The sequence below is a fragment of the Coloeus monedula genome (genome assembly GCF_965178545.1).
Source record: "Coloeus monedula genome assembly, chromosome: W".
Taxonomy (NCBI): Eukaryota; Metazoa; Chordata; class Aves; order Passeriformes; family Corvidae; genus Coloeus; species Coloeus monedula.
The window spans coordinates 17725595-17797683 of NC_138821.1; positions in this window are offsets into that span (position 1 = coordinate 17725595).

Sequence of the window (72089 nt, forward strand, 5' to 3'; positions counted from 1 at the left end):
TATCTTTTTGAAAGACTGCTTTGCCTCTTCTTTCAGGGATCTAGGGGATGCTGGACCGCCTTCTGCTTTTACCAGGTTTGCAAGAGGAGCTACATCCTCTGTGGTGAGTCCTAACCAGGACCATAAATACTTCAGTGTCCCACAGATCTGTTGAACTTCCTCTAATGTTTCTGGGTTATTATTAATGACCACGGGTGTTGGGGTGATAGATGTTGTGGCAGTGGGGATACTGTAACACGATGTATCAAACCTGGAGTCCCGTGGAAAAGAAATATATATGGACAGATTCTTGGTAGATGTTTCAGAGATATGTTTATTTCTCCAGCCACATGGCCGGGGCTCTGCCGATGAACATTCACAATCCGGGACGGAGCATCCTTGCCCGTGCAGGGAAGGACACAAAACAACCAATCGCGAACGAGGCTGACCAGGGGCCAGGAAACCTCGTCTCTGTCCCCTCAGGGCCCCTCTGCCAGGGTGTCTTGGGGTGACGTTATGATGTGTATCCCATATCGCTGCCTATGCCCAGAAATTAATTTTTGTGCCTTTCTATGCCTCCAAACTGAGCCTGAGAGGGGGAAGAGGAAAAAACTGAGCAAAACTTTCTCAAAGCAGTTTGCAGCTCGTTCAAGGTCATATAAAGATAGCAGGTTTTTTTCCCCCCAGCTGCGGCAGGGGAGCGAGGAAGCACCCGGCTTGCTGTTTTCCAGTCAGCTTTTGGCCAGTTGTTTTCAGTTTCTCGTTCTCCGGAGAGAGACTGAGAGTTGGACTTTGCTTTTCCTTCTCTGGAATTCCGGATTTTCTCCCTTTCCTACTGGACTGCTTTCAACCTCAGAGCACATCGGGAGGACTTTCCACCAGGCACAGAGGGCCTGGCCCTGGGCCAAGCCCCAGCTCCGAGGAGACCAAAGGGAGGACTCTAACGCTTTCCCAGGTTTTTCCTCCACAGCGAAAGATTTTACCATTTAACCTTATTTTCCTTTCCCGGGTGTTTGTTAAATAAATAGTTTTATCTTCTTCACTTTCCTTCGAGGAAAATTTTTTTTCCCAAAGCTGGTGGGGGGGAGGGGTGGTTGTGCCTTCTCGCAGAGGATATATTTCTAAATTTGGCCAAACCGGTACAAATTTAGTGGCGCCCAACTGCGTGGCTCGAAGGAAAGTGAAAAACCTGTGCTAATTACATTTTGGTTTGAATTTACTTATTCTGTGCTGGGGTAAAGTAGTCATCATGTTGGTTGAGTTCATAACATTTCTCTGGCTTGATGTATTCATATATTTCGGGTCCGTAGGCTTGTTTAAGGTACTAGTGCCTTTCTGGTCCCTAGGCTTATTTGCCTATCCACAACTTGGTCCGATCTTATCCTTGATAAGGAATTTTTGCAGAGCAGGGACACGAATTCGGATTTCTATTTTGCTGTGCTCGGTGATAATGATTTATAAGAAGTTGACAGAGGTACAGGCAGCTGCTCGAAGTGTGTATGATAAATGGTTTCTCCCTCCTAACCCCCGTCCTAGCTTCAATAGCCTGTTTTCGGAATTTATTAGTAACTGCACCCAGATTGTTAGAGGAGGAGGAGTCGGGGTTTCCCTTCCCTTTAAATTTGATAGGTTATCTTTTGAGAATGTTCCGTTTCCCCTGGATGTTAAAGAGACCACCTTCCTGGTATTTTATCTGGTAAGCTTCCTCTATGTGGTTCGCAGCTTGTCTAGAATAAGAGCTCAGATTTCCCGGGTGACTGCCGAGACACCTGACCCAGAGGTGGAACATCCTGAGTGGTGTGGGGAATGGGAGGATATAGGCCAAATCCTGAAGAAATTCTCTGACCCAATGGTTTGCAATTTTTCCCCTGAACAAGTTCAGAAACCAGCTGAGGTGGCAAAATATCTGAAAGAGAAATACAATGACAATTCTAATGAGAACAAGCTCCTTGCAATATGTTGGGCCTTGGCATATGCCTATCGCACACTGCAGCAGGTAAAGGTAGAAAGGCAGGAAGATAAATCAGCAAAGCCTGCAGATACCCCAGTCACTCAGGCTGCAGATAAAACACACAGCAAGCCCAAACCAGATGGAGAGTCTAAGCCACTGACAGTGGCTCCTGTCACAAGGAAAAAGCACACAACCAAAACTGATCGCCCAGTGAAAGATGATGATGATGCAGGGGAAGGGCCCTCAAAAGATGCAGGGGCAGGAACCTCAAAATCACCAACGGACTCAGGCACAGAAACCATTACTGAGTCCATGTCCATAAAGGACCTTCACAGCCTAAGAAAGGATTACACCCGACGGTCAAATGAATCCATACTAAGTTGGATGGTCCGTATTTGGGATGCGGCAGGTGATGATGTGATGCTGGACGGTGCTGAAGAGAGGCATTTGGGATCCCTGTCACAAGATCCAGTGATCGACCAAGCGACGAAAAGGGGAGATGACTCTACCAGTGTCTGGAGACGGATTTTGACAGGCGTGGCTGAAAGATATATGTGCGGAGATGATCTCTACATGCAGCAAACCCCATGGAAGACCATAGAACAAGGGATCCAACGCCTGAGAGAACTAGGAGTGGTAGAAGTTGTCCTCACAAATGACCCAGGATTGAGGAGTCCAGACTGGGTCAGAGTTATTCCATACATGTGGCGAAAACTCATACAGCTTGGGCCACCAGAATACGCTTCTGCTTTAGCAATAATGAAACCGGACTACGATGCAAATGAGACTGTGAAGGATATGGCAGTGAAGCTCCGAGCATATGCAGACTCTGTGCATGGCCCAACACATGCAAGAATCGCAGCTGTGGAAACACGTATGCAGAAAATGGAAGATGAAATGAAAAAGAATCACCAGGAGATTAAAGAGTGTCTTCTCTGCGGATGTTCCCCAGAGAGAAGGTACACCCCACGAAGTGAGCTGTGGGATTTCCTGTGTGATAGTGGGGAAAACATGAGGAACTGGGGTAGACAACCCACTTCTGCTCTGGCAGCACGAGTGCGTGAATCGAAGGAGCGCAAGTCTCAGAAAGGAGGATCTACCAAAAAGGAAGTAGCTCCAGTTGCCTGTAGCCAAACTGCCGGAAATGATGGAAAAGATGATGGCATGTCCAATTCCCATGAAGGAACCTCTAAGATACAGGCCCAGGGAAAGAAGGATAACCAGGCATAGAGGGGCCCTGCCTCTAGCCAGGTGGAGGTCAGGGAAAACCGAGTTTTTTGGACTGTGTGGATTCGTTGGCCTGGTACATCAGAACCACAAAAATATGATGCCTTGGTTGACACTGGTGCGCAGTGTACAATAATTCCATCGCAGCATGTGGGGGTAGAATCTGTTTCTATTGCTGGTGGAACAGGTGGATCACAAAATTTGACCTTGGTGGAAGCCGAGGTGAGCCTGACTGGAAATGAGTGGAAGAAACATCTCATTGTGACTGGCCCAGAGGCCCCGTGCATTTTGGGCATAGACTTCCTCCGGAATGGGTATTTTAGATACCCAAAGGGACTCAAGTGGGCTTTTGGAATAGCTGCCGTGGGGACAGAGGGCATTAAGCAATTGAACACTTTGCCTGGGCTATCAGAGAACCCATCTGCAGTCGGCCTTCTGAAGGTGGAAGAACAAAGAGTACCAATTGCTACCTCGACAGTGCATCGCCGACAGTACCGGACAACTCGAGATGCTGTGATTCCCATCAACAAGATGATCTGTGAGCTGGAGAGCCAAGGGGTGGTCAGCAAGACCCACTCACCCTTCAATAGTCCCATTTGGCCTGTGCGCAAATCGGAAGGAGAATGGAGATTGACTGTGGACTATCGTGCCTTGAATGAAGTGACTCCACCATTGAGCGCTGCTGTGCCAGACGTTGGAGCTCCAGTACGAGTTGGAGTCCAAAGCAGCGAAGTGGTATGCCACTATTGACATTGCCAATGCATTTTTCTCCATTCCTTTGGCAGCAGAGTGCAGGCCCCAGTTTGCTTTCACCTGGAGGGGTGTGCAGTATACCCGGAACCGACTGCCCCAGGGGTGGAAGCACAGTCCCACCATCTGCCATGGATTAATCCAGACTGCACTAGAAAAGGGTGAGGCCCCAGAACATTTGCAGTACATTGATGACATCATTGTGTGGGGGAACACTGCAACAGAAGTGTTTGAGAAAGGAGAGAAAGTTATCCGGATTCTCCTGGAAGCTGGTTTAGCCATCAAGAAGAGCAAAGTCAAGGGACCGGCTCAAGAGATCCAGTTCCTGGGAGTAAAGTGGCAAGATGGACGGCATCAGATTCCCGTTGAGGTCATCAATAAGATCACAGCAATGTCTCCACCAACCAACAAGAAGGAAACACAAGCTTTCCTGGGTGCCATAGGCTTTTGGAGTATGCATATTCCTGAGTACAGCCAGATTGTGAGTCCTCTTTACCTGGTTACCCGCAAGAAGAACGATTTCCATTGGGGCCCCAAACAGCAACAAGCTTTTGCCCAAATCAAGCAGGAAATCGCTCATGCGGTAGCCCTCGGCCCAGTCAGGACAGGACCAGAGGTGAAGAACGTGCTCTACTCTGCAGCCGGGAGCCATGGTCTGTCCTGGAGCCTTTGGCAGAAGGTGTCTGGTGAGACTCGAGTTTGACCACTGGGGTTTTGGAGCCGAAGCTACAGAGGGTCTGGAACCAACTACACCCCAACAGAGAAGGAAATCTTGGCAGCCTATGAAGGAATCCAAGCCGCCTCAGAGGTAATTGGAACTGAGGCACAACTCCTCCTGGCACCTCGACTACCAGTGCTGGGGTGGATGTTCAAAGCAGAGGTTCCCTCTACCCACCACACCACCAATGCCACATGGAGCAAATGGATTGCTCTCATCACACAGCGCGCCCGAATCGGAAAACTGAATCGCCCTGGGATTTTGGAAATAATTACAAATTGGCCTGAAGGTGAAAACTTTGGTCTCACTGATGAAGAAGAACAAGTGATACATGCTGAAGAAGCTCCACCGTACAACCAACTGCCATCAGAAGACACACGCTACACTCTTTTCACTGACGGTTCTAGTCGCATCATAGGGATGAAATGAAAGTGGAAAGCAGCCGTATGGAGTCCTACGCGACGGGTTGCAGAAGCCACTGAAGGAGAAGGTGGATCAAGCCAACTCGCTGAACTCAAAGCTGTTCAACTAGCCCTGGACATTGCTGAAAGAGAGAAGTGGCCAAAGCTCTACCTCTACACTGATTCATGGATGGTAGCCAATGCTCTGTGGGGATGGTTAGAAAAGTGGGAAAAAGCTAATTGGCAGCATAGGGGAAAACAAATCTGGGCTGCTGCAGAGTGGAAAAACATCGCTGCTCGAGTAAGAAAGCTGGTTGTGAAAGTCCGCCATGTAGATGCCCATGTCCCCAAGAGTAGCGCTAATGAAGAACACCAAAACAACAAGCAGGTAGATCAGGCTGCAAAGATAGAAGTGCCACAGGTAGACTTGGACTGGAAACACAAGGGAGAGTTGTTCCTAGCTCGATGGGCCCATGATGCCTCAGGCCATCAGGGCAGAGATGCCACCTATAAGTGGGCACGAGATCGAGGGGTGGATCTAACCATGGACAGTATCTCCCAGGTGATCCATGACTGTGAGACATGCACTGCCATCAAGCAGGACAAGCAGGTGAAGCCCCTGTGGTATGGTGGGCAATGGTCCAAATACAAGTGTGGGGAGGCCTGGCAGGTTGATTACATCACACTGCCTCAAACCCGCCAAGGCAAGCGCTATGTGCTCACAATGGTAGAAGCCACCACGGGATGGCTGGAGACCTACCCTGTGCCTCATGCTACTGCCCGTAACATCATCCTGGACCTTGAAAAGCAAGTCCTTTGGAGGCATGGCACCCCTGAGAGAATTGAATCTGACAATGGGACTCATTTTAAGAATAGCCTTATAAACACCTGGGCTAGAGAACATGGCATTGAGTGGGTGTACCATATCCCTTACCATGCACCAGCTGCAGGCAAAGTGGAACGGTGCAATGGATTGTTGAAAACCACTTTGAAGGCACTAGGTGGGGGAACTTTCAAAAATTGGGAACAGAATCTAGCAAAGGCCACCTGGTTAGTTAACACCCGAGGCTCCACCAATAGAGCTGGTCCAGCCCAGTCTGAATCCCTGCATACGACAGATGGAGATAAGTTCCCAGTAGTGCATGTCAGAGGTCTGTTAGGAAAGACTGTGTGGATAAATTCTGTCTCGAATACAGACAAACCCATCCGTGGGGTTGTCTTTGCTCAGGGACCAGGTTGCACATGGTGGGTAATGCAGAAAGATGGAACAACACGTTGTGTACTGCAGGGAGATCTGATTGTTGGGTGAGAACCACTGTAATGTGGAATTCCTGTGTACCACTGCTTGCTGAGTATCACTGTCACTGTTCGTATATAGCTGTATATATATATATATATATATATATTAATGTGTGTGTAGAATTAAAATATCTTCGTTTGGGCATTGTTGGGGTTTTAGTTTAGTCTTAGGGTTTTTTTTTCTCTTAAAGGAATTTTCTCCCATATGCATGTTGCTAGGGGACAAATAGCTGTACTTAAGAAAGACAAAAAAGGGAGTGGGGCGGGCCTGGCTACTTTTTTGTCTACACCTGGGTGTGGGGGCAGTTCGCTCTGAGCGTCCGGAGAGAGAAGCTGCAGAGAAAGGAGCTGCTGTTTCTTCTTTTTGGCCGTTCTTCTCTTCCTGCTGGAAACAACGCCGGGACCCCAAAAGCCGCTTTTCTTGCCCTGCTGGAGGCCGAGCTGTGGCTGCCCTGCCCCACTGCTGCTGCTTCGAGTTTTCGCTACGCTGTAGCCCTGCTCGCCCTGCCTGCCTGGGCATCCGTGGGGTTCTCCCATCTGGATACATCTCGCCTGCCACCCAGGATTTGCGTTCGTCCCTGCCGCTCTAGCCTGCCGCTTTAGCCTGCTGCTCCCGCCTGCCGTTTCCAGCCTGCTGTTCCTGAGAGTCCGGGATCGGCTGCCCAGGGGTTTGCGAAGTCTTTGTTCCTTCCCTTCCCGGGATCCCAGGCCGCCATTGCCCGCGTGTTTCCCGAGCTCGCTCTGGAGCGCCCCCTGCAGCCGCGGGGGAACCATCGCACCTGCCCTGCTCACCGGGAGCCGCCAGCGCCCCTGCCGGCTGCGAGCGGAACTGCACCCGAGGGGAAATAGCCTGACAGCCGAGAAGGCTGGCACTGGGTTTGTGTGTGCTGTTACTGTCATAGTTGTTGTTGTTTGATTTGACTGGTTATATACATATACATATATATATATATATAGTAAAGAACTGTTATTCCTATTTCCCACATCTTTGCCTAAAGGCCCTTGATTTCAAAATATAATAACTTGGAGGGAAAAAGGGTTATATCTGCCACTTCAAGGGGGGGCTTCTGCCTTCCTTAGCAGACACCTGTCTTTCAAACCGAGACAGGCATTGAGCCAACAATATGGGATAAGGGGTGGAATGTCTTGGGGTGCCGTTATGATGTGTATCCCATATCGCTGCCTATGCCCAGAAATTAATTTTTGTGCCTTTCTATGCCTCCAAACTGAGCCTGAGAGGGGGAAGAGGAAAATACTGAGCAAAACTTTCTCAAAGCAGTTTGCAGCTCGTTCAAGGTCATATAAAGATAGCAGGTTTTTTTCCCCCCAGCTGCGGCAGGGGAGCGAGGAAGCACCCAGCTTGCTGTTTTCCAGTCAGCTTTTGGCCAGTTGTTTTCAGTTTCTCGTTCTCCGGAGAGAGACTGAGAGTTGGACTTTGCTTTTCCTTCTCTGGAATTCCGGATTTTCTCCCTTTCCTACTGGACTGCTTTCAACCTCAGAGCACATCGGGAGGACTTTCCACCAGGCACAGAGGGCCTGGCCCTGGGCCAAGCCCCAGCTCCGAGGAGACCAAAGGGAGGACTCTAACGCTTTCCCAGGTTTTTCCTGCACAGTGAAAGATTTTACCATTTAACCTTATTTTCCTTTCCCGGGTGTTTGTTAAATAAATAGTTTTATTTTCTTCACTTTCCTTCGAGGAAAATTTTTTTTCCCAAAGCTGGTGGGGGGGAGGGGTGGTTGTGCCTTCTCTCAGAGGATATATTTCTAAATTTGGCCAAACCGGTACACAGAGCTACATGGCAGGGGGAGGAGACCCCAACAAGAGGTTTCTGTGATTTTGAGTCCGAGGTATTTCCAAGGTCTTGTTGGCTGCATTTTTTCAGGTTGTAATTCAAAGCCCTTGGCCTCTAGGGCCTCAATCACCATGTTAAGTGTCTCCTCGAGATACTGATTTTTGGGAGCACACATCAGCACATCATCCATGTAATGTAGGATGATGGCTTTCTCTGCTTTGGCATGGATGGGAGATAGAATTTTAGCGATATACTCTTGGCAGAGAGTTGGGGGATTTTTCATACCTTGGGGAAGCACAAGCCAATGATAACATTACATGGGAATTTCACGATCAAGACAGGGTACAGAAAATGCAAATTGAGGGGCATCTGCAGGATGGAGTGGAATATGAAAGAAGCAATCTTTAATATCAAGAATAGCTAAATGCCAATGTTGTGGGAGCATTGAAGGCGATGGCATACCTGGTTGAAGGGGTCCCATGTCTTCAATAACCTTATTAATTTCTCTAAGATCTTGGAGGAGCCTATATTTGTTCTTTCCCGGTTTCTGTATTACAAACACGGGTGTGTTCCATGGGCTGTTAGTTGGAACTATATTTCCTTTAGCCAATTGTTCAGCTACTAATGTTTTGAGTGCCTCTAAGTTTTCTTCTCTTAGCGATGACTGGTCAATCCACACTGGTTCATCCGTTTTCCGAGTTAGCTTTTGTGGTTGGCACTCAGCTCCAGTAGCTGCAAGGGAAAAATTTTTGATGTCTAGGGGTGATATCAATTTTTGTTCCCCACTGAGACATGGCATCCCTTCCCCACAGGGTGAATTTGGTGTCCAGGACATATGGACGAAGTGTCGCTATTTGTCCTTCAGGACCTTCAATTTGGATGGTGAGTTTGGATTGCTTCGCAATTTGGGTACCTCCAATCTCTTGTATGATACCCTGGGACTGCAATTCCCATTGCGCAGGCCACTTATCAAATGGAATGACAGACACATAAGCACCTGTGTCTATCATTCCCATTATACTGATTTTTTGTGATTTGTGAAGGAGCTTACATCCTATTACAGGTTTATCGTTTCCCAAAACCTCAGTCCAACAGATGGTTGGGATATGACAATCTGTGGGCAGGTATTTGGGCAGTGGAATGGCCTGTGCAATGACTTGACCCTTTGGCATAAAGTACAGTGGATATATACATTGTACCATTAGGTTAGAACACCCCTATTCTGATCTACTTTCATGAGTGTGGGTGTAACCTCTATCCCAGCAGGTGTTTCCCGAGTGTCCCCAATAAGCAAAAGGTATGTAAAGTCTGGCATGTGGTCCACATTTTGGAATGAGATGGGTATCACAGTCTGTTTGTTGTTGTTGAAATGGTGTGTTTCATCACAGGTTACCTTACACCTGAGTCCAGAAGTCCAAGTTGCTTTGTCTGCAGCTCTATTTATGTCTGAACGCGGAGCTGTTAGGATGTGTTGTCGCTAGTTTCCCTGCTGTTGACCTGGGGAAACAGTCTTTGGAGAGTTTTTATCAGCAATTATAATTGTTCTTCAATTGCGAGCTACATGTCCCTTTTTCTGACAACAATAGCATATAACGTTACCTCGAGATTGAGTTTCCCCTGTACCCATAGCATTCTCCACAATCTCTCCTACCATCCCCACTTTTTTCAAAAAGGGAACAGCTGTGTTCAGCTGCACCTTCTTTGTACAGACTTCAAGGATGGATTCAACAGTCAGAGCTGGGTGCAAAGGGACAGTCAGGATGACTTGTTTGCAAGCATCATTCATATTAACTTGGAGAAGTTCAAGTAGGAGCGCTTGTTGGAGGTCAGGATTAGGGACCTGGTTAAAGATAGCTTCGTGCAAACGGTTATAAAAGTGAATAATGTTTTCATTTGGCAATTGTTTGATGTTGGTATAATGAGAGGTAGGAGTCTGAGATGGTAGTAATGTTAAGGCCTTTTCAGCAGCACGTGTGATTTCAGTAAGAACTGGATGAGGGATAAGCATTGCTTGTTTTTGAGGATTTGCCATATTATTGTCACCAGATAAAAGGTCTAATGTGATATAATTATTCTCAAAGTCCAGGTAATTATCTGGAGTTTGCCACAAAATTTGCAATAAATCAGTTAAAATTATTTTCCATTTTTGTTTCCACAACACAAAATCACCAGGTGTGAGAAGATTTTGCATTATTGGAATTAAATCATGAGGTACAAGTAAGTGAGTTGCAAAAGTAGCACTTAACAGGCTCGTAAAATAATTACTATGCATCCCAAACTCCTTAACTGCGTTGCACAAATCCTTAATATTAGAATAAGGAAAGGGCATCCAGCCAGGGTTCGCTCCTGTACAAGAGAGTGTAGTAGTAGCAGCAGCAGTTACTTCCTGGTAGCCATGGGTTTCAGGATTTAAGTGGGAAGTCATAGGATTGTGGGAAACTGGGGCGGGGCAATAGGAAGCAGGGGTGGGGAGTGGAGGGGCAGGGGCGGGGAGTGGAGGCGGGGACGCGGCAGGAGGAGGGGAGAGGTTGGGGGCGGGGTTGTGGGAGGCAGGGGCAGTACTTGCATTGTGGGCAGGAACAGAGGGAGGGGTGAAACACAACACTGTGGGGGCGGGGTTGGGGGCGAGGACAGGTTCCAACGCGGGAGTGGGAGGGGATGGGGACAAGAAGGGATTTGTGGGGTGGGGCAGAAAGGGATTGTGGGAGGTGTAGTTTGGGGATGAAGAAACATTGCGTCCGCCATTATTGGAAACAAACAAACTCAGAGAAAAGGGGTTGGGGGGAGGGGGTTTTTCCCAGGCTGCGAGCACATGGCAATGGCTTTCCCTGAGAACAAAGAGATCAGGGGAGAAGGGGTTTTTACGCGTGCTTAAAACATGAGGGCTAGAAACTGGGGACCAAGGAGGGGAGAAAAGGGGTTGGAAAGGTCCTTGGACTGGCTCCGGATTCCCGTCCAAGGCAGGGTGCTGAGGAAACACGGGTGAGCCAGGAGGACAATAGCTCTCCTGTGCTAAAAAGCAGTCTGCTCTAGCTGTGTTTTCCAGCATAGGGGAAGAGGAGTCAGGGACACAGGGGTTGGAAGAGGGTGTAAGGGAATTAAAAGAGGGTTTTTGCGGTGGCTTTTCATGTACTGCTTTTTTCTCTGGCAAAGTATAACTTAGTAACAGGAGAGGAAAAAATTTTGAAACTGTTTCGTCTCCTGCATGCCTAAGGGAGGAGAGTTTTCTCCCCACCTTATCCCAAAATTCAGCAGATCTTATGTCCTCAGAGGTCAGATTAGGAAAGTATTGAAAAAGCTGTCATACAAAAGATTGAACTAGATTTTTAAGGTATTTATGCCCAGTACAAGAAAGGTAGCTTTGAACTTGGTAGTATATTTCTCTATGGTGTGCAGAAACCTCAGATCCCATTACGAATGCAGCACCAGAAACGTCAGCCCCAAATCGCGAAAAAGAGGAAAAAAAAAAAGAGAAAGTTTGCACCGGCACCAGCTTAAGACAGGAGCCCCTAAACCAGCAGGGAAATATTACCGTAGGCCTGGGCCCTAGGGTATATCACCGGGTCCTGCAGCCATAGGGAGGAGGAGGAGAGAAGATCCAGCAGGCAGGAATTGTGCAGCAAGATTGATTGATTTAATTATTTTACAAACTCTTTTATAGACTTTTTTCTTCATAGTCTAATTGGACAAAGGACCAGCCACCCCTTGGGGGTGACTGGCCAAAATCCTAAAGCGTCCATTGTCAAAATATTTTTCTACTATACCATAAACAAGACTTTTCAAGGTTGCAGATGGCTTGGTTGTTTACATACTCTGCTACATCTTCCGTGAGAGGGAAAAGTCTCTCACGGACTTAGAAAATAGCAAGAAAATCCTCGCTAGCAGCATTTTTGTATCTACAATTACCCCTGTTTGTTTGAAAAGATAACAACTCTACTATTAATCCTAAATAGAAATTTACATCAGTTATTAATTCTAAATATGTCCTTAAGGCTTTAACTATCTGACTCCATAACAAGAAATTTAAAGTTCAGTCTCTGCTTGTGGAAGGACCATCTGCCTGATGGCTGACATCCTGGTCATCATCAGAAGAGTCATTAGGCTGATGATCTACATTCTGATCGCCATTTGGATGGCTGGTGTTCTGGTCATCATTTGGAGGTTGCCTGTTCTGCCTCTGGTGCCGTAGGTCAGGGCGAATGCATTTTGAAGGTAGCCACCGTACCCCAGTATCTGTGGAAACGCAAGCATACCCACGACCCCAAACGATAAGCTCACGCGGGCCTTCCCACTGGTTAGTGAGTAAATTCCGTACCCAGACTTTTGCCCGGGGCAGTTGTGTCTCGCCTGAAGACTGCAATGAGAGAAAATGATTCAGAATAACAGGATTATTTGAATTTTGTGGTACTGTAAGGTGATTAATTGTATATGAGCTTTTGCTAGTCAGCTTCAGTAACCAAATTCAAAGGTTCCTGTGAGAATCATTGAAAAGCCATGGTAACAGCCCTTAATTCAACTAACTGAGCAGAGTCCAACTCATATTGGTGTGTTAATGAACCACCACAAAGGCAGTGTAGGATACTGTGCGCCCTTGTGCACAGTGACCCCTGCTAAAAATTTGTCCCAATCCGTACGCCCCAAGCTACCAACACATCCCGTCCCCAAAGGTTAAGGGAAGTGGTAGCAACATAAGGCCTAATTGTAGCTGTGTGCCCCTCTGAATCCTTCACCACCACAGGCCGTTCGCTTAAATAGCTCTGTGTGGTTCCTCATACTCCTGCGATGGCCGATCCCACAGGGGCTAAAGGCCATGAGGGAGGCCACGCAGAGAAGGAGGTGATAGTTACATCAGCACCCGTATCAATCAAACCTCGAAGCTGAGTCCAGGGCGGACGGGTGTTTGACAGGATCAGGGTACATGTCATCTGTGGCCTTTGGTCAGAGATGTCTGCAGTCCAGAAGGCCTGCAGAAGTCCCATAAATCCACTGCCGTTATCTTTGTGAGTTTGTTGTTCTATCCTGGGGACACAAGACTTAAAAGGCACTAATTTAGCAAGGCAGGTCTTTTCCGGAATAGTTATAGGGGGCTTTTGCGTGGGGACCAATAGCGCAAATCTGACCTTTAAAGTCAGCGTCAATAACTCCTGATTGCACAAAGATTCCTTGATGGGCAACGTCAGGTTTTCCCACCAGCATCACACTGGATCCCTGGGCTAAGGGTCCATATGCATCCAAGGGAACCTTATAAATACCGCTAGAGTCTAAGATGACTGCAGCTGCAGTGTGGACGTCAAAACCGTCTGATCCCTGGGTGCTGTCTCTAGGGTGGCTGAGTAGGCCTGTGCCTGTACCTGTGCCACTCTGGGGGAACGACTGCATCAGAGAGCAATTCCCCCTCCTTGCATCCCGGTGGAAGTTTCCCGACAAAGGCCAACCATTGGCATGAGTCTGGGATGTACAATAGTCCGAGCAATGCCCCGGCCTGCCACACCTCTTGCACTGGGGGATCGGTGTGTTCTCTTTTTGGCTCAGCTTAGGCCGCTTCCCTTTTTCGCCTGTTTGGGTTGCTTTGGTTCACGACCAGAAGATGCATGAACAGGCTGCAGGAACGCAGCCAAAGCAGACCTTCTCTGGTTCCCAGATCCCACCTTAGCGCAGGCTTCGACCATGTCTGTTACCTCAGGTTCTCCTGGTAGAGCATCTATGATTTTTCTGCACTCCTCGTTTGCGTTATCTCTCACTAACTGCCTTAACAACATCTGCCTTAACCCGTCATCCTCAACCTGCTTCTCGAGAGAAGCAGCAACTTCGTCTACAAAAGAGAGGAATGACTCCGATTTCCCTTGAACTATTTCAGTATATCGCTTTCTAGGCGCAGACAACTCTATGGTTTTCAACAGGGCGGCCATGCCGACCTGTTGAGCTTGCTGCAGGACGCTAGAGGACAAAGTACCCTGGAGACTGGGATCAGAGAAGGGACCAGTCCCTATCAAAGCATCTATTCCCACTGTCCATCTAGGATCGGCAGCAGGGAGCTGCATATTCCCTAATGCAGCCTTGTCAGCCAGCTTTCTCCAGGTTTTCTCAAAAAACTGTAAATTGTACAGGTTGAAATAGAATTTGACCTAAGTGTCTGATATCAAATGGAGCAAGTAAGTCTGTATTTATCACCCTTATTATCTGCATAACCTCAGTAGAACCTAGCCCATATTGTGCCACCTTGAATTGCAGGTCCTGGGCAACTTTCCAAGCAATTACCTTATGCTTATCATGCTCGCCAGAATTTGGGAGAGCCTTATACACTGGGAAAGCTTGGATCTCCCCTTCTGGGGAGTCACTACCATCCTGAACTACAGGCACAGCCTGTGGATGGAGTGTAACAGCTTCTCGATTACCTCCAGAATCCTCAAATCTATTTGGCATTCCAAGTGTTTCCAATAACCTCCAGTCACCCTCCTCCAATGCTCGCATCTTAACAGACTCTAAGAAGGGATTGTAGTGTCTCGGATGCACTGTTACCGTGCAGTCCTGAAAGGTCCAGGGGCGAGACTGGCGCAGCCTTTTTCTTCGCTGCGCGGCTACAGCCGCCTTACGACCTGGGGCCAGAACCTCATCTGCCTTACTGCCTGACGATGAGTCATCAGGCAAAGGCAACTCTGAGACGCTGGGAGCGAACAGAGGTGGACGGAGAGGGGCACTTTGGCTAAGTTCGCTAGAGCCAGAACAGACAGCACAGACTGCAGTTGGCTGCGCTGCAGTTTGAACAGCAGCCTCTTTACGGGATGCTGTCTTGGCTGGTCCCCACCGAACTGGTACTGGAGCTGCTGCCGCCATCTCTGGGACTGCAGCTGTGCCCGGCGCCGTGCTTGTCGCTTGCTCCGCGGCAGTGTTTGGTGCAGTCGCTGGCCCCCGCGCTGCAGCCACACCTGGCGCCGCGCTTGTCGCTTGCTCCCCTGCCACATTCGGGTTTTCCTGCGGCAGCCCTACTTCTGGGTTCGCCACCTTCTTGGTTTGGAGCTGCGTCTCCCGTGGGCGGCGCCGGCGGTGCTGGCGACGCGGGCCCAGTGCACTATGGATGGCAGGGTGCCTCTGTTATCTGCAGCAGCTCTTTTTGCAAGCTGAGCAATTCTCCCAGCTGCTGGGATATGTTCCGTAACTCTGTCAGCAAAGGCAGATGCTGTATTAAAAGGTCGATGGCTCAGTTCTGCAGCGGTGCAGAACAGTCCAGCACCAAGAAGGGCAGCGGACCACACCCAGGCAGTCTCGGTGCACTCACGCCTGGCGCTATGCCGGCTAAGAAGTTAGATCCAGGCGATTTTGGCTCTGTTGGTGCATACACAAAGGGGCTAGGAGCCGCTCTGGGGGTCCAATTCGCTAAGCCGCTAATTCGTGGCCCTGGATAAGCCGTGGCTGCCGCCGAGCTGAGCGGCAAGTCGGACTGCGCGCCCTCACGTTGCCCCAACACCCCCGCCTCTGCCGGCGCGGGGTCCCTGGGGGCCGCGGAGTCCTGCGATTGTGCAGGGTGAGCCGGCGCAGGCTCTGCCTGTGGAGCCGAGGGAGATTTTTCGGTTCCACCATCATTTGCCCCCTCGGACATTCCTCCGTCACTCATCACTGAAATAGGTGAGCCCGCCCTGCTGCCACAGTCGAGGTCGGTCAGCAGAATAAATAATGAACACCTGGTCTGGTATAATTCTAATGCTGCTGGGTCCCCAAACAGGAGTTCGTGCCAGACAGCACAGCCAAGTTCCTGACATAAGGCAAAGTCCAGGGCAGTATCTCTGTCCATGGAAATCCCTTTTAAGGTAGCCCAATCTAATAATTCCCGAACTGAGTTTTCAGAAATGGATGTGTGCAATATGCTGAACACACCTTTCCAGACCATTACCACAGCGTTGGTTTGTGAGCCACTGTTCACCATTTCTCAGTCCCGTCGGACCTCCTGGTCCCGGGGGGGGAAGGGGAAGAGCGTACCTCTAGAGAAATTCAGCTTGACTCGCAGCAGCAGGACACGTCGGAGAGTGCAGATCACGTCGGGCAGCACCAAATATTACCGCAGGCCTGGGCCCTAGGGTATATCACCGTGTCCCGCAGCCATAGGGAGGAGGAGAGAAGATCCAGCAGGCAGGAATTGTGCAGAAACATTGATTTATTTAATTATTTTACAAACTCTTTTATAGACTTTTTTCTTCATAGTCTAATTGGACAAAGGATCAGCCACCTCTTGGGGTGATTGGCTAAAATCCTAAAGCATCCATTGTCAAAATATTTTTCTACTATACCCTAAACAAGACTTTTCAAGGTTGCAGGTGGCTTGGTTGTTTACATACTCTGCTACCTCTTCTGTGAGAGGGAAGAGTCTCTCACGGACTTAGAAAATAGCAAGAAAATCCTTGCTAGCAGCATTTTTGTATCTACAGGGAAATCCCAGAATTCTGGATTTATCACAGGAAAGCAGGTCTGGAGAAAAAAAATAAGCGAAGAGGGTCTTCTAGTTTCCAGCCGTTCCCTCTCCATGTGGTGTGGGGGAGGGTACATGCTGAGGCTTTGGACTCACTGTTACGCAAAAAGTAACAACTCTCTACACAGAGCTGGCATGGCAGAATGTGCAGAGATAAGTCCAGCAGACACGCAGCTGCTGGGACACCCTAAAAGTCTCTCAGAACTGAGGTCCAGAGAGAGCGCGCTTCGCGCCAGATGAGGAAGTACACTTACAGCTTTTTACCGGCTAGCGCTCATAGTTCAATGCCTTAGAAAGCCTCGGGCAGCCTAGAGAGGTAGCACGGGCAATCTAGCCCTTTAATAGCTCTGAAATCGGTACCTGTATCAGCTGCAAAGCAAATACCATCAGCAGAAGCAAAGAGGGACAAATATAGCTCTCTGCTCGCTCAATTTCCTGCAGTTAGAAGCTTTCAAAAAGAAACAGAAGACAAGAGATGTTCGCAGAAGGATTGCAAAGCCAAAGAGGGTGGGCCCCCTCTTCGGCCCTTCTTTTATTCAGAGAAGGGGAAAGGGGCGGACTGGGGGCGGACCTGGGGTGACCAGCCAATCAGACACTGCTAAAGAGTTTGAGTTATATTTGGTTTTGCCTGTGCTTGGAACAAAGGGGTTCAGGGCACATGACAGAGGCAAGTCCTGGCTTGTCTCAGGGAGGGCGAAGGGAAGCTCAGAACAGGAAGCAACAGAAGTTCAGTAAAGTCTACTTGGATGCTTTGAAATGGTCGCAGGGCTAACTCGCGCCCTCCCGGTGAGGTTTTCCTCATACTTTTTTATTTATCCTCTGACATGTTATACAATTTTTAGTCACTTGTTTGGCTAATTCAAAAATCCCAGTGCAGACATAATTGCTCAAAAATTATCACATAAGGCTTGAGTTCTACAATGAGTTTTTGGATGGATATCTTCTAATATTTTTCTGGCTAGGGGCTTATTCAGTAACTGCCTCCCATCAGGGAGTTTCCATTTCCCAGATTGGTCTTGTTCCCACCCTGTCTTACGAAGTTTCTTCTCCTCTGCTTCGTTAAATTTTGGGATTTCTAATTCTTCTTTGCTTGGAGTTAGGATTAACATAATCTTTTCACTTCCATTTTCTGCCACATCCCTAGCCTTTTGATCTGCTAAATTATTACCTCTTATCTCTAGGGTCCTCCCTTTTTGGTGTCCTTTAATATGTACCACAGCTATTTCTTCGGGCAATCTTAACGCTTCTAAGATTTCTAAAAAAAGTCATTCATGAATCAGCCCCTTTCCTCTTGAATTTAATAACCCTCTTTCTTCCCAGATTTTCCCAAAAGTGTGTACTATTCCATATGCGTATTTTGAATCTGTAAAGATTGTTCCTACTTTTCTTTCTAATAACTTCAAGGCTCTATTAAGGGCGTACAGTTCACAAGACTGGGCTGACCAGTGACTAGGCAATTTTCCCTTTTCCTTAAGTCCCATAGTTCTCCCATCTATCACTGCATACCCAGACATTTGCTGCCCTTGCTGGCACCGGGAAGACCCATCAATAAATAACTTTTCTCTGTCCGTAGTTCACATTCCATTAGGTCTTCCCGTATCTTAGTTTGATAATAGTTCTAAGCAATCATGAATAACCTTCCCCTCTGGTTCCCCATACAAAAACTGGGCAGGATTCACATGGCTACTGGTGGAGATGGTTAAATTTGGAGTTTCCAGGAGCATTGTTTAATACTTTAGCATCTTTGAATCTGTGAGCCATTTCTCAGCTTTTTGGTTTAATACTGATCGTATGGCATGTGGAGTATGTACTGCTAGGGTTCTGCTAAATGTGAGCTTCCAAGTTTCTTCTACTTAACAGTGCTACAGCTGATATGGCTTGTACACAGACTGGCTACCCTCTGGCCACGGGATCTAATAATTTAGATGAAGCGCTACAGGCTTCTTTGACACCCCCCCCCCCCATTCCTGTGTAAGTACTTGTGCCGGTTTGGCCAAATTTAGAAATATATCCTCTGAGAGAAGGCAGGTCACCACCCCTCCCCCACCAGGTTCGGGGAAAATAAATTTTCCTCAAAGGAAAGTGAAAGATATAAAAACTATTTCTTTAACAAACACACAGGAAAAGGAAAATAATGCTAAATAATAAAATCTCTCGCTGTGGAGAAAAAACCTGGGAAAGTATTAGAGTCCTCCCTTTGGTCTCCCTCCTCCTCGGAGCGGGGACTTGGCCCAGGGCCAGGCCCTCTGTGCTCGATGGAAAGTCTTCCCAATGTGTTCTGATATTGAAGCAGTCCAGTAGAAAAGGGAGAAAATCCAAAATTCTGGGGAAGGAAAAAAGTTCAACTCTCAGTCTCTCTCCAGAGAAAAAGAAGCTGAACAACTGGCCAAAAACTGACCCGGGAGCAACAAGCCGTGTGCTTCCTCGCTGCTCTGCTGCAGCTGGAAAAAAAGTTGCTATCTCTGTGTGACCTTGAACAAGCTGAAAACTGCTTTGAAAAAGTTTTGCTCAGTTTTTCCTTCCCCCTCTCAGGCTCAGTTTAGAGGCATAGAAAGGCACAAGAATTAATTTCTGGGCATAGGGCAGCGATATGGGATACATATCATAAAGTCACCCCAAGACAGTACTCCATAGGCTACCCCTTCATTTGAATCAGCAAACAACTGAAAGGGTCTGGTTACATCTGGTAAACTTAAGACTGGAGCTTCTATCAGCTTCCCTTTTACTATTTCTAGCTTCTGGTCATCTTCCTGTGTCCAACAGATATTATCCTTGCGGATCAGCTTTTCATACAAAAATTTTACCACTTTGCTATGTTCATCAATCCACTGTCTACAGTACCGCAGTAATCCTAATAGCTTCCTAATTTCCTTTTTGGTTTGCAGTGGAGGGAGGGATAATATACCTTGCACCCTTTCAAGATCTAACTTTTTACTTCCCCGGCTTAGCCAATGTCCTAAATATTTTACTTCTTGTTCCAAAAACTGTGGCTTTTTCTTTGAAGCCCGTAGCCCTTTTTTCCCAAGAAAATTTAACAGATTAATAGTGGTGTTCCAAACTGTTTCCTCGTCTGAGCCTGATATTAAGAAATTGTCTACGTATTGTAAGATATGTACCTCTTCACTTCCTTCAAAAGACATAAGAAGAGCTTCTAAAGCTTGCCTGAACAGATTCAGAGATTCTGTAAATCCCTGGGGCAATCGAGTCCACAGTAATTGTTGCTTTCTTCTTGTCTCAGGATCTTCCCATTCAAATGCAAAGAAGTCCCTGCTACTTTCTGCTAATGGGCAAGCCCAAAATGCATCTTTTAAATCTATCACACTGTACCATGTGTGACAGAGAGGCATATGGTTCAAAAGGGTATAAGGGTTGGAAACGACAGGAAACCCTGTATGTGTCCTTTTGTTAACCTCTCTTAGATCCCAGACAAGCCTATATGTTCCATCAGCCTTTTTTACTGGCAATATCGGGGTATTGTGAAGTGACATGCAGGTTTCTAAAGTTCCTTCTCGCAGCAATTTGTCAACTACCGGTTTTAACCCCATCCTTCCTTCTTTAGGTATTGCATATTGCCTGACCCTTATAGGGTGTGATGGATTTTCTATACTTTTTTCTATTGGCTTCATGTCTATCTTTCCTCGATTATTTTCAGATGCCCACACTTCAGGTTCAATTTTATTCTTGTCTTCATTAGTTAAAGTTAAAATCTTTGCTGTCATTTGTCCTTTCTCCGGTAGTACCCCTATACCTAATAATAATTGCAAATCTCGCCCCAATAAATTCCGTCCAGCACCCAGGATTAACAATAAGTCTCCAGTTGCGAATCGATTAGGGCCTTCTACATGTACATTTTCGATTAAGGGTACCTTAAACCCTTCCCCCTTTGCCCCTATCACACTAATAACTTTTTTACTTATACAACACCCCTCAGGAAGCTTTAATATACATGTTCTATAGGGTCCGGTATATACCAAAAATTCCATTTCTTCTTCCTGGGGTCCTATTTTTAATTTTATCAAGGGCTCAGTTTGGTGTTCCATCCCCAGTATAAAAAGCCCCTGACACCCCAATGCCATTTCTCCTTCAAAGGCTTTCACATCTTTGGCACACTTCGGGCAATTCCTCCTTAAGTGCCCAGGAGCACGACAGTAATGACAGCTAAACTTTCCCACGTGTCTTTCTGATTTCTCTATTGTTGTTTCCCCAGGGGTCCCTGACTGCTTTTCCGAGCGCTTCCCTGATCCCTTTCCTTTCTGGGTTCCCCCCCTTTGTTTGTGGATTCTTCCTCCATAGCGACAATCATGATTCTCGCTTTGGCTTTTGCTTTTTCTTAGTCTCTCCAGACATACACCTTCTGAGCCTCCTTTAATAATTCCTCTAAGTCCCTGTCCTGCCAATCTTCTAATTTTTCTAACTTCTTTCGAATATCTGGCCAGGAATGAGTAACAAAATTTACTTTAAGTACTGCCTGTCCCACTGGGCCAGAGGGGTCGACGCCAGAAAATTGCTGCATTGTTTTTCTAAGTCTCTCTAACCATTCCGTGGGTGTTTCATCCTTTTCTTGTCGGCTATCGAATGCCCGAGCTGCATTTTGTCCTCTTGGGGCTGCGTCTTTTATTCCTCTTAAGATTAGGTTTCGAAAATCCACCATATTTTGTCTACCTTGAGGTTGATTCTGGTCCCATTAGGGACTCTAAAGAGGCATTTTCTGATCAGTGGGGACTCCTTATTGATTTTCCTTTTCCCATATTCTCATTCCCGCTATTCTAATCATTTTTTGTTCTTCTGGGGTGAATAATATACTCATAATGGACTGCATCTCTCCCCATGTGTATATGCTTGGTCCTAGAAATTGGTCCAACTGTTCCACCAAACCCAAGGGATCTTCTAACAATGCTTTCATCTCTTTTTAAAAACTTCTTACCTCTGTAGAGTTTAAGGGAACATTTACAAACCCAGTTCCTCCCTGTGCACCCCCCAGAGGAACCTCTCTTAAAGGAAACAACTTTTCCTCTCCCCTTTCTTCTATTATTCTTGAGCGTGTAACTCGGCGGCATGGCTGGGGGTTTTCTACCCTAAGTGGGGCTTCCTCTCCCTGTGGCAGAGGTCCCTCTTGTAGTGGAGCCTCCCCAGGAGGGAGATTATAAGGTGGAGGGAGATGTTCTAAAGGTTCCCAATTACTTCCCCCCAGCTTTGTTTTATCCTCCTCTACTTTTAGAATTGTTGTGGGTTTTACCTCTGATCCCCTCCAACATGCCGCATATTCACATTCTTCCAGATTATAAGGCTTCTTTCTGTTAACATATACATTTAATGCTTGGCACATCCAACCCTCACATGAACCATATTTTGGCCAACGTAGATTATCAGACCTAATTTTTCTTTCTGCCCATACCATCATACAGAAGTTTGTAATTTTAACTTTATTTTTTCCCTTAGTAATACTAGATTCATCCCAGTACTTTATCAGAACCCCCAGTGGGCTATCAGGTGGTATAACATCTAACACTTTTTTGTTTTTCTTGGGATTTGTCTTACTTGCTTTTTGTCCCATGTTGTTTAACTTCCCACCTGTTACTCTATCTCTTATACACCTTTATTAATCTTGTGTTTACCTTCTTAAACAGTTTTCTCTCCCTCAGATAAGAAGACTGAACTACCAAAAAAACAAAACAAAACAAAAAAACAACCAACCAAACCAAAAACAACAACAAAAACCCCAGACCAAACAAAAAAAAAAAAAACAAACTTTATTCTACAAGCTGAACCCAAGCCAAACAGAATTGAACCACCAATAACACTGGTCTACCAATAATAAAACCACCAATGAATCTTATACCACCAGGCCAAATGAACAGAACTAAACTCAAAAACCGAACTACCAATAAATCTGCACAACAAAGCCAAAATGCCTCTGTTTTAGGTAATTTTAATCAGATTTCCCAGTGGACCATCCAGGAAATCGCTCCCTTACCAAGGAGTCCCTACCCCTATGGGTTTTAACCCTAGAATTCCTACCAAGGCGTTCAACTCCTAAGAATTCCTGTTTGCGGATTCTACCAAGGTGTTTAACTCCTAAGGAATCATTTCGGGGGATCATTCAGCATGTTTCTTTCGCTTCACTTGGTCACTGGTCATGTCTTTCACGAGAAAATGAAAACGCAGTTAAAAGAGCTCCACACTCACTTCAAGGATCTGGACTCTCCAGTCCTCGTCTCATGCACACACCATTCAATCCCCCTTCACACCCCCCAGACAAGACTTACCAGGGTCGTCCTCTCTTGTTCGGATCTTCATACGTACAAGAATTATGGGCGATATACCGCGGTTCTCCTCAAGGGAGCTGAGCTCAAAAAGAAAGAAAAAAAGAGAAAAAAAAAATTTTGCCTTGTTCCACGATTTAGGACGTGTTTCCAATTACTGCCTGCTAGTGCCCACTGTCCTCCTGGGCTACAGAATGCTGTTAGAGGCGTCCCTCTTTCCCAGCAAGAAAGCAGGTCTTAGCGGAGATTATCACAAGGGGTCACCATTGAAAAAAAGGAATTCAAAAGCTAAATTTTTAGCAATATAATATTGAACATTTATTAGTAGAACAAAGACATATCATAGTGCTGGGGCACTTAGCAATATTGCCAGAGGTGCGATCCATTCATTTTACTGTGGACTTAAGTACTCTCTTAAACTGTTACATATTCATTAAGCCCAGAAAGTAATTTACACTTCACTCAACTTTCCCCTCCTCTGGTTTCTGCCCCTTCTGCCAGCACGATGCTGCTTCGGTCCTCTGGATAGCTTCAGAATTGAAGACAGGCACCCTCTCTCTGGTGCCTCCCCCGTCTCCAGCCTAATTTGTAGCTGGCAGTTTCCTTGGGAGGTGTGAGTTTTGATGAGGTAACAGTCTTCCTGGGATGCATGCATGTGGATACAAAAATGCTGTTAGCAAGGAATTTTCCTGCTGCTTTCTAAGCCGTGGGATACTTTTCTCTCTCATGAAGAGATTAGCAGAAGTTCTGTAAACCATGAACACCTGTGACCTTGTAGAACTATGTTTATGGTACAGTAGAAAAATATTTTGACAATGGATGTTTAGGATTTTTAGCCAATCCACCCAGGGGGTGGCTGATCCTTTGTCCAATTAGACTATGAAGAAAAAAGTCTATAAAAGAGTTTGTAAAATAATTAAATCAATCAATCTTGCTGCACAATTCCTGCCTGCTGGATTTTTCTCCTCCTCCCTACGGCTGCAGGATACAGTAATATTTACTGCGCTAATACATGTGGTTTATCTTCTTTGTTTCTCTAAGATAACTTGGTTCCTGGCTCTGTAGTTTCTCAACTCAAAAGACATTTATTACCATGTGTTTATTAATACATTTCTTAACATATTACAACTATTTTGAAGTTACAATTTACCTTAATCTCGTTTCTACTTAGCTACATTTTACCTTAACACTATTTCTATATAGTACATCATCACTTATAAATGTTATAATCATATATGCAAAAGACAACATTTATCATTTACTCATTTATTGCAATGGGAAAATAAAGATTATTGAGGAAAACTGGAAAACTGCAAGGCAAGTCAAGTTCAGGCTTAAACAGTTGCTGTATGAAGAAAAGTTTATTGCTAACAGAATTAAAAATAAAAAGAAATAATAAGAAACTAATGCAAACTCCCCTCTCCTCCAGCACCTCCTCCTTCCTACCAAAACCACACAAGGGAAAAACAAAACATGGGATTTGGTCAGTGTTGCAGTTCTTAAAAAGTCTCTCCAATATTAAGGAAAAAGAGTTTCTTCTGCTTTAATGTGGTTTCCAAACTGTCACCAGCAACTGTCCCGCCTGGAAAAAAATCGGCTGAGGTGGAAAAACATCTCTCCCATGAAAATCTCACAGTCTATTCATACTACAGTCATGGGCCCAGAAACATAGGGTTTTAGTATTTTTAAGGATGAGTTATTCTGGCCAGAAAACAAAGGTTCTCTTCTTCAAAATCTCTAAAAGCCTTTCACTGCTTCTATATAGCCTGGCATAGGCATTTCTCATATCTTCACAAGCCGCACATGAATACTCCATCCCCCCATGTACTTCAAATGGATTAAGAGACAAACAGTGTGTGATATTACAGTTTTCACCACAATGTGCAAAAAGCATTTTTAAGCTACGTGCCAAAGTGCCTCCGCCTCTTTTTCCCTGCTGCCACCCTGGTTCCGTCCCATGTGACCTACTTCCCCTTTCTTTCTGACCTTGGAGCTGCCATGTTAAGGAATTGATCTTGTTCAGGCTTATACATTGGAGAAAGCCTCGCTCCCTTGTATGCTGCTGGCTGCATGGTGTTGTCTTCGGTTCGGTACAAGCTGTGCTGGCTGCAGAGAGACTCCACCGGCTCCCACCAGGTCTGCACAGGGCCGCGCCAGCCATGTGGAGAGGGAGTGGAAGACCCACCGGTCCCCAGAAGCTGCGCTGGGTGGTTTGAGCTGTGCGGCAGTTCATGGCTGCTTAACTGCCTGTGGCTCCTGGTGGGTTCCCTCGCAGTGACCTGGGGGCCCCTGCCACTGCAGCAGGGGAGAGGAAGGGGGCAAGGGGCCCGAGACAGGCCGAGAGCCTCCGCCCGGCCTCTGGAAACAGGAACCAAGAAAGAGAAATTCCCCCACCAGCATGCCATTTTAAATATGCAAATCACAAAAGCGCTATTGGCTCAGCACCTTGTCTATCAGCTATGTTTCAACCTACTACACTGTGATAATTACATTTTGGTTTTAATTACTTTTTATTGGGGCAAAACAGTCAGTAGTCACCATGTTGGTAGAGTTCATAATGTCTCTCTGGTTTGAGGTATTAATGTATTTCTGGTCCCTAGGCCTGTTTGCCTATCCACAGATAGCACCAATTTTGTCCTTGCTATGTAACTTTTACAGAGCAGGGGCACGAATCTGGGTTTCTAGTTTGCTGTGATCGCTGATAATGATTTATAGGAAGTTAAAAGAGCTGCTGGGGGTTGTTCAAAATCTGTATGATCTGTTGTTTTTCCGTCCTAGTCTCCATCCTAGTTTCAGTAGCCTGTTTTGGGGGTTTATTAGTAATTGCACTCAGTTTGTCAGAGGAGGAGGAGAGGCTGGGGTTTCCCAGCCTTTCATCTCCTTCTTCCCCTTTAAATCTGGTACATCACCTTTTGAGAATGTTCAGTTTCCCCTGGATGTTAAAGAGACCACCTTCCTGGTATTTTATCTGGTAAGCTTCCTCTATATGGTTTGCAGCTGGTCTAGAATGAGAGTTCAGATTTCCAGGGTGACTGATGAGACACCTAACCCAGGCATGGAAAATCCTGAGTAGTGTGGGGAATGGCAGGATATGGGCCAAACCCTGAAGGAATTCTCTGACCCAATAGTCTGGAATTTCCCCCCAACCAAATTCAGAACCCAGCTGAGGTGGGGAAATATCTGAAAGAGAAATGCAATGACAGTTCTAATGGGAAAAAGCTCATTGCAATATGCTGGGCCTTGGCATATGCTTATTGCAGACTGCCAGATACTGTAGGGCAGCAGATAAAGGCAGAGGGGCAGGAAGATAAATCAGCAGATACCCTAGTCACTCAGGCTGCAGCCAAACCAGACAGGGAGCCTAAGCCAATGACAGTTGCTCCTGTTACGAGAAGAAAACAGAAACACAAAGTCAATCGCCCAATGAAAGATGATGATGATGCAGGTGAAAGATCCTCAAAGCCAGCAACTGACTCAGAACCAGAAATCATTATTGAGTCCATGTCCATGAAGGACCTTCATGGCCTAAGAAAGGACTACCCCTGACGGTCTAATGAATCTACATTAAGTTGGATGGTCCATATTTGGGAAGCTGCAGGCGATAATATAATTCTGGATGGCACTGAAGCGAGGCATTTGGGATCCCTGTCACATGATCTGGCTACCGACCAAGTGATAGTAAGGTGGCCTAAACCTCAGTCTCTGGACATGGCTCTTGAGAAGTGTGAGGGAAAGATACCTATGCTCAGATGATTTCTATATGCATCAAACCCCATGGAAGACCATAGAACAAGGGATCCAACACTTGAGAGAATGAGCAGTGGTAGAGATTGTCTACACAGATGACCCAGGATTGAGGAGTTCAGACAGGGTAAGAATTACACCAGTGATGTGGCAAAAACTCATACGACTTGGGCCACAAGAATAAGCTTCTGCTGTAGCAATGATGGAGCAGGATGACGGGGATGAGACTGTGCGTGATATGGTGAAAAAGCTCTGAGCATAAGCAGATGCTGTGCATGGCTCAACACATGCAAGAATTGCTGCTGTGGAAACACGTCTGCAGAAAGTGGAAGATAAGACGGAGGAGAATCACCACGAACTCAAGAAGGAGATTAGAGAGAACTTTCTCCAAATCTCAGGAGTACAGATCAGAGGTTCTGTTACCAGATGCAGACGTCCCCCAGCTAGAGAGAGGGTACACCCCACGAAGTGAGCTGTGAGTCTTCCTGTGTGATAGTGTGGAAAACATGAGGAGGTGGGATGGAAAACCCACTGCTGCTTTGGCCCAACAAGTGCGTGAATTGAAGGAGAGCAAGACTCAGAGAGGAAGTTCCACCAAAAAGGAAGTAGCTCCAGTTGCCCATAGCCGAACTGCAAGACATGATGGAAGAGAAGATGACATATCTGGTCCCCTTGAAGGAACCTCTAAAATGTATGCCCAGGGAAAGAAGGATAACCAGGACTAGACCAGCCCTGTCTCTAGCCAGGTAGAGGCCAGGGAAAACTGTGTCTTTTGGACTGTGTTGATTCATTGGCCTGGCACATCAGAACCACAAAAATATGATGCCTTGGTCAACACTGGTGCAATAAATTGACAATGATACCTACAGGCAGCAGTTTTTCTTCTAGATAGAGAAGAGGAGGAAGTGAGGACATGTAAGAAAGAACAAGATGGTGGCACTAAGGTCAGTGGAGAAGGAGCGGGAGGAGGTACTCCAAGATTCAGAGCCAAAATTCATCTGCAAGCCATAGTGAGGACTATAGTGAAACAAACTGTCCCCCTGTAATCCATGAAGGCCACAGGGGATGCAGAGATTCACTCGCAGCCTGTGGGAAAAGTGCTCACGCTGGAACTGGTGGATGCCAGAAGAAGCTGTGATCCACTGGGAGACCTGAAGAGAAAGAGAAGGCTCCTGCTTCCAAAGATAGAAAAAGAGGGCCCTTGCTTCCAAACTAGAGCAGCCTATCCTTAGAAGACTGCACCCTGTGGACAAGCTACCCATGCCACAGTGTCGGGGTCCCTTCCCCCCCTGCCATGTGGTCCTGGGAGAGGGGCCCTGGGGGGGAGACACGGGGTTTCCCTAGCCCCTGGTCAGCCTCATTCCCCATTGGTTGTTTTGTGTTCCCCGGCATGGGCAAGGACCCTCGGGTCCCGTGATTGCCTCAGTTCCTCGGCAGATCCCAGCCATGCGGCTGGAGAAATAAACATCTCTGAAACATCTATCAGGAATCGGTCCATATATATTTCTTTTCCACGGGCCTCGTTGTCTGATACACGTGTTGCAGTATCCGCACTGTAACACCACAGCAGTTCTGGGAAGACTGTTTTGCCCGTGGGAAGGATTCACGGCATAGCATAAAAAAGACTCCTCTCCCTAAGAGAACTGAAAAAGATCTCAGGTGATGAATTGACCAAAATCCCCCACTCCCTGTCTCCCTGCTCTGTCGGTGGAAAAGAGGGAGGGGGCTGAGGGGGGAAAAAGGTGTTTTAAAGGCTTATTTTACTTCTCATTATCCTCTGACTCTGTTAATAATAAATTTACTTTATACCTTTAAATTTGAACCTGTTTTGCCCTTAGAGTGTTTTTCTCCCAGTCCTCATCTCAACTCATGAGCCCTTTGTTAATTTTTTTCTGAGGGAACAGCCTTCGTGGGTGCCTGGCATTTGGTCAGCATCAAACCACAACAACACTGAACCCCAGAAGACGGAAATGACTAGCTTTGTTACATTCATGACTTTATCCTTCTGCAAGGGTAATTGCTTCAGTAAAAATATTTGTTTGGCTGGAATGAAAACAGATTTTAAATATTCTAGCTTCAAAAAGTTGCTGAAATTAAAGTACTATGTATAGTACTTGATGAATTCTACAGTTCTATTACTACCAGCACATTTTAGGGGATACTTGTAATAACATTTAAATTTTGCAAATTTGTTTTGCAATTCTCCTTACTCAAGCTCAATGAACATCTCTTGCATCAGAAATTATACTAACAATTCAGTCACTGCCTTCCTATTCTCTCAGCAGCCTGAAGTTACTCAGCGTCTAACAAAGCCAGGGCTATTCAGGCATCCATTATAGAGACTAAACATCTATTGTAACTGCTTTGGCAGCCGCATCTAGTAGCTACACAAGACTTGTGTGAAAGCAGAAAATTCAGAGGTCATTGATAATGCAAATAAAATTATATCCTATATTCTGCTTTTGATTTTGGACAGGAAACACATCCCAAGATATTTTATAATGCATGGACTAGAGCTCCACCATTATTTGTCATCACATAATACAACACAGTCTGAAATACAGAGAACTGCAAGAAATATGTGTATAAGTAGTAACTAAAGAAGACATTCCTGAAATCCAACACACAACTACGAACAAGATTGAGACAGTTTTTTAATTCACAATTAGCTCTCAGTCTTTTCCAAAACTGGAGTAATTTCCACTCCAATTGGACAAACCAAAGGGCATAAGAGTAACTTGAATGAACAGCCTGAAAAAAAAGATTGCCTTTTAGATATTATGAAACAAACTCAGAACCCAAGTGAGGTCAGTTGTAGGGTGTGTTAGAGAGGATGGAAATAAAACATATGACTATCGCAAATGTAGGGTCAGAGCTAGCTGGCAGAGTCCGTGAAATGCTGTTTGGAAGAAGGTTTTGCATTTCAGCCCCACCACTAGCAACAAAATAGGAACAACATTATTGAGAGCCCTTTCATCCAAATAGGGCAAAACTGGATTTATAGATATAACTTTAAAGGGAGAGACATGTCGAGTAAAGTGGCAGTTTTCATGCTTTTTGAAAACATCACACTCAAAAGTCATTTTAGCCACTGGATGGGGAGAAGCAGCAGGCAAAGAGAGGTAGGCAGGGAAAGGGAGGAGTTAATTTTTAAAATTTTTTAAATTAATTAATAGATTTGAAAGTACTGAAAATCAAGCAATAGAGTATATTGAAAAAATGCATGCATTTATTTAGTTTTGGGAAAAAGTACATATTTATCCAGGTGTCTTGGTTTGAGACAAATTTGGAGGAAAACGTCCAAAATGAACTTCCCTCTGTTAGAAGGCAGATTTCAGCAGCCCCTCCCCCACCAGGTTCAGAAAGAAATTCCTCAGAGGAAAGTGAAAAAAACCCCTATTTATTTAACAAGCAAAGTGCACACAGGCACGGAAAAAAAGAATGAATCATGTTAAATAATAAAACCTCTCACTGTGGAGAAGACCTGGGAAGATTTCAAAGCCCTTTCTGTGGATGTGGCCCTCTCCCCTCTGGAGCTGGGTTCAGCGTGGGCCCCTCCGGGCCATGGTGTAGGGCCTCCCGGTGATGTTCTGGTGTTGCTGAACAGTTGAGAAGAGAAGAAGCCAAAGTTCCAGGAAACTCAGTGCTTTAGCTAAAGAACAAGATGCTAGCTAAAAAGCAAGAGAATGCCACTCTTCCCTGCTGCAGAGAGCCCAGTCCTGAGGAGAAGAGCCAGCAAGTTATCTGTATTTTTGAACACAAAATGCAGAAGGAATTCCACTGGCTTCCCCCCCGTCTCTTAAAGGTACAGAACTCATGTCTGGCATAGGGAAGATGATAGGGAATACAGTATCATACAGTCACCCCAGGACATTCCACCCCTTATTCCATATCATCGGCTTAATGCCCAAACAAATATATTCTAATGATGCCTTTTCCTGGTCTTAAAATCAAGAGTCAGACATGGTTAGAAGGGGAAAAAGGATTTTACCTTGGTATTTATTCTAAGGATCCTTAGGTGCACACGTCCAGGTCATATGCATCGAGATGGACCCCACCGAGTCTCCCCCCCCCAACATCGGGTATAACATTATAGGTTTTGCTAATTAGCAGATCTATCAAAGATTCCCCAATGAGAGGCTCAAGTGAGCCCCCCTCCCCAAGGAGCCATCCCCTGGATGGTTCTATCTTGGTTTACAGAATGTGTTCTGGAGAGGACCTTGGAGTCTGGGGCACACTGATCCCTAGCTACGGAGCTTCTAAAATGTTTAGTCTCTTAGCTTGACAAACAAGTCCAAGAATGTAGGGAAAAAGCACTAAGAATACAGAAGTTGTAAAAAGGTATAACAGGGTGTCATAGGTTAGCAAGCATAGTCCCGGAAGGGATGTCCTTGCTAAGGGGCGCTTACAGATTCCTCTGGGAACTGATAGAACCTATCAGCTGCCCAGTTTGAATATGGACAATTCTCTAAGCCACTTAAAGTTGTGACCACCTCTGTGATACACACTTAAGAATAGACAAACTCCCCCCCAAGCTCTCTCTCATTTCCCGTGCTGGGACAGGTGGCTGCGGGGCCCGTGTGGGGGCCAGCGGGCCCGGCCAGGCCCTGCTCGGGCCAGGCCGGGCCGGGCCACGGCCATCCTGGAGTCGATGGACCTGTTCCAGCCACGGAACCCCCCCCCCCCACTGCCTTGCCGTGGGCAGCCGGAGCGGCTCGACTCTCCCCCCTCTCCACTTCGATAAGAAAGATTCAACATTCCAGCTGCAAAGCTGCAAGGCCGAGGTGAGATTAACCCTTTTTATTGCTGTGAAGAGCTGAAAACCCTAGGGAAGAGAGAGAGGAGATGCTTAAAGCTGAAATTCTGTTGTGAAGCTATGATATATCAGAGTATCCCGTTGTAATTCCATGAAGATATGGGGGGTGGAGTGTTCAACTCGTGAGCAAAAGCACCTGCACTGAGATAGGCAGATGCTGATGCAGTGGTAATTTCATGAGAAGTTTGGACAGGGAGAGATGGACCAGATGAGGACTTTTGCTCCAAATGGGAAAGGAGAAAACCTCAGTTCCTAGAGATGCTCCCAGAAATAGTCCCAACAATGAAGATGAGGAAGACCCTTTGCTCCCAGGGAAGGAGAAGGGCCTCTGTTTTTGTTTCTGAACGGCTCAACCTTAAAATTGTACCCCAAAAAACTTCAAGAGAGGACCCTCGAACGTGGGAAAACCAATTGCTATCTGTGTGTGACCTTGAACAAGCTGCAAGTCGGGGGAAGGGACTCACATGCAGGCAGAGAGACTCCTCTTCCTAAATGGACTGAACAATATTTGGAAGTGGGCGGCTGTCTCGTTGTGATACTGTTTTCATAGCATGAGCAAGAAGAGACTTCTCTTTCTAAATGGACTAAACAAGGTTATTATGGCAGTGGTAAACAGACTGAACATCTTATGGGTTGTCTTCACATTGTCAGTGGGAGAAGGGAGGAAGGTGGGGGGAGGAGGAGAGTTCTGAAGGTGGTATAATTTTTTTGTTCTTTTCTCCCTTCTTTTAGGTCTGTTAATAAACTTCTTTATATTCTTTCAAGTTTGGTGCCTGCTTTGCATTTCTCCTAATTCTTATCTCACAGCAGATAAACAGTAATGAATATTTTGGACCAAACCACTACACAAGTCCAAGAATGTAGGCAAAAAGCACTAGGAATACAGAAGTTGTAAAAAGGTATAACAGGGGTATAAAAGAAAAGGCAAAAATCTTCATGGCATCATTTCCCCCCTTTTAGAGACTAACAAAGCTCTATCTTGTCTAGTCTCTACTCTATTTTTTACCCGCAGAACGGGTTTACACAACCGGCTGCTCCACAGGAAATTACACAGATAATAACTACAATTACAGCTATGATGAATATTTCTTTTACCCAGGCCCAGTTTGGTAACCATGAGGTGAGGGTATCAAAAATATGACCAAATTTTAAGGTGTTATTTCTAGAAGCTACTTCATGTAGAAATTGAGTTCTTTTCCGAATTTAATCTAAATCTTTCTTAATTCTTCTATTAAAATGCCAATCAATGGCCAGTGACCCCACCCATCTAGGGGTGGTAACTGAGTACAGATCCAGCAATCGCTCTTATTAAGAATTTTGGAAACATTTTGGACCACAGTCTTATGCAAATCATGGGGTGAACCCTGAACCATGGTTACCAGTTGGGCAAACAGCAAACATGTAAAAAACAGTTTAAACTGCATCTTTCTGATTTGTCTCAGTCTCTGTCTTCTTGGTGATTTTGGGAGCAGAAGCTTTCTTCACCCTGGAGTAGTGAATCCACGGTCCCTTGCCAGCAACCTTGACCGCAGTAAAAGTGGTCAGCAAAACTTGGAATGGTCCCCTCCAATTGGCTTGCAAGGGGTCGCTGTCCCACCACTTGATGTAGACCCAGTCTCCAGGCTGGAATGGGTAAGCAGGCGTGTCCAATCCTATTGGTTTGGATAACGCAATGAATCTCTGGAGCTTCTGCAAAGTGGAACTCAGAGCCATTAAATACTTTTGCAAATCATTTTTACCTCTCATATGAATTTCCCTCGGGATATGTGGAACCTGGTATGGCCTGCCATATAATATTTCATAGGGACTGATGTTGTCCCTTCACCTTGGCTGTATGCAGACTCTCAGCAAGGCTATAGGCAGGGCTTGAACCCATGTCATGGAGGTCTCTTGACATATCTTGCAAATCTGGGTTTTGAGGGTCCCATTCATGCGTTTAACTTTGCCACTTGCCTGGGGTCTGTATGGTGTGTGCAGGTCTCAGGTAAGTCCTAAAATCCTGCTAACTTCCCCAACCACTGTTGCAACAAAATGTGGTCCCCTATCTGATGACATTCCCAAAGGAACCCCAAATCTTGGTATTATATGATTGAGCAAAGCTTTCACTACTTCTTTTGCTGTGTTGGTGCAACAGGGGAACGCCTCAGGCCATCCACTGAAGGTGTCAACCAGTACCAGTATATACCTGCATCCCTCTTTGCGTGGCATCTCAGCAAAATCTATTTGCCAATAATCTCCCGGGAGATCTCCTGTCTTTGTCACTCCTAACACAACTCTCTTGCTTGTGTCAGGGTTGTCTTTACAGCAGGTTTCACACTTGCTTGTTACAGATTGTACAATATCAGTCATCCCTCTCCCTATCACTACTTTCCTCAAATGTTTTAAAAGATTTTCTGTTCCCCAATGGGTACTTTCATGCTCTTGTTGGGCTATTTCCAGAAGGATCTGGGGTGGAACTATGACTTGTCCTACCGGGGTAACAGCCCATCCACCTTCTTTGATTTCAGCCTTAAGGAACTTAATTAATTTGTGATCCCTCTGATCGTATTTTGGGGTAAATGATGACAAATCTATCTCTTTCTGTGGTACCGCTGCAAAAATGCCTTTTTCTGCAATCCCCCTGGCTGTTTCGTCAGCAAAACAATTTCCCAGTTCGGGGGCTGTTTTCCCTTTTTGATGACCCTTGCAATGCATGATAGCCACTTCCGTAGGCTTCCAAATGCTCTGTAAAAGTGCAAGAATTTGTTTAGCATGCTTAACCTCGTTACCTTGAGCAGTCGACAGGCCACATTCCTTCCAAATAGCTCCGTGAGCATGCACAACACTGAAGGCATACTTGGAATTAGTCCATATGTTTTCTTTCTTCCCCCTGCTAGATTCTAGAGCTCTCGTTAGTGCAATGAGTACAGCTTTCTGTGATGATACATCTGGAGGCAAGGCTTTTGCCTCAATGATTTTATCTGAGGTGGTTACGGCATAACCAGTCATCCTCCTACCGTTTTTCATGAAGCTGCTCCCATCAGTGTACAATTCTGCTCAAGGGTGCGAGGGTACGCGGCTGTTAAAAAAGATGGTAGAGTCAAATAATGTCCACTTAAGTCTATCAAACCTGACCTTCAGAATAAGACTAATGAAAGCTGCGAGGTTTTGTTTGCAGGACTGGATCTTTGGACGCCCCCGTGACCCATACATCCCTGTGCCTGAGGGAAGCGACAAGTCATCGAGCAGCCCAGCAGCACCCAAGAATCCTACACCAGTGAAATCCAAGCAACAACGGTATCTTTGCATAATTTTGCTTTTACAGCTCCTTGGCACAGGGCAAGCCGATGCAGAACATCACCCTCACCAGCCATTCAGGTGGGTCCTACGCCACCTTTCGGGCGACAAAGCAATCAAAGAAACCGTCACACCAGACAGCCCATCTTTTGAGTTTAAGCTAAAAGACATTTTTCCCTAGCATCAACAATTCCCTAATTTCGGTGATTTCTCACTGTACCAAACCTATTGGTGTCCTGCTTCAAACCCAGGTAAAAGCTACTGTAACTATCCTGGGTACGGTTATTGTGGGTATTGAGGGTGTGAGACTATCGTGACAAGCGATAGATGGCAACCACAGCAACCTGATGAGTTCCTCCAAGTCAAGTATGCACTCCAAGGCTGTCGCGAGCCAAAATTCTCACTTGACAAGCGAATATACCTGCCCCAAGACGGAACGAGACACACTTGCACACACTACAGAATGACAATTCTACAGCCGGCCCATGAGAGCTGGGCCTCAGGTAGAGCATGGACAGTGTATGTTCGTGTCCCTCACAACTATTGGGTGAACGTACAAATTGTCAAGCTCCTACCGTCAGAATCCCGACCAGTCGGGCCTAATCAGATTCTTATGGTAAATAGAAATCCTATCCTCACCCCACCCAGCCCATTAGTTACCTATCGAATACCTAAATCAGCTCCTTACGATCCGTTTCTCAGCGTACTGAATGCTACCTTTTTGTCTTTGAATCAATCAAACCCGAACTTTACAGAATCATGCTGGCTGTGTTATGACGCGCAACCCCCTTTTTATGAGGGCATTGAACTTAATGTTCCTTTTGGCTACTCAGCAGCACAAAATCCACACCAGTGCAGGTGGAACACCCCCCGCGGAGGAGTCACTCTGAGTCAGATCACCGGCCAAGGCAAGTGCTTTCACAGTGCAGCCTTAGCAAAACGAATGGGCAATGTCTGTACTGAATTTGTCAAACTTGACAAAACGACCAATAAGTGGGTGGTCCCATCTGCGTCAGGAATGTTTGTTTGCCAGCAATCTGGAATAAGCCCCTGTGTGCTCCTTGATAAATTCGATAACTCTGCTGATTTTTGTGTCCAAGTTCTAATTGTTCCTAGAGTCCTGTATCACCAAGAAGTGTACCACCTTTTTGAAGAACCTAGCCGGCTCCACAAGAGAGAAATAATAACAGGCATAACCATCGCAATGCTGCTCGGCCTTGGAGCCACCGGCGCAGCCACAGGTGTTTCAGCCCTCGTGACCCAACACCAGGGACTTTCTCAGCTGCAGATGACTATTGATGAGGACTTACAAAGGATTGAAAAATCCATCTCCTTTCTAGAGAAATCTGTTTCCTCGCTCTCCGAAGTCGTCCTGCAGAACAGGCGAGGACTGGACCTCTTGCTCATGCAACAAGGAGGCCTGTGTGCCGCCTTGAAAGAGGAATGCTGCTTTTATGCAGACCACACCGGAGTTGTACAGGACTCAATGACTGAACTAAGAGAAAGACTAGCCCAGAAAAAAAGAGAAAGATAAGCCCAACAAGGATGGTTCGAGTCATGGTTTAACCAGTCTCCATGGCTGACCACCCTTGTTTCCACTCTAATAGGCCCCCTCACTATGTTACTCCTAACGCTGATTTTCGGGCCTTGCATACTAAACAAATTGGTGTCATTTGTTAAAAGCCGGTTAGAAAAGGTTAACATTCTGTTTGTTGACCGCCAGCAATTGCTCTAGAGCGCATTTATTTTGTGAATGTTATATCACTTTTTATAACTTGTTATGTAGGTTTTTACTAGTTCTTGAAATTTTATACCATTTATACTTTGCATGTTTTTTAATCAATCATGGGGGGGGGGGGGAAATGTGGATAATTTAGGATGGGGGGGGAAATGTAGGAGATTAGGGACAGGCGTTCGGAAGATATCGCGTTGTGCGGCACAGGTAAAACCCCTCCCCTCTACAGGTAATACCTGACCAGAAGGAAGTGACGCGGTAAACCCAGGTTATTTAACCCTATGTAACCCATGAATAAACGCCATTTGCCGTCCACCAAATTGGTGTCTGCGAGCTGATGGCCTGAACGACCTGAGGTGGTCGTTGTACTGTTCCTGAACCAGGTCGCTACGCCTCCGAGAGGCAACACAATTCCCAGTCTGGATCTTTCAAAGGAACATCTTTCAGGTCTGGTCTGCTGGAATAAGTTCCCTCTATTGTCTGCAAACAATCGTGCTCAGGCACACTGTTAAGTAACATGGATGATAAAAACATGGCAGGGTTTACCACAGAAGTTGTCTTTAGGGTAACATCATCCTGTTCTAACAACACAGATTGGTATTTGAGCATTCTTCTAGGGGAGAGCCAGTGTCCCCCCTTTTGCTCCAGCACATTTATCACTGCATGGGGTACATACACGACAATGTGCTGCCCAAGGGTGAATTTACGGGCCTCCTGTATCAGAAGGACTGTTGCTGCCACAGCTTTCAAGCATCCTGGCCACCCCTGGGCCACATTGTTTAGTTGTTTTGAGAAATAGGCCACAGCTCTTCGCTGGTCTCCAAGGTGCTGTGCCAGTACCCCCAGAGCAACATTCAGACGCTCATGTGTAAAGAGTTCAAAAGGTTTAGTCAAGTCCAGCAGCCCCAGAGCTGGGGCTGACATCAAGGAATGTTTCAGCTGTTTAAATGCAGCCCTGGCATTCTCTGTCCACATAATTGTCCCCTTTTCAGCTGCTTTAAGGACCTCATATAAAGGTCTCACCAGTATGCCGTAGTTTGATATCCACAGGTGACACCAACCTACGATTCCCAGGAAGGCCTGCATCTCCCTTACGGTATGGGGCTCTGGAAGTCGACAGATGGCTTCCTTCCGTTCTCTGCTGAGTTGTCGATGTCCACAGAAAAATTTCCAGGCCCAGGTATACTACTGTTTCCCTGGCAACCTGTGCCTTTTCTTTTGAGACCCGATACCCATTTGGCCCAAAAAGTTCAACAGATTTACAGTGAGCTCTATGCAGTCATCTCGTGTCTTGGCCGCTATCAAGATGTCATCAACATACTGGAGAACCACTCCTCCTGGTTCTTGTTTCCTCCAGTCCTCAAGCTCCTTTGACAGCTGGTTTCCAAATATGGTCGGGCTGTTTTTGAATCCTTGTGGTAAAACTGTCCAGGTGAGCTGGGTCTTCCTCCCTGTTTCTGGATTCTCCCACTCAAGAGCAAAGAGTTCTTGGCTAATCTTATGCACAGGAATGCAGAAAAAGGCATCCTTGAGATCTAAAACAGTGAACCACCCTAATTCATTTGTTAGTGTTGTCAAAAGTGTGTAAGGATTTGCTACCCCTGGGTGTCTGTCCTCTGTTTTGTTGATTTCCCTCAAATCCTGTACCAACCTGTAGCTTTTACCATCAGCTTTCTATACTGGCAAGATTGGTGTGTTGTACCTGGATTCACATTCCACTAACAACCCAAATTTGAGAAACTTTTCAATAACAGGTACTAATCCCTTACGAGCTTCTAATTTCAGAGGATATTGTCTTTGCCTTACTGGTGTAGCCCCTGCTTCGAGTGTGATACTCACAGGTTCAGCTTTTTTGGATCTCCCAGGAGAATCATTGGCCCGCACTATTTGAATGACAGCCTCTTCAACTTGTTTGGGAATTTTTCCATGGCATTCCTGTACAAGTATAGCAGCTGCTTTGATAATTTTAGATTCTGGGATTATAACTTTCACTCCCCCTTCCTTGGAAAACTTAATTTCTGCTTCCAATTTTTCCAATAAATCTCTGCCTAACAATGGCATTGGGGAATTTGGCATATACAGGAACTGGTGAGTGACCCAATGTTTTCCCAATTTAAATTTTAAAGGTTGGAAAAAAGGCCTTGTTTCACTTACCCCTGTAGCTCCAATCACATCCACAGTGTCTTGACTCAGTTTACCTTTTAAAGTATTTAACACAGAATATGTTGCCCTTGTATCAACCAGAAATTCAACATCATCATTCCCCAGCTTAGCTACAACCGAAGGCTCTGCTGGGGTAGTTACCTTCGGTCCCCGTCAGTCCGTATTTACAGTTAGTTCTGAAACTGGGGCTTCTTTTCTGCTCGTGATGGACACTCATTTTTCCAGTGCCCCCGTTTTTTGCAAATTGCACATTGGTCCGCAGATAGGGGAAAAGGGGGACCCCTTTCTGATGTCTCAGATGACTTTTCCTTATCATACTTCTTCCTGTAGTGGGGTTTATGATATTTACCTTTGTCTGCTAAGTCGCTGTTCTGGTATAACTTCCAGGCTACAGTCAACAATTTACTTATATCCGGTGGCCCATTGTAGTGGTTTGGTCCAAAATACTCATTACTGTTTATCTGCTGTGAGATAAGAATTAGGAGAAACGCAAATCAGGCACCAAACTTGAAAGAATATAAAGAAGTTTATTAACAGACCTAAAAGAAGGAAGAAAAAATTATACCACCTTCAGAACTCTCCTCCTCCCCCCACCTTCCTCCCTTCTCCCACTGACAATGTTAAAAGACAACCCTTAAGATGTTCAGTTTGTTTACCACTTCCATAATAACATTGTTCAGTCCATTTAGAAAGAGAAGTCTCTTATTGCTCGTGCTATGAAAACACTATCACAGCGAGACAGCCGCCCACTTCCAAATATTGTTCAGTCCATTTAGGAAGAGGAGTCTCTCTGCCTGCAATGTGAGTTCCTTCCCCCCGACTTGCAGCTTTTCCCGCAACTGCTTTCGAGGGTCCACTCTTGAAGTTTTTTGGGGTACAATTTTAAGGTTGAGCCGTTCAGAAACAAAAACAGAGGCCTTTCTCCTTCCCTGGGAGCAAAGTGTCTTCCTCATCTTCATTGTTGGGACTATCTCTGGGAGCAGCTCTAGGAACTGAGGTTTTCTCCTTTCCCATTTGGAGCCAAAGTCCTCATCTGGTCCATCTCTAGGGACTGAGGTTTTCTCCTTTCCCGTTTGGAGCAAAAGTCCTCATCTGGTCCATCTCTCCCTGTCCAAACTTCTCATGAAATTACAGCTGCGTCAGCATCTGCCTATCTCAGTGCAGGTGCTTTTGCTTATGAGTTGAACACTCCACCCCCCATATCTTGATGAAATTACAACGGGATACTCTGATATATCATAGCTTCACAACAGAATTTCAGCTTTAAGCATCTCCTCTCTCTCTTCCCTCAGGTTTTCAGCTCTTCACAGCAATAAAAGGGTTAATCTCACCATGGCCTTGCAGCTTTGCAGCTGGAATGTTGAATTTTTCTTATCGAAGTGGAGAGGGGGAAGAGCCAAGCCGCTCTGGCTGCCCACGTCAAGGCAGTGGCGGGGGGGGTTCCACGGCTGGAACAGGTCCTTCCACTCCAGGATGGCCGTGGCCCGCTGACCCCCACATGGGGCCCGCAGCCACCTGTCCCAGCGCCGGAAACGAGAGAGAGCTTGGGGGGGAGTTTGTCTATTTTTAAGTGTGTATCACAGAGGCGGTCACAAGTTTAAGTGGCTTAAAAAATTGTCCATATTCAAACTGGCCAGCTGATAGGTTCTATCAGTTCCCAGAGGAAACTGTAAGCACCCCTTAGCAAGGACATCCCTTCCGGGACTATGCTTGCTAACCTATGACACCCATCTATCTTTTGCAGCTTTTTCTTTATGTCATTAGCAGATTGACCTATAAACAGGTAAGCCAGGTGGATCTGCTGCTCAGGTGAGTCAGGGTCTAAGGTAGTGTATTTTTGTGCAGCCTCTTTAAGCCTATTTAGAAACTCTGTGGGTGTCTCATTTGGATTTTGTTTGATCTCATACAACCTAGCCCAATTCACTGCTTTAGGAACGGCACATTTTAACAACCACCCATTTTTGGTATCGCTTCAGCTTTTCCATCTGTTCTGGGACATTAGGATCCCAGTTAGGGTTTGCTAGGGGGATAGATATCATTAACTGACCCTTGAAGACTCCCAGTTGCAATTTGAGTTTCTATAGCAGATATAGCAGCCCTGTTGACCATTTCTCTCTCTGTTTTATCCAATAATTCATCTAGCATAACATTTAGATCACCCCAATCTGGGTTTTGGGATTTTATGGCCATTTCTACACGCATAGCTACTCTCTCTGGGTTGTCCCTGTACTTCCCAATTGAGTTTTTCCACTGCTGTAGTTCTCCGAGGGAAAATGGTGCCTTTATATAAATCACTCCTTGATTTCCTACAGTCTGTCTCAGAGGTGCTTCTAATGCAAGTTCTTCCTCCCCCCCTTTATCTGCTTTGGACCTTGTGTGTTTAGCAACGGGACTGACTGGTCTCATAGCTTCTCGGGCCATCCTGCCCCTTCTTCTACCTCCCTCCCCGTGAGAACCATCTGTATCAAAATCATCCCATTCGCTTTTAATTGAAATTGGTTCATTGGTTTTAAAAATTGTTCCAGGCGAATGTTGATCAGGAATTGTCTCGCTCTTTGCGGCAGTGGAGGGGTAGGGAGGCAGGGGCTGCAAGCAGCTTCTCCCGTCCCTAGCTCTGCAAGAGCCGCCTGGGTCGGGGCCATCCCATCTGCCCTCAGCTTTAACATTGGCCGCGCCGCAGGGAGGGGAGAGCGAGCGGCTCCTCCTGTCTCTGGCTCGGAAACTTGCGGTTCTCTGTATTGGGGGATGCCGCCGCAATTGCCCATGTCCATTTCTGCCTTCACTTCTGTGTTCAGGGTACTCGGGGAAAGGTGGCCAGCCTGCCCTTTCCCCTCCCCCTTCCCCGTCTCTGCCTCTGGAAAAGTCAGGGGGCGGTGGCATACCTGCCTCTTCTCCGCCTCTGGGGCGGTCAGGGGGCGGTGGCCAATCCGCATCTCTCCTACCTCCGCGCCAGCCCTCCGCCCCTGACGAGGCTGGGGGCGGGGGGGCCCCGCGCTGCTCCTCTGGCTTGGAGCCGGCCGCCTGCCCCCTCCCCTGCCCCCGCTCGGACAGCGGCGGGGACAGCGGAGGCGGCAGTGGAGACGGTGGGGGAGCCACTGCTCCCCCATCCCCCGCCCCCACCTGTGTGGGCTGCCCTGCCGGCGGAGGCGGCGGTGGCGGTGGCGGAGCCACCGCTCCCCCACCCCCACTTGTGCTGGCTGCCTCGGCGGCGGAGTCGGTGGTGGCGGTGGCGGCGGCGGTGGGGCAGCCACTGCTTCCCCATCCCCCACCCCCACTTGTGCGGGCTGCCCCGGCGGTTGAACGGGGGGGAGACCCCCCCTCATTGCGCAAAGCTTGTGCTACCATATCTGTATCTGTCATATCAATTTCTCTGTCCGTATTAGTATACGAGTCAGCTTGCTGCGGCTTTTTCTTTCCCTTTCTCCTCCTCAAAGTCATTTCAATATTACTTTTGTCTACCACATATGCTTCTTCCCTGTTCAAATAGTAAAAAGTTCTGCATATCGTAGTTCATCAAACCTATGTAATGATCTCAATTCTACCATCAGGTCATTAATGATGTTACTTTCCAAACTTCCCATAGCGAGGCCAATTTCCTGGACTTAATTTTAAAGTCAGCCAAACCCGTGTGGACAGTCTGATCAATTCTGGGGTGTCCAAAGTAGTTTTTCGCCCTGTCAGCCATCTCCAATGTTTTATTATCAGCTCTAATGGGCTGTTAGGAGGGATTTTTTCATTCACACCACCCATGTTTGCTCACAGACAGAAAAACTCTGCCAGAGGAAAGCTCCTAACTCTGGAATTCAGCCTGCAATCTGGCCTTGGAATTCCGATTTCCCAGGCAGTTTATCTAGCTTACTACACAAACACTTCAAAACAGCACTTTAAAATACTAAAAAGCAACTAGTTTGAGCAAGCAGTAAATGCGCGCGCGCGAAAATCTGGTCTCAACAGGATTCGAAACCACAACTTCCCAACGTCCCAACCAACCAACCAACCAACCAACCAACCTCTGAGCCAGTCCTGCGGCTGCGAACAGTGCATTCTCTGGGCTCATGTGGACTCCACGGAGGGCGTCCCCTCCTTTCCACAGTTTGCAGGGGAAAAGTTTAAGCTTTCCCCTTTTGTGGGCTTCTATGCCCCCAACCTTTCCAACCCCCTCAGAGGTCTCCTTCCCTAGTGCTAGCACAGCCTCGGTAGTATCGGTCCCCTTTTCACTCACCTCTTTCCGTGTTTCTGCCTTTCCATGCTGGGTCCTAAAGTCTTAGTCACAGTCTTACATTGTTTCTCCGGCCCCTCTGTAATTTGCCGGCAAAGAGAGGGGCAAAGCAAGATGTGTTCCAACCCAAGCCTGGGGGTTTCAAGGTCTTTAGGGTCCCTTCGTGGTCGCCAGCAACTGATGCCTTTTCCTGGTCTTAAAATCAAGAGTCAGACACGATTAGAAGGGGAAAAGGGATTTTACCTTGGTATTTATTCTAAGGATCCTTAGGTGCACACATCCAGGTCATATGCATCGAGATGCACCCCACCGAGTCTCCCCCCCCCCCAACATCGGGTATAACATTATAGGTTTTACTAATTAGCATATCTATCAAAGATTCCCCAATGAGAGGCTCAAGTGAGCCCCCCTCCCCAAGGAGCCATCCCCTGGATGGTTCTATCTTGGTTTACAGAATGTGTTCTGGAGAGGACCTTGGAGTCTGGGGCACACTGATCCCTAGCTACGGAGCTTCTAAAATGTTTAGTCTCTTAGCTTGACAAACAAGTCCAAGAATGTAGGGAAAAAGCACTAAGAATACAGAAGTTGTAAAAAGGTATAACAGGGGTATAAAAGAAAAGGCAAAAATCTTCATGGCATCACTAAATCTACACACACACATTTATACATACATATATATATACAGCTATATACAGATAGTGAGTGACATTCAGCAAGCAGTGGTATATAGGCATTCCAACATTACAGATGGCTCTCACCCAACATCAGATCTCCCTGTGGTGCACGTGTTGTTCCATCTTTCTGCATTATCCACCATGTGCAACCTGGTCCCTGAGTAAAGAAAACCCCACGGATGGGTTTTTCTGTACTCGAGGCAGAACTAATCCAAACAGTCTTTCCTAACAGACCTCTGACATGCGCTGCTGGGACCTTATCTCCATCTACTTTATTCAGGGATTCAGATTGGGCTGGACCAGCTTGGTTGGTGGAGCCTCGGGTGTTAACTAACCAGGTGGCCTTTGCTAGATGTTGTTCCTAATTCTTAAAAGTTCCCCCACCTAGTGCCTTCAAGGTGGTTTTCAACAATCCATTGCACTGTTCCACTTTGCCTGCAGCTGGTGCATGATGAAGGGTATGGTACACCCACTCAATGCCATGTTTCCTAGCCTAGGTGTTGATAAGGCTGTTCTTGAAATGAGTCCCATTGTCAGATTCAATTCTCTCGGGCGTACCATGCCTCCAAAGGACTTGCTTTTCAAGGCCCAGGATGGTGTTACGGGCCATAGCATGAAGCACAGGGTAGGTCTCCAACCATCCTGTGGTGGCTTCTACCATTGTGAGCACATAGCGCTTGCCTTGGCATGTTTGAGGCAGTGTGATGTAATCAATCTGCCAGGCCTCCCCATACTTGTATTTGGACCACCTTCCCCCATACCATAGGGGTTTCACCCGCTTGGCCTGCTTGATCGCAGCACATATCTCACAGTCATGGATAACTTGGGAGATACTGTCCATAGTTAGACCCACCCCTCGGTCTCATGCCCACCTATAGGTGGCATCTGTGCCTTGATGACCTGAGGCATCATGGGCCCATCGAGCTAGGGACAACTCTCCCTTGTGTTTCCAGTCCAAGTCTACCTGTGACACTTCTATCTTTGCAGCCTGATCTACCTGCTTGTTGTTTCGGTCTTCCTCATTAGCCCTACTCTTGGGGACATGGGCATCTACATGGCGAACCTCCATAGGTAGCTTTTCTACTTGGGCAGGGATGTCTTTCCACTCTTCAGCAGCCCAGATTGGTTTTCCCCTATGCTGCCAATTAGCCTTTTTCTGTTGCTGTTGAGACAGTCACGACACACACACTCTCTCGGCCCCAAGCAATGGCAAAAAGCACGTTTATTATTTACACAACTTCTTTTATATGCTTTCTTAGCTACATGTTCATTGGCTATTATTTTGCTGCAATACAATACTATTGGTTGTCTAGAGTGTACAAATATTTTTTGCTAAATATCGGCCAGTATCCTCCATTTTGCAGCTGTTACAACTTCTTTCTGTTGTTTATCTTCTTGCTTCTGCAATTCTCATGAGTACAAACTGATTGTATCAAGGGAAACGTCTGCGAGGCCTTCAGACTAGCTGTCGGTTCCCACAGGTCCCCCTTTTTGTTTTTCAACTATAAATGCAGCGTTTATTGTCCTCTGCAGGGCCCTTTGCAGAAAGGACAATAAACACAGCACAAGGAGTAAAATAAGGATAACAATTACAACTAAACATCCCATTTACATGATGTATTTGACCCATTTAGTAAGTTGCCAATTACCAAACAAAGCATTGAACCAATTGGACTCATCGTCTTCCCTTAATTTTGAAACACTTATTTGTAGTTCTTTGATATTAGCAAACATGGATTTAGAGTGGTCAGAGAGATTCATGCAGCACATGCTATCAAAGTCTTCACAACCATGTCCATGTGCTAACAGCAAAAAGTCAATGGCTGCCCAATTTTGCAAAGTAGCATGTCTAACAGAATCCACATCAGTTAATAATCCTGATAGAGCAAGTGAAGTGGTATTAGTCTGTTTAGCAAGCCAGAAGCCTAACTTATTTAACAATCTTTATGCTTTTCCAGCTGCTACTCTTGGGGCAAAAAGGGAAATTAAAACACATTTTTCTAAATTCCAAAAATCAAGGGCGTCATTGCAGTGTCTTTCACACAAGATAAGATACATGGAATACAGGTCACAATCAATAAGAACCCATCAAGTACAACCATGCTACTGACAAAGAGACCCACCGCATAAGAAAACAAAAAGATAGTGTCTAATGTCCCCAGAATGAAAGAGAGAGGGCTGCTTCTTCTGCACTTGGCAGTAAATGGCTACTGTTCCAAAGCTCATGTCTGGAGCTCAGGGGCTGTGCTGTTTAGGCAGGAGAAAGTCCATTAGCTGGAAGTTCTGACTTTGACATTACTGAATGTCTTTCTGGAAGCATGGAACAGGGAATAGCTGAAGAAGGTCAGCAGAACACAATAACGTGAGGGTAAGTACAGTGGGACACAAGGCCTCTGTTGGCAGGCTCCCTCCGTAAGCTTCCAGGCACAGCCATGTTCCTGGCAGCCATACCCCTGTTCCTGCTTTGGCCACAAGGGCTGGATAGTGATTGGGTCATTTTTTCTCTCACTGGGCCTCGTTTTCTCAGAGGCGATTGATGTTTGTCCAGTCAAGCAGGTAACCACTTTAGACCTGTTGGCAGTAAAACACATGCATACCTTCTCTCCTAGGTTAGTAAATCAGCTAGGTCTTGCCATTGCACGCCCAATTGTGGATCCTTTCGTAAAACCTTTTAGAAATTGGTCTCACACATGCAAATCTTTAGACTGATATTGCTCTGCTGGGGATCAAAACTGATGATTTGCCTGCAAAAACTTAGTGAAAATATTGCATTATCTAAATGTTCCTGAGGAGCCATCCTAATTTTTTATTACATTGAAATGAGGGAGAGGATTTAAGGGATTTTAAAACCAAACACTTAAAAATGGGAAGGGCTAGTAAAATTAACAACACTATAAACAGAACCCATACAATGTCTTTGATAATGGAAGGAATCCAGCTGCTGGAGCTCCCAGTGCACAGGAGGAGCTGCAGCAGCAGGTGGGAGAGCAGCAGGTAGGATGTCATAACACAGTCAAGGGTGGTAACTTTAGGAAAAGTGTAACACAAATATAATTACACAAATACAATTAATTTAAATACCAATGGCTCCCTTGGGCTCCCCCTCTTTCAAAACAAAATGAGGGGTCATTTTGGGAAGGGAAACACATTTTAAGGAGACTGGGAAGGGGACGGTTTGTTTTTCAGGCCTGGAGGAGGAGTCCTTTTTCTAGGTGGTTTGGTTTTTCTTCTTTTCCAGGCTGTGGCAGCTTCTTTCCTTTGCTTGGCATCTGTAGGTGGTCTCAAAAAGGGTTTGATCCACTTCCCAGGGATCCATTTTGGACCCTCTGGGGTAGAAACACACCAGTAGCCTCTACCCCGGGTGACTAGGGGGTACGGGCCAAGTATTTGTAAAGTATCAGGGTCTTCTATTAGGACCTCAGGTCTCTCAGTCAGTTTATGCTTGGCAGAGTTTGTGAAGTGTCTCATGATAGGAGGGTTGGGTTCCTCATAGAAACAGTTTAAAAAGTTCAAAGTGAACAATGCTTTGGACAGTCTTATGGTGGGGGCAGCAATCTCATTGCCACCTTTTTGTTGTTCTAGCAGTCTTTTTAGTGTTTGATGATTTCCTTCCACGATGGCTTGGCCTGTGGGTGAGTGAGGGATGCCAGTGATGTGATCCACACCCCACTAGCTCATGAATCTGTTCAACTCTGCAGAGGTGTATGCTGGGCCATTATCAGTTTTTATTTTTTTTGGTGTCTCCAACACAGCGAAGGCCTGGACTAGGTGGTTGATAACATCTTTGGCCCTCTCTCCACGGTGGGCTGAGTCGAAGGTCACGCCAGAAAAGGTATCCACAGGAACATGAATATATATCTGGCGGCCAAATTGGGGGAATTCGGTGACATCTGTTTGCCATACCTCACAACTGCCTAGGCCTCGGGGGTTAACCCCTTAACCTAATGATGGAAGCTGATGTTTCTGGCAGGTGGGGCATGTCGCCACAATGGCTTTCGCCTGGTCTCTAGTGAGGTGGAACATTCGAATGAGAGCTGGAGCATTTTGATGGAATATTGCATGGCTCAGCTGGGCTTGCTGGAATCTGTTAGGCAGATTTGCTAACTCGATGGGCATAGCTAGGGCATCTGCTCTCCTGTTCCCTTCGGCAATAAATCCTGGCAGGTCAGTGTGTGATCTCACATGCATGGCATAGAATGGTTGCTTTCGGTGGGAGATCAGTTGAATCAATTTCGAAAGCAAGTTATGAATTTTTGGGTTTGCAACCTCCTTTAGTAAAGCTGTCTCTGCCCTGGAAACTACACCTGCTACATAGGCTGAATCAGTTATCAAACTGAATGGTTCACTGAACCGCCCAAATGCTCTGACCACGGCTGCAAGTTCTGCCACTTGTGGGGATCCTTCAACTACCTGCACATCAGACTCCCACTTCTAAGTGCAAGAATCCCTCCAAGTGATGACAGACTTGCGGGAATGACCAGAGCCATCTGAAAAGATTGTCAAGGCATTTAATGGTTTTCTACTTTGAATTTCTTTTGGAATCAGTTTGAAGACTTGTCATGGGTTAGCAAGCATAGTCCTGGAAGTGATGTTCTTGCAAAGGGGTGCTTACAGCTTCCTCTGTGACCTGACAGAACCTATCAGCTGGCCAGTTTGAATATGGACAATTCTTTAAGCCACTTAAAGTTGTGACCGCCTCTGTGATGCACACTTAAGAATAGAAACTCCAAGGCAGAGCTTCTCTGTCTTGTTTCCGGTGCTGGGACAGGTGGCTGCGGGCCCCATGCGGGGGCCAGTGGGCCCGGCCCAGGCCCTGCTCAGGCCAGGCCGGGCTGGGCCATGGCCATTCTGGAGCCGATGAGCCCTGTTCCACCTGCGGACCTCCCCCCCCTCCCCCTTCAGCAGGGCTGTGGGCAGCCTGAGCGGTTCAGCTCCCCCCCCTCCCTCTCCACTGCTGCCAAGGCCAAGATTTCAGCTAAAGCTGCACCATTGTCTGGCAGAAGTCATGTGATCTGTGACCCACAGCAATATTCCAGCTGCAAGGCCTAGGTGAGATTAACCCTTTTAGTGCTGTGAAGAGCTGAAAACCTGAGGGAAGAGAAAGAGGAGATGCTTAAAGCTGAAATTCTGTTGTGAAGCTATGATATATCAGAGTATCCCATTGTAATTTCATGAAGATACGGGGGGTGGACTGTTCAACTTGTAAGCAAAAGCACCTGCACTGAGATAGGCAGATGCTGATGCAGTGGTAATTTCATGAGAAGTTTGGACAGGGAGAGATGGACCAGATGAGGACTTTTGCTCCAAATGGGAAAGGAGAAACTTCAGTTCCTAGAGATGCTCCCAGAGATAGTCCTAAAGATGAAGATGAGGAGGAAGACCCTTTGCTCCCAGGGAAGGAGAAGGGCCTCTGTTCTTAGAGATGAAATGCTCCCAGAGATGGGTGAAGAGAACTTTTGTTTCTGAACGGCTCAACCTTAAAATTGTACCCCAAAAAACTTCAAGAGTGGACCCTTGAAAGCAGTTGTGGGAAAAGCTGCAAGTCGGGGGAAGGGACTCACATCGCAAGCAGAGAGACTCCTCTTCCTAAATGGACTGAACAATATTTGAAAGTAGGCGGCTGTCTCATTGTGATAATGTTTACATAGCACGAGCAAGAAGATACTTCTCTTTCTAAATGGACTGAACAAGGTTATTATGGAAGTGGCAAACAGACTGAACATCTTAAGGGTTGTCTTTTTACATTTTCAGTGGGAGAAGGGAGGAAGGTGGGGGGAGGAAGGTGGGGGGAGGAAGAGAGTTCTGAAGGTGTGGTATAATTTTTTTTCCTCTTTTAGGTCTGTTAATAAACTTCTTTATATTCTTTCAAGTTTTGTGCCTGCTTTGCGTTTCTCCTAATTCTTCTCACAGAAGATAAACAGTAATGAGTATTTTAGGCCAAACCACTACAGTGGGTGAGTTTTTCATGCCTTGCGGTAGAACTCACCACTGGTAGCGCTGCATGGGAGCCTTTCAGTTGATGGAAGGTACTGAGAAGGCAAACCAGGGCGCATCGTCTGGGAGTAGTGGGATCTGGAAGAAGCAGTCCTTAATATCAATGACAGCTACCTTCCACTGCCTAGGGCGCATGGAGGGTAAAGGCATTCCAGGCTGCAGGGGTCCCATGCCCTCAATGACTGCATCTATTTTCGGCAAATGGTGTAGGAGGCGCGACTTGTCTTTCCCTGGCTTTTTGATTACAAATATCGGGGAATTCCATGATTTGAGGATTCAGTGTTACCCTTTTTCAATTGCTCCTCCGCGAGTGCAGTGAGCACCTCTAATTTGTGTTTTTCCAAAGGCCACTGATCCATCCAGATGTGATCATCAGAGATCCAATTTAATTTCTGGAAGGGGCGCTCCGCAGTGGCCTTTATTAAAAATTCTGGGATTGAGATGGAATTTTGACTCGAGCCCCCCACTGGGACATGAGATCTCTGCCTCACAGGGTGAACCCAGAGTTAATTACAAAAGGATGGACTGATGATATCTGTCCCTCCGGACCCTCAATTTGGACAACTGTCCTGCTTCTCTAGGCAGATATAGATTTCCCCACACCCATCACAATACCTTCTGCCAGCTGCAGCTCCCAGTGTGACGGCCAATTGTGGGAAGAAATGACAGTCACATCTGCTCCTGTGTCCATCATTCCTGCCAGGCTGATGTTCTAGCCTTGGCAAGACAGTTTGCAATTAAGCATGGGTTTGTCGTTCCCAACTACCTCAGCCCAGAAGTCAGAGGAGTTGTAGTCCTGTGGCGGACTACTGGGCATGAGAATAGCTTGGGCTACAACCTGGTTAGCAGCAAGAAAATAGGGAGGGTTAACACACTGGATGTTGACAGTAAAGAACCCTTGTGGACCCACTTGAACAATTTCTGGTGTAACACAAATGTCAGCTGGTGAATGTACAACATCTTTTAACACAAACAATATACAGTCTTTCAGATTCTCGCAACTCACGACGATTCTCTGGGGTGTTACCGAGTCCATTTGAGTTGCAGTGGTCGTGGTAACCATTTTTCTGGTGACAGTTTCATGATTCATTCCCCGGCATGGCCCTGCCAATCCACGTGGTCTGGTCAGTTTTTTGGCTGCACCTCATCGGCGGCAGGCGATGTCATTTGCCCTGGGGAGACAGCTCAAGAACCCTGATTAATTGGAGCCGGAGCTCTGCGGTTTCGGGCCAAGTGCCCTGGTTTGCCACACCTGTGGCAAACCCAATTAGCATTACTTTTGCTTTGAGATGCTTTTGCATCAGCAGTGGCTGCAGTTCCTATTAAATTCCCCCGTTTTTAAATTCGGCTGATTAATAGGCACTAAAGTCATGCAAGCACAAATCATTTGACTCTAGGGTCGGTGGAGGTTCGAATGGAAGACCCAAAATCACTCTTTTGCAAGCATCATTGGCATTAGTCTTAGCAATTTGCCTTATAATATGCTCTCTTGTTTTCGGATCTTCCACTTGTCTTTCCACTATGAGCCTCAGTTTATCCACAAAATCAATAAATGGCTCATTTTGCAGTTGCCGAGTCTCTGTGTAATTCAATTGAGGTGCTAATTTAGGGGACATCATTAAGAATGCTTGCTGTGCTGCTTGCTTTACAGCATTCAGGACCAGCTCTGGTGCATTTTGAGCCTGGTTCTGGGGCTTGGCTAATAACCCCTCACCGGTTAGGTGATCCATAGAAACTCCTGCATTGCTTGGATCCTGCAGTAAGATCGGGAGGACCTCTCCCAGTTGCTTTCTCCAACCTTCTTCCCACATTTGAAACTCGGATGGGGAAAGCAAGCAGGAGAAAATGCTTTTGAGGTCATGTGGCACAATCACTGTACTGCTGAGGGTTATTCTCAGAAGGTTCTTAAAATACTGACTCTCCCTCCCAAATTCTTTCTGCGCTTTGCAAAGCTCTTTCAGCCCTGCAGAATCAAAAGTTTTCCATGTGGGATTGTTGCCTGCTCTGTCATATGTTACAGGAGCAGCAAAGGGACAGGACGGAGCTGAGAGGACTGCCGGACCCGATTTCAAGAAGGCGTTGGTTCCAATTTCTACCCCGTGGGAACCGGAAGGAGGGGTGTGGGAACCAGGAAGTCGTCCACAGGGGGCGACGTTGGAGGACCAGGAGGAGTGGTCACAGGATGGGCTGGGACTCCCGATGCAGGGGGCGGAACCCGACATGTGGGAGGAGCCCGAAGACATCATGTCTGGGGGCGGGGATAGGAAAGGGTTGGGGGTAGGAGGGCGAAAGGGACTGTGGGAAGAAGAAGAGGGGGGAGGGGTGAACTGTGCCATGTGGTCAGCGCCATTGTTCATACACGTGGAGGGGGGGGGATAATGGCAAACGGCATTTAGAACAGTTTACTGGGTTTACAACTGGGGAAGAGGGTGAGGGATACGGGGTTTGGGAAGGGGTCGAAGCAGCCTGGCCAGGGCTATTTCTGCAGGGTGGCTGAAAAGACCAAGAGGGGTCAGAGAGAAGGTAGCAACACTGTGCGTGTCGGCATATTGCCTCATTCGGATTTTCCAACAAAGGGGAAGTGGGATGAGGAGCAGGTGGGGAGGAAGGAGGGATATGGGAAGAACTACGAGGGGATTTGTGCTTTTCTTTTACTTTCCGATCCATTTTATGCAAGTCCCGAAGGACTAGAACGAGAGGAAAGAATTTTTCTCCAGAGATATCTCCCTTTGGCTTTAAATCAGTATTCTTATCACCCACAGCTTGCCAGAAGGCAGGAGATTTTAAATTTGCGGGAGACACTTGAGGAAGGTAAAAGAAAAGCCAGCGAACAGTTTTAACAGACCCTTTGGAAATTTAAGCTCACTAACTTCAAGGAATTTCACAATTTGGAGAAAAACCTCTCTTTGGGGATGAGAGAGTTTTGATCCCATCTCTCTCTCAACACTTCTTCCACCTGCCACCCACAAAATGAAAAAAGAAACAAAAATCCCAGGGACCGTGGATACTTACACGTTTCAGTTCAGCAGAAATCAGCAGAAATTCACAGTTAACAGGCGTCCGGTCCCAAAACTAAAAACACGGTTGGGGTCCTCCGAGGCTCAGTTCAGTGTAGAATCAGTCGGAGTTAGCAGCCTTCCCTCAGGGCAGCACTCCTAAAACAGAGCGAGCTGCACCGAGAGGCGTTGGCACCTCGTGGCAGGAGCTCTGGTGTGCCCTCGATCAGAGGGAGCCCAGCTGCGTTACTTCTGTGCGTTGCAGAAGCGACTTCGGCATCAGGTAACGCAACCGGGTGCTTGTAACCACAAGCCTCGGCGTGCCCTCGGGCAGAGGGGACGCAGCGTTAGCCTCCACAACGTCCTCGCTGGACAGCTCAGTGGAATCGGCGTGGGATGGTTGCGTGCGCTGGCTCCTCCTCAGAGGAAGCACGTCGGGCAGCCGATGGATTAGGCTCGCGTTAGCCCGGAGGCAAAGAAGGCGGGAGGGGCTTCTGGTGTGGGTTCCAACAGGTTTATTTGCAGGAGGGTCCAGGAACCAGAAAAGCCTCGAGGAAAAGTGGGCTAGCCCCTTTATGGGGGGGTGGAGCAAGGTAGGGAAAGAGAAAACAACCAATGGGGTACAAGCAGAGGGAGGATACAATTTTTCAGAACAAATGGGGAAAACAGGGAGGCAGGAGTCATAACAGGGAACCAATTAATAACTACAAAAGGGAGAACTTTCTGGAACAGGGTGAGGTAATTTAGGATTGGGAGCCACCCAGGGGGAGGTAACCTCGATCTCAGTGATCTCTTCTGGTGACTGACATTTGATGGTTTCAGCCCAAGAGCAGGCTGAGCCACCCCAATAATCAGGATAGGCACTGCTGTGCACGCTAGCTGGCTTCTTTGTAGAGGAAACACGGCAGAAGCCGATGATATCTGCTCACATTAGTTCGGAGGTAAAGGAAGAGAGAGGCCGTTCTGGTCTGGCTTCTAACAGGTTTATTGTCAGAAGTTTCGTAACCAGAACATGGCAATGATCTTAATCTGGGATGGCATGGGATCCTGCCGAGAGGCATTTCCTCAGTTTTATAGGGTGTTAGAAAACCGCGGGGAAATGGGAAAACAACCAATGAGTTACAAGCCAGGGGGAGGATACAATTCAACAGGAACCAATGGGGGAAACTGGGAGGCGGGAGATACAACAAAGAACCAGTGAACAACTGAGTAACCAAAAAATTTCCCGAATAGGGGGAGGTTTGGACCTGGGCACAGCCCAGGGGGGATGCGGCTTAGGCTTCTGAGCTGCCCCTTGACCCACCCTCCGAGTCTGTGTCTTGGGGAAACTCAATCCAGGGGAGGGGCTGGGATTGATTGGCATCTCGCTGCCCCAGCCCTGCAGTGGGCTGGGTCATAGCAACAGAGCCACATTCCCCCTTTTTTGTTTTTGTGATAACATGTGCATCTCTCACTATGAATGTGAAGGCAACAGAAAAGCAATAAAATGCATATCATGAGACAGTAAACCCATGCCGAGCAAAAATAAGCAAGGTAATACATGTAATCAGTAGCACACGACAAAGGAATAGTGACTTACAACAATATACCCTCAATTGCCTAAATACTATATCTTCACCCAGAGTCTGCTGTAGCTGGCGAGCCCCGATTCACAATGAGGACCTAGAGAACCTTCCCGGACAAGGCTTCCAAGTTTACCTCAAAAGGAGGTCCAGCTTTTATAAGTCCGTATCAGCAAGTCAAAGTGACTCAATTATGTTTTTAGTGCAGAAACACCTGGGTCTGTAGGCGTACCTCCGACCAGGTAGGGCCAGGGCTTGGCCAGAGCCAAGGCCTTAACTGGAAAGGTTTCCCTACCATATCCTACAAACAAGCCTCTATTAATAGCAGTTGGGAAAGTCTCCTAAAAAGATATATGTCTTGCAGATAGCTACACAACAGTATGTGAAAGTTTGTAAAGCAGCTGGCTTTGTCTTTTATCTTTAGCTAAGTAGTGAATGGTACCATGATCAAAGTGCAAACAACCAAAGAAATACATATGTGTAACATCAAATAATATCTTCTGGATAATGCCCTTTATAAAACATCCGTGAATTCACGATATGACATTAAGAACATATTCAGAATCAGTAATACAGCAACAGTAACTGATCTAAGACATCGAGATTATGGTTCTCCACACATCTATGTATATATGTCAATAAAGCAAAATAAAAGCAAGAAAGCACTAAACACCTTACAATCAATAATACCCATAGCTTGGAATCATTACTCATCCTTCTCTGCTACCTATGAAAGATAAAAAACCAAAGATTGTTATGTATAATTATCTTAATTGGCCAATGCAGAACATTTATACCTATAGAATTTTCAGTGAATTTAAAGCTCTAACCAACCGCATCTTCATACATTTTTACCACTTATTATCTTATATTCTTAAACAGTTGCTTAACAATTGATCATCATAGTAGTCTCAATCGGTTCAATCTTACCTCTATAACAAAAGAACTGTATCTTATAATTTAAATGAGCATATTTCAGCAGAACTTAGACTTAACTTCACTCAAATTAAATGTCACTTAAATGTAACAGAAAGCAAACCAAATAGAACTTAGTTAACATCACTGAAACTGAACAGAAATTAATCTGAATATAACTTAACAGAAATTCAAAGAACAGAACTTAAACTGAACACACTTAAAGCCTAACAGCACTTAAACTTGTCAGAAATTAGTCAACAGAACTTTAGATTAACAGAACTTAAATGGAACAGAAATTCAAATTAACAGAACTTAAATCTGACATCACGTAAGTTTGACAATGCTTAAGTTTAACAGAATTTAAACTTAACATCACTTGAATTTTACAATACTTAAACTTAATAGAACTGAACCCTAGCATCACTTAAACTGTACAAAGCTGAAACATAACAGAACTGGAAATTAACATCACTTTAATTTAACAGAACTAAAGTCAGACTTGAGTGTGTTCCTTTAAAAGTTTCAGATACAACAGAATTTAACTCATCTTGACTCCATCGTTGCAAGAAACCTAGAGAAAATTTGTCACACAACAGTTAAACATCAATGAACAATAAGCAAGCAAACAACTGATTTGTAAATAAAATAGCAGCAACATGGATTTACTGGAGAGATTATAAAGGTGTGGCAAACACGTTGTGATTTTACATAATTTAGCTGTGAGAATAGCTCACTGTAACTAGAAACATTATTGAAAATATCAATTCACAGTCAGGACTTTTCTGGTATAAGCACAATTTCACATGATTTTCCAATTTTCAGCTGTTTCTTGGTTTTGAAAGACAGGTGTCTGCTAAGGAAGGCAGAAGCCTCCCTTGAAGTGGCAGATGTAACCCCTTTCCCTCCGAGTTATTATAATTTTCAAATCAAGGGGGCTTTTAGGCAAAGATGTGGGAAATAGGAATAACAGTTCTTTACTATTACATATATTACCAGTCAAACAAAACAACAACAACTATGGCAGTAACAGCAAACAATCACAAATCCAGTCCCAGCCTTCTCGGCTGTCAGGCCCTTTCCCCTTGGGTGCAGTTCTGCTCGCAGGCGGCAGGGGCACTGGCGGCTCCCGGTGAGCAGGGCAGGTGCGATGGTTCCCCCGCGGCTGCAGAGGGCGCTCCGAAGTGAGCTTGGGAAGCACGCAGCACTGGTGGCCTGTGATCCCAGGGAGGGATGGAACAACGGCTTCACAAACCGCTGGGCAGCTGACCCCGGTGTCCGGCTGGACCTTCGGGAACAGCAAGCAGGAACGGCAGGCTGGAGCGGCAGGGACGAGCACAAATCCCAAATGGCAGACGAAGTGTATCTGAACGGAGAACCCCCCGGAGGTCTGGGCAGGCAGGGTGAGCACGGCTACAAAGTAGCGAAGGCTCGAAGCAGAGACAGGGCAGGGCGGCCACGGCCCGGCTCCAAGAGGGGCAGGGAAGGCAGGCTTGGGATCCTGGTGTTTCTCCAGCAGAAAGAAAAGCGGCTGTAGAAAAAAACCCCATCTTCCTCTCTCTCTGGACGCCGAGACCGAACTGCCCACACCCCCAGGTGAAACAAAAAGAGCAGCCAGGTCCTTTGTTTTCCTTAAATATCTAGCCATTTGTTCCCCTAGCAACATTTATAGGGGGAAAATTCCTTTAACAGAAAGAAAACTAGGACTAAACTAAAACCCCAACATTATCCACCCCGAATTTTTCTCATACTAACATGTTACATGAAACTTAACCCTTTTAACCATATAAATACATGCATCACCTGAATTATATACATATATACATGCTGATACTGATACAAGTACAGAGCCATGGGTAGTTCACCCTAAAACAAGGTCCCCTTGAGGTATGCATCAGGTCTCTCCATCCTTTTGCATCACTCACCAGGTGCAACCTGGTCCCTGAGCAAAAACAACACCACGGATGGGTTTGTTTTTGCTCAAGGCAGACTTAACCCAAACAGTTTTCCCAGGCATACCTCTCATGTGCACCACTGGAACCTTATCCCCGTCTGCTGTTTGTAGGGGTTCGGATTGGGCAGGGCCTGCTCGGCTGGTGGAGCCTCGGGTGTTAACTAACCAGGGGGCTCTTGCTAAATGCACCTCCCAGTTTTTGAAAGTCCCCCCACCTAGTGCCTTCAAGGTGGTTTTAAGCAATCCATTACACCGTTCAACCTTCCCAGCTGCTGGTGCATGGTAAGGGATGTGGTACACCCACTCAATGCCATGTTCTCTAGCCCTGGTGTTTATAAGGCTGTTCTTGAAATGAGTCCCATTGTCAGACTCAATCCTCTCAGGGGTGCCATGCCTCCAAAGGACTTGCTTTTCAAGGCCCAGGATGGTGTTACGGGCCATAGCATGAAGCACAGGGTAGGTCTCCAACCATCCTGTGGTGGCTTCTACCATTGTGAGCACATAGCGCTTGCCTTGGCGGGTTTGAGGCAGTGTGATGTAATCAATCTGCCAGGCCTCCCCACACTTGTATTTGGACCACCGCCCACCATACCAGTGGGGCTTCACCCGCTTGGCCTGCTTGATCGCAGCGCATGTCTCACAGTCATGGATAACCTGGGAGATACTGTCCATGGTTAGATCCACCCCTCGATCTCGTGTCCACTTATAGGTGGCATCTCTGCCCTGATGGCCTGAGGCATCATGGGCCCATCGAGCTAGGAAAAACTCTCCTTTATGTTGCCTTTCCAAGTCTATCTGTGACACCTCTATTTTCGCAGCTGGATCTACCTGTTTGTTGTTACGATGTTCTTTGTTACCCCTACTCTTGGGGACGTGAGCATCTACATGACGGACCTTCACGGATAGCTTCTCTACCCGAGTGGCAATGCCTTTCCATTCCTCAGCAGCCCAGATTGGTTTTCTCCTCTGCGCTGCCAGTTTGCCTTATTCCATCTTTCCAGCCAACCCCACAGAGCATTGGCTACCATCCATGAATCAGTGTAGAGGTAGAGCTTTGGCCACTTCTCTCTTTCAGCTATGTCCAGTGCTAATTGAACGGCTTTGAGTTCAGCAAATTGGCTTGATCCACCTTCTCCTTCAGTAGCCTGTGCAACTTGTCGTGTGGGGCTCCATACAGCGGCTTTCCATTTCCGGCTAGTGCCTACAATTCGGCAGGAACCATCAGTGAAGAGGGCATATTGTCTTTCACTCTCTGGTAGCTCGTTTTATGGTGGGGCTTCTTCGGCACGCGTCACCTGCTCCTCTTCTTCAGAAGATAACCCAAAAGTCTCACCTTCCGGCCAGTTCGTAATTATTTCCAAGATCCCAGTGCGACTTGGGTTTCCAGTTCGGGCGCGCTGCGTGATGAGAGCGATCCATTTGCTCCAAGTAGCGTCAGTGGCGTGATGCGTGGAGGAAACCTTTCCTTTAAACATCCACCCCAGCACCAGTAGTCGGGGTGCCAGGAGGAGTTGTGCCTCTGTGCCGATTACTTCTGAGGCAGCTTGGACTCCTTCATAAGCTGCCAAGATTTCTTTCTCCTTGGGAGTGTAGTTGGCTTCAGACCCTCTGTAGCTTTGGCTCCAGAATCCCAGTGGTCAGCCCTGAGTCTCACCAGGCACCTTCTGCCAGAGGCTCCAGGGCAGAGCATTGTTCCTGCCTGCAGAGTAGAGCACATTCTTCACCTCTGGTCCTGTCCTCACTGGGCCAAGGGCTACGGCATGAGCGATTTCCTGCTTGATCTGGGCGAAGGCTTGCTGCTGTTCCGGGCCCCAGTGGAAATTGTTCTTCTTGCGGGTAACCAGGAAGAGAGGGCTCACGATCTGGCTGTATTCGGGAATGTGCATTCTCCAGAAACCTATGGCACCTAGGAAAGCTTGTGTTTCCTTCTTGTTGGTCGGTGAAGACATTGCTGTGATCCTATTGATGACCTCAGTGGAAACCTGACGTCGCTCATCTTGCCACTTTACTCCCAGGAACTGGATCTCTCGGGCAGGTCCCTTGACTTTGCTCTTCTTGATGGCAAATCCAGCTTCCAGGAGAATTTGGATTATTCTCTCTCCTTTCTCAAACACTTCTGTTGCGGTGTTCCCCCACACAATGATGGCATCAATGTACTGCAGATGTTCTGGGGCCTCACTGTCTCCCAGTGCAGCCTGGATCAGTCCATGGCAGATGGTGGGACTGTGCTTCCACTCCTGGGGCAGTCGGTTCCAGGTGTACTGCACACCCCTCCAGGTGAAGGCAAACTGAGGCCTGCACTCTGCTGCCAGAGGAATGGAGAAAAATGCATTAGAAATGTCAATAGTGGCGTACCACTTCGCTGCTTTGGACTCCAGCCCATACTGGAGCTCCAACATGTCCGGCACGGCAGCGCTCAACGGTGGAGTCACTTCATTCAAGGCACGATAGTCCACAGTCAATCTCCATTCTCCTTCCGATTTGCACACAGGCCAGATGGGGCTGTTGAAGGATGAGTGGGTCTTGCTGACCACCCCTTGGCTCTCCAGAACGCGGATCATGTTGTGGATGGGGATCGCAGCATCTCGATTTGTCCGATACTGCCAGCGGTGCACTGTCGAGGTAGCAATTGGCACTCGTTGCTCTTCCACTTTCAGGAGCCAAACTGCAGAAGGATTCTCTGATAGTCCAGGCAGGGTGTTCAATTGCCCAATGCCCTCTGCCTCCACAGCAGCAATCCCAAATGCCCACCTGAGTCCTTTTGGGTCTTTGTAATAGCCATTCCGGAGGAAGTCTATGCCCAGAATACACGGGGCCTCTGGGCCGGTCACAGTCGGGTGCTTTTGCCACTCCTTCCCAGTCAGGCTCACCTCATCTTCCAAAAGGGTCAACTGCTGTTATCCCCCGGTCACCCCAGCGATGGATACAGGTTCTGCCCCCACATGTCCCGATGGCATTAAAGTACACTGTGCCCCAGTATCAACCAACGCATCATATTTTTGTGGCTCTGATGTGCCAGGCCATCGAATCCACACCGTCCAGAAAACCCGGTTCTCCCGTGCCTCTTCCTGGCTAGAGGCAGGGCCACTCTAGGCCTGGTTATCATTCTTTCCCTGGGCGTACATGTTTGAGGTACCTTCAAGGGGATCCGACATATCATCCTCCCTTTTGTAATACTTGGCAGCTCGGTCACGGGAGGCTGAGGCTACTTTCACCTTAGCAGAACCCCCTCGGTTAAGGCCTCCCTCCTTGAGTTCATGCACCCGTGCTGCCAGGACCGAAGTGGGTTTCCCATCTGTCGCGGGTTCGGTTTGCAACCAGGCAGAAACACCAATTTAGTGTAGTGGTTTGGTCCAAAATACTCATTACTGTTTATCTGCTGTGAGATAAGAATTAGGAGAAATGCAAAGCAGGCACCAAACTTGAAAGAATATAAAGTTTATTAACAGACCTAAAAGAGGGAAGAAAAAAAATTATACCACCTTCAGAACTCTCCTCCTCCCCCCACCTTCCTCCCTTCTCCCACTGACAATGTAAAAAGACAACCCTTAAGATGTTCAGTCTGTTTACCACTTCCATAATAACCTTGTTTAGTCCATTTAGAAAGAGAAGTCTCTTCTTGCTCATGCTATGAAAACATTATCACAACGAGACAGCCGTCCACTTCCAAATATTGTTCAGTCCATTTAGGAAGAGGAGTCTCTCTGCCTGCGTGTGAGTCCTTTCCCCCGACTTGCAGCTTTTCCCGCAACTGCTTTCGAGGGTCCACTCTTGAAGTTTCTTGGGGTACAATTTTAAGGTTGAGCCGTTCAGAAACAAAAACAGAGGCCCTTCTCCTTCCCTGGGAGCAAAGGGTCTTCATCATCTTCATCGTTAAGACTATCTCTGGAAGCATCTCTAGGTACTGAGGTTTTCTCCTTTCCCGTTTGGAGCAAAAGTCCTCATCTGGTTCATCTCTCCCTGTCCAAACTTCTCATGAAATTACAGCTGCGTCAGCATCTGCCTATCTCGGCGCAGGTGCTTTTGCTTACGAGTTGAACACTCCACCCCCCATATCTTCATGAAATTACAACAGGATACTCTGATATATCATAGCTTCACAACAGAATTTCAGCTTTAAGCATCTCCTCTCTCTCTTCCCTCAGGTTTTCAGCTCTTCACAGCAGTAAAATGTTAATCTCACCTTGGCCTTGCAGCTTTGCAGCTGGAATGTTGAATTTTTCTTATCGCAGTGGAGAGGGGGGAGAGCCGAGCCGCTCCGGCTGCCCACGGCAAGGCAGTGGGGGGGGTTCCAGGGCTGGAACAGGTCCATGGCTCCAGGATGGCCGTGGCCCGGCCCGGCCAGGCCCAAGCAGGGCCTGGCCGGGCCCGCTGGCCCCCACACGGGGCCCGCAGCCACCTGTCCCAGCGCCGGAAACGAGAGAGAGCTTCAGGGGGAGTTTGCCTATTCTTAAATGTGGATCACAGAGGTGTTCACAACTTTAAGTGGCTTAGAGAATTGTCCATATTCAAACTGGCCAGCTGATAGGTTCTATCAGTTCCCAGAGGAAACTGTAAGCACCCCTTAGCAAGGACGTCCCTTCCGGGACTATGCTTGCTAACCTATGACACCATCCCACCTTCTCATGTCTTCCCCATGCTCGCACAGAAAAAACCACAGCTCAGCTCGTGGGGTGTACTCTTTCTCTCTAGCAGGGGGATGACGGGCTCTGACTTGGGGGCCTGTGACTCGCACTGGTGCTACACTGACCTTCCTCATCTCCTCCCTCATCTCCTTCATCTCCTCTTTGAGGTCCTGGACCACAGCAAAGACATGAGCTTTCAGCAGACCATTGACGATACTGTCATAATTCCTGATCTTGTTGGCAACAGAGCCCGCTGTTTCTCGGATATTGTCAGCATCAATCGTTGCAATGAAGGTGGTGTATTGCGATGGCCCTAGCTTTGCCAGGTTCCACATTATCTGTCCTGTGCACTTGACCTTATCGGGGTCATTATCATGCTGTCCATCGTTCCCAAAGAGTACCTCTAATACTGCTACCTCTCTTAGCTGCTGGATCCCTTCCTTGAGTGTCTTCCACTGCATTCTATGATGGTACTCCTGCATTCTCTCTTTGTGAACGAACCTTTCTCTCACACTCCTTAAGAGCCGCTCCCAGAGGGAAAGGGGCCCTGGCTCCCTCACAAATATCTGGTCCACACCTGGGTCCTGGGTCAATGATCCCAGATACTTTGCCTCACCACTATCCAGTTGCACACCTGTGCCCATAAGGTCCCAAACCCGAAGCAGCCAGGTTGTATAAGGCTCACACCCCCTTCGCACAATGTCTTTTTGCATACCATGGAGACTGTCATACGACAGGGACTCAGTGATGATTTCTGGCTCTGGCTCTCCTGCTGGTTGTGAGGGCCCTGGTTCCCCATCATCATTAACCGGTCGTACTGATTTGGTCTTATACTTCCTCCTTTGCACAGGGGCGACTGCTGCTGGCTGTGGTTGTCCTTGTGGGTCAGCTGAAGCCTGGACGGTTGTAACATCCATGGTTTCCACTGCTGCACCATCGGACTCCCCCTCTTTGGGGCAGGGAGAGGGTTTTTCACTAGCTGAGGAGGTGTATTCCCTCAGCATTTGGCATATCTCCTGTCGCACCTGGCCCATCTCCTGGATCCCCTTCACCAGTACCCCCACCCAGTTAGGATAGTCCATTTCTGAGGTGGGCTGTTGGGTGGTATCAGGCTGTGAGGCAGGGTCAGGCTGTGGGGCAGGATCTCTACTGTCTGGGGCTGTGTCAGGCTCTGGGGCTGGATCAGGCTCTGGGGCTGGATGTCTAGCCTCTGGGGCTGGTGTCTAGGTAGTTATCCAAGCCAATCTCAACTTATCCCTGAGTGCTAAATAGAGTAGGCCTACCAGCACCAGTTGGTTAGTACTCAGAGGAAATCTAAACCCTTCGAAAATTGGTGGGGTGGGCCCAAAGAACTGGTTGAGGGGTTGGGAGAAAACTTCCCCTGGTGTCATTTCCTCACAGAAGGTACCATTTTTAACATAACCACAAAAACATGCACTCAGTGTGTGATAGCCCTTTATCCACGTGCCCACATTCCGGAGGAAGTTAAATACCCATGAATTCCTCACCTTCTTGACCCATAGCGCAAACTGGATAACAGCAATGGTAGCCTTAGTCAGAGAACCCATGTTTAGGGAAGGAGCTGCAAAGGGGAAGAATATAGCCACGACCATGTGCCACCCGAACCAGGGTAAAATAGACCACATAGAGCTGCCTAGCAAGGTTCCTATATACAGCACACAAAATAAAGTTATCCAGGAACTGTTATTACTTTTTCACCTCTCTCCCTTAATGCCCTCAGGCCCCACGGTTGGGCGCCAAGATCTGTCTTGGTTTGAAAGACAGGTGTCTGCTAAGGAAGGCAGAAGCCTCCCTTGGAATGGCAGATGCAACCCCCTTCCCTCCGAGTTACTATAATTTGAAATCATGGGGCTTTCAGGCAGAAATGTGGAAAATAGGAATAACAGTTCTTTACTATTATATCTCTATATGTGTATAACCAGTCAAACAAACAACAATAACTATGGCAGTAACAGCAAACAATCACAAACCCAGTCCCAGCCTTCTCGGCTGTCAGGCCCTTTCCCCTCGGGTGCAGTTCTGGTCGCAGCCGGCAGGGGCGTTGGTGGCTCCCGGTGAGCAGGGGAGGTGCGATGGTTCCCCCACGGCTGCAGAGGGCGCTCCGGAGCGACCTTGGGGAGCACGTGGCACTGGTGGCCTGGAATCCCAGGGAGGGATGGAATAAAGGCTTCACAAACCGCTGGGCAACTGACCCCGGTGTCCGGCCGGACCCGCGGGAACGGCAAGCGGGAACGGCAGGCTGGAACGGCAGGGATGAGCACAAATCCCACATGGCAGACGCGATGTATCCGAACGGAGAACCCCCGGAGGTCTAGGCAGGCAGGTTGAGCGCGGCTACAATGTAGCGAGGCTCGAAGCAGTGGCGGGTCAGGGCGGCCACGGCCCGGCTCCGAGCTGGGCAGGGAAGGCAGGATTGGGATCCTGGTGTTTCTCCAGCAGAAAGAAAAGCAGCTGTGGAAAAAAAACCCAGCTCCCTCTCTCTCTGGACACTGAGACCGAACTGCCCACAACCCCAGGTATAACAAAAAGAGAAGCCAAGTCCTTTGTTTTCCTTAAATATCTAGCCATTTGTTCTCCTAGCAACATGTATAGGGGGCAAATTCCTTTAAGAGAAAAAAACCTAGGACTAAACTAAAACCCTGTCATACATGAAATCCCTAATTGTGCTTGGTCTTTGCATATTAAGTGCTTTAATTAATTAATTCTGAGTTCATTATTTTTTAATTTAATGTTAAAATTAACCCATCAGCCCAGGTACAAAAATCCAGTTCCATTATCAGTGTTTTCAATTGTTCAAAGTAGTTTATTAAGAGAGTTGCACCATTCCCAGTTAAAAATCCCCCAGTTAAAAATCCCCAACTTATGCTCCCTTTTCAAACTTCAAACCACCTGTACACCATAAGAGTTATCTTTCCTGTGTTTACTGTATACTTTTACAAGTGTTTTAAGATGTGTTGGATGTATTTTAATATTTTTTTAGGTGTTTTTACTTGCACTTTGGCCCAAGGGCTAACTCCAAAAACCCCAGTTCTAACAGCCAGCAGCTATTTTTAGCCCCATAGCCGTTACCCTGCAGGCAAGCTCCATGGCAACCTGAATTTTAATGAGGGCATGTTACCACCCTTATTTCAATTGATACCACCCCTCTGACAATGATGAGCTATTGGTGGACTGAGATGATCTGTCAAAGGGAAAGCACCAATCACTTTAAACCAAAGGGGCGGGCTGTGGGCGGACCGGGGCGGAGCAAAGGCACTATAAAACAACGAGACAGAGAGAGAGAAGGGAGAGAGTGTCCTCTGCAGGCTAGCTGTGGTGGACATCAGTACTGGGCATTAGAGCCTTTAATAATTTTTTTTTACTTTTGGACCAGCCAAAAGTCAGCTCAGCACTACAAGTCCTTTTTCTCTACCTGAGGTCCAGTGCTGACCCAGCCAGAAGATCTCAGATCCCTGCACTCCTGGGGCATACCATCTATCGAGCCATAGGATCCCAAATTTTTATATTTTTCTAATTTCTGTAATTTTTCAATTTTTCTGTTTTCAATAAATTATTTTAATTTTTTATTTAACTAAGAGTTGTCTCTTTTCTCACAACTCTTTTCGGGGCTCTCTGGGATCCTTCTTTTTTGCCCTAAAATCCAGGGATTTTGGTTAATTTTTTTATTTTTTGAATTTTTGCGATTTTTTTTGGTTTTTTCCTTGGATTTACTGGGCTGCCGCAAGGATTGCTGCAGTGGAGAAAGGACACCTCCGGTGGAGAAGGACTTGTGGTAAGGCTTGAACCCTTCTTAAAGGGGAACTTAGTTAAGGACCTACCCTTTTTAAGGGCCACTAGTTTTTAGGGAAACCTCCGTGTGGAATTCCTTTTGTGAGTGTGAGTGTGGGGTTGGCCGTCCCCAGTGTGAGTATGCTTGAAGGGATTCATTTTTAAGGGCACCACGAGGGATCACCCTTTAGAGACACAGAGGGGAGGATCGAGGGTGGTGGTCAGCCTTTCTGGGGGAGGTTTCCACCTTTTAGGGGTGCGCGCAGCCCCAATTCAGTTTTATCAGTGTCTCAGTCTCCTCGGGTCTAGAACCGAGGAGAAACCTCATTTTAAACCCCTTCTTTTCTTTCTTTTCAGCGGGAGCGCCCGCCATTTTGAAGTTTTGAATTTCGGCGGGAGCGCCCGCCATTTTGAAGTTTTGAATTTCGGCGCGAACGGCCGCCATTTTGTTTCCTTTTAATTTGAACTACACCCTTTTGTTGTTCTAAGTGAATGTGTGAACTTGTTTTAGTTGGACTCTTGTGGTCCGTGCTATCTAGCACCTTTATACTCTCTGTTAGTTCAGATTGTTTGAGTTATTGGATTATAGTTGTAATCTGCTTTATCTACTTTAATCATAAAATACCACTTTGGTATTTTGGATTACTGTTTGTGTCATTCATTATAATCTTTTTCCTTTAATTCAGTTATAAATATTTTAAATTTACCTCTCCTTTGCTAATAAAGACAACTGTTGTCTCTTAAGTTTTAGGTATTATATATATATAAAGCTATCTAAATTTCAATCATACTTTAAACAATTTAAATACACCTAAATTATCCTTGTTTTAATTAAAATTAATTTATTTTAGTCCACCATATTTGTTTTTCCCACAGATCCACCATATTTGTTTTTCCCACTAGCCTACCATATTTAATTTTCCCACAGATTCACCATCATTAATTCCCTTATACATCTACTATCCCTACTTACCTTTCTCTACATTAGTTGTATTGTATTTTAGGCTTATAAATCTATAACCATTGTGATTTTATATTGTGATAGTATATTGATTTAAGTTATTTCATAATCTTATTATACAGTATTTTGGTTGGTTTACACAATATAATACTTCAGTTTAAAAAAAAAAACAAAAAAAAAACCAAAAAATCCCACTCTTCTGCAGAAGCTACTTGTTTGCTTCCCAGTAACAAAATGGGACAAGCAAATAGCAAAAGAAAAGACCCAATGAAGAAATACAAAATCTTCCCAGAGAGCCCATTAGGACAAATGCTCTTAAAGTAGGAAGAAAATGTTTTAACTAAAGAAAAAGACCAGTGCCAAATGATTACGTACTATGTTTTTAAGTGGCCAAAACATAAAATTAACAAAGATGGGCTCAAATGGCCCAAGTATGGGTCTTCTGAAAAGTGGCTTTGTGAAGCTTTGCATTTTTATGTACATTACAAAGCTCCAAAACATTCTGACGAATTAGACTATGCTAAAATTTGGTTAAATTATTGGCAAAAACAAAATGAAGAACAAGACAAGGAAAGAGAATTGGAAGAGGAAACAAAATCTAATTCAATTGGACAATAAAAATTCAAACCAAATGTTTTCCATTGCAGAAGAACCAAAGCAAAAAGAAAAACAAAAAACTAAATTAAATCAACCAAAGTGGGACCCCCTAGACTACCTTCCTCCAGTGCATCCTCCAGAAAGGAGGGTCCAAACTGAACAAGAAAGGGTCCTTCCTTCATCGAGTCACCCAACCGAAAGGGACTCAGAAAGTGAAAATGAAATTGAAAAAGAAATTTCTGTTCCTTCCTACTCTCACAAAAAGATAACTGGACACAAGATTTCTTCTAGTCAGGATGGCCCAGCATCTGGCACTAGAAAGAAATCATTCAAAACACCCGACTGTCCCACCTGCATTAGCACCACCCATGAGTCTAAAATTTTACCTCTTAGAGAGGTACCCATGGGAAATGCTCAAGGAGGAATTGGTTATGTAGTTGTACCTCTGGCTTCGTCAGAGGTACGATAATTTAAAAAAGGAGATGAAAAGTCTAATGACTGACACCATTGGTCTAGCTGATCAATTTGATCAATTCCTCGGCCCTAATATTTATAATTGGGGAGAGATAGAATCCATCCTACATTCCTTATTTACCATTGAAGAACGAAAATTGATTAGAGCCGCAGGAGTGACAGTCTGGGACAGAGAAAATAATTCTAATCAGGGCCCAATTGGAGAGCAAAAACTACCACTGACAGACCCTGAATGGAATCCAAATTCTGAAGAGGGCAGGAGGAACATGAAAGATTACAGAAATCTAATTACAAAAGGTATCAGAGAAGCTGTTTCCCGAGTTAATAATATGAAAAAGGCATTTTGTGGGGAACAGGAAAAGGATGAGTCCCCAACAGCTTGCATGGCTCGGTTAAGGAACAACATCCAACTTTATTCTGTAATTGATTTAGACAGTGAAGGTGGCAAAACTATGCTAAAAGTACATTTTGTGCTTCACTCCTGGCCTGACATCAGGAGGAAATTGGAAAAATTGGAAAAATGGCCAGAGAGGCAACTGGATGAATTACTGGAGGAAGCCCAAAAGGTCTTTGTTAGGAGGGATGAAGAGAGGATGAAGGCCAAAAGCCGAATAATGAATAACAGCACTAATACCGCAATCCACAACCCTCCTACACAAAGAACTTTCCAAGGGGGCATCCCACAACAGCAAACCCAAATTTGCCCTCAGCAACAGCCACAAGTTTGCACCTGCAATATACAACCTACCCTACAATCTACCTCAATTGTTCAAGGACCTAAGAGGTTAATTTGCACATACTGTAATAAACAAGGCCACGGGCACTGGTACTGTTTTAAAAGGCAGAGAGATCAAGGAGTCCTCCAAATGGAGGGATGAATTTTAAACAACTGAAGGGGTCAGGGGCTCTATTCTCTGGGGCAAAAACATCTTAAAGAGCCCTTGATAAAATTAGAAGTTGGACCCCAGAGACAGCAAGTGGAGATTTTAGTGGACACAGGTGCTGAAAGAACCCGTGTCACTGAAACACCTCCAGGATGTTTTATTTCTCAAGATACATTAGACATGTGTGGTGCTAATGGTGAAAGTTTCGCTGTTCCTGTAATTAAAAATGTAACCTTTTCCATACAAGGATGCACCCATGCAGGGGACATTCTATACCTACCTCAAGCTGGGACCAGTCTTTTAGGACGTGACTTCCAAATACCTCTGAGAGTTGGAGTGGTACCGCAAGGTGGAAAAATGACCACTAAATTCTTTGTTTTATCTTTAGTAGATGAGCAACACATTGACGCAGTAGTGTGGGCCAAACCTGGCAACCGGGGAAAAATGGACATCCCACCTCTAACAATTGAGTTGCTCCCAAATAGCCAGCCAGCACGTGTACCACAATATCCTCTCTCCAAGGACAAAAGAAAGGGCCTGAAGCCTGTTATTATGGACTTATTACGAGATGGAATTCTCGAGGCCTGCAAGTCCTCCTCCAACACTCCAATTTTGGATGTCCAGAAACCAGATAAGTCATTCCGGCTGGTACAAGATCTGCGTGAGGTCAATAAGAGAGTCCAAACCAGTTATCCGTTGGTGCAGGACCCCTATACACTCCTGAGTCGGGTACCCCCAACACATGCCTGGTTCTCTGCTATTGACCTTAAGGATGCTTTCTGGTCATGTCCTTTAGATTCTCATTGCAGAGACATCTTTGCATTTACCTGGGAGGATCCAGACACTGGATGGAGGCAGCAGCTGCGCTGGACTTGCCTGCATCAAGGTTACACCAAGGCACCCACACTCTTCGGCCAAGCGCTAGAAGATTTGCTAAGTTCCTTTTCTCCACCCGAAGGGATTCAGGTAACTTAGTACGTAGACGAACTGCTCCTCTCTGGGGAACGGGAGTCTACGGTAAGAACTGCTACAATTCAGTTACTGAATTTTCTAGGGAGGAACGGGCTGAGAGTGTCAAAACCTAAATTACAATTCGTGCTACAGGAGGTGAAGTATTTGGGACACCTAATTGGCCATGGCACAAAAAAACTCAGTGCCGAAAGAGTAGAAGGAATCCTAAATTTACCACCTCCAACTTCAAAACGAGAAATTCGGCAATTATTAGGCCTATTTGGATACTGCAGACTGTGGATCGATCAGTATTCACAATCTGCCAAATTTTTATATGAAAAATTAATGGAAGAAGAACCTTTTAATTGGAATAATTCAGACACACAGAAATTACAAAATTTGAAAGAGAAATTAACAAAAGCACCCGTTTTAAGCCTCCCTTCGCTAGAAAAACATTTCGATCTATTTGTTTATGTGGAGAAGGGAATTGCCTATGGCGTCTTGACCCAGGAGTGGGGTGGAGTCAGGAAGCCAGTTGCTTTCCTTTCCAAATTACTAGATCCAGTGTCCAGAGGATGGCCAGTCTGCATCCAGTCCATTGCCGCAGCAGCCGTTCTGGTCTCACAGAGCCAAAACCTCATTTTTGGTGGAAATTTGACAGTGTATACACCACACTCAATCAAAACCATTTTGGCTCACAGGGCTGCAGAGTGGTTAACTGACCCGAGAATAGTCAAATATGAAGCCATTCTCATGCACTCGGACCACCTGAGGTTAGTTGTATGTGCACAACAAAATCCAGCCCAATTTCTTTATGGGACCCCATCAGACAAGGAAATTGAACACAATTGCATTGAGATAATTGGCATCCAAACAAAAGTTAGAGAGGACCTGGTGGACTGTCCCCTCAATGAAGGGGAAATCCTCTTCATTGACGGGTCTTCTCGGGTGGTGGATGGAAAACGATGCTCTGGCTATTCAGTGGTCGATGGACACCAAATGTGAGTGCTAGAAAAGGGCAAATTACCATCAACCTGGTCAGCTCAAGTCTGTGAGCTCTATGTCCTAGAAAAAGCACTCCACCGACTAGCCGGAAGCATCGGGACCATTTACACTGATTTGAGATACGCTTATGGCGTAGTCCACACTTTTGGAAAAATCTGGTCCGAAAGGGGGTTCCTAAACACCAAAGGAAAAGATATCCTACATAAGGAATTGATTCTAAAAATTCTAAAAGCACTACAACTGCCTCAGGTGATCTCAGTGGTGCATATTCCAGGCCATCAATCAGGAACCACAAAAGAAGCTCGAGGAAACAGCCGAGCAGACTTGGCAGCAAAAGAAGCAGCAGTGGAAGAAGAGCTAAAAGTGACGGAAGTGAACCAACTTCCAACCAACACCACCACAACTGACACTATTCCACAAACTAACATTTTACCCACGCCCATTTTTACTGATCAAGAAAAACAAAAATTAGTTTTAATTGGAGCTAATGAGGATTCTCAAGGCCGCTGGTATTTACCAGATAAACGCCAAATTTTAAACAAAAATTTAACCCAAGAAATTCTACAAAATATCCACCAAACCAATCACTGGGGTTCAAAGGCTCTGGCGGATCGCTACCTCAGAACTTTTGGATGCATTGGTGTTTATGAAATAGCCAACCAAATAACACGGGACTGTGTCATCTGTCAAAAAAGTTAACAAAAAGGTAATGAAAAAGAATACTGGCGGAGGAATTGAATTAGCAATCAGGCCTTTCCAAAACATTCAAATTGACTTTACAGAAATGCCTCCTGTCCAGAGGTGGAAATACCTATGGGTAATCGTTGATCACCTTACTCACTGGGTGGAAGCTATTTCAACTGTTAACGCTACAGCCCAGACAGTGAGTAAAGTGATCCGCGAGAAAATTATCCCTCGTTATGGGATAGTCCACCCCATAGATTCAGATCGAGGTACCCATTTTACCTCCCAAATTGTACAACAACTGGCTCAGCAATTAGGAACAAATTGGAGATTACATACCCTGTGGCATCCACAAAGCTCTGGGAGAGTGGAACGGATGAACCATACAATCAAGAACACCCTCACAAAATTAATGCTGGAAACAAAATGGACCTGGGTAAAATGCCTTCCACTCACTCTTCTTAGAATTAGAACGCAACCAAGATCTGATTTGAGTTGTTCACCATACGAGATGTTGTATGGACTGCCCTACCTTGCTACACCACAAGAGCTGAATGCAAAAGAGTGTGGAAACACCAATGTACAACAATATGTACAGTTAATTGCCAAAAATCTGGGGTTGCTAAGGGAAACAGGTCTTCTTCCACAAACACCCCCACTTGATGTTAATTTACATCACATCAATCCGGGTGACTGGGTGTTAATAAAATCCTGGAAAGAAAAGTCATTAACCCCATCTTGGGAAGGTCCATTTCAGGTCCAGCTAACCACCGAAACAGCTGTCCGAACATTTGAAAAGGGCTGGACACACATCAAGAGAGTGAAGGGTCCGGTAGCACCAGCAATTGAAGAAAAGAAACCTCCAGACAAACCATCAAACTAAACACCCTGTTTGAAAGCTCCACTCAGCATCCCTCAGTCCAAGTTAATAAAACCCTGTACTCCCAGTTCTTCCCCAGTTATACCTCGTTAATAAGTGCAGTTTATCCCCAGTTATACCTCGGTAATAAGTGCTAGCTACAAGTTGTTAAATTAAATTGAAAATATTTAGCTGTTAATTCTGTTCCTTGTTACTCCCTTCTACAGACTCTGCCTTCACACAACCATATTGTCACATCAGCTGTATAGTAAGGCTCCATTGGAAGCCAGCATTCTCTTTCAATAACAGTCCAATCAGACTCCAAATTTATGGGCATGATAACTCTAATCTTTGACAAGGCTGACCCCAA